At 43.1% G+C, this 72,089-nt stretch overlaps 1 protein-coding gene and 1 long non-coding RNA gene across 4 annotated transcripts; both read right to left on the reverse strand.

The window, feature by feature from the left end:
• Positions 1 to 11,602: 11,602 nt before the first annotated feature.
• LOC128407891 (uncharacterized) lies at positions 11,603 to 12,505 on the reverse strand. The gene is made up of 2 exons (XR_008328929.1): positions 12,181 to 12,505; positions 11,603 to 11,808 (listed from the first exon to the last, which is right to left on the reverse strand). It is a non-coding gene; the product is annotated as an uncharacterized LOC128407891 (long non-coding RNA).
• Positions 12,506 to 12,843: 338 nt separating this feature from the next.
• LOC128407890 (core histone macro-H2A.1) lies at positions 12,844 to 56,624 on the reverse strand. 3 transcript variants are annotated; one of them, XM_053376851.1, is made up of 9 exons: positions 56,363 to 56,624; positions 44,436 to 44,643; positions 29,997 to 30,103; positions 29,553 to 29,750; positions 27,781 to 27,888; positions 21,262 to 21,352; positions 16,930 to 17,019; positions 15,898 to 16,072; positions 12,844 to 13,530 (listed from the first exon to the last, which is right to left on the reverse strand). In XM_053376851.1, exons 2-9 carry the CDS (start codon positions 44,605 to 44,607, stop codon positions 13,365 to 13,367), a joined length of 1,107 nt encoding a protein of 368 aa, XP_053232826.1. In that variant the 5' UTR covers positions 44,608 to 44,643; positions 56,363 to 56,624; the 3' UTR covers positions 12,844 to 13,364. The 3 variants fall into 3 exon arrangements, 2 of the variants coding, with proteins under 2 accessions (XP_053232826.1, XP_053232825.1); XM_053376850.1 differs by lacking the exon at positions 21,262 to 21,352 and adding an exon at positions 23,735 to 23,834 and having other exon boundaries at positions 56,363 to 56,620; XR_008328928.1 differs by lacking the exons at positions 12,844 to 13,530; positions 15,898 to 16,072; positions 21,262 to 21,352 and adding exons at positions 17,455 to 17,557; positions 23,735 to 23,834 and having other exon boundaries at positions 56,363 to 56,622.
• Between the last annotated feature and the right edge of the window lie 15,465 nt (positions 56,625 to 72,089).

Genomic DNA, 72,089 nt, shown 5'->3' on the forward strand with positions numbered 1-72,089 from the left:
GAGTAGGTAGTAAGCACCACAAATAAGCTAAACAGATTGGGATCTGCAGAACCACAAGCACAACTTGGGCGGGATTCACCTCAGGAGTCCTGTCAGTGCAAGCTCTCACTGTGGTGCCCTTGCTGCTTACCAGGATGGTGGGGGGGGTGGGGGGGTAGAGCAAAAATAAGGTTGAGGCTGTGTATGTGCACCAGGAGGAGTGCTGGATTGGCTTTTCCAGTCTAAAGCTCTTTGCAACATTTAGCCCTAGTCCATTTGGCCCATAGCACCTCTGTTTAGATAACACCCTGCCCCTGTACCACCAGCCAGGTAAGTGGAAATGACACCAAGGCTGGTAGACCAGGCCTGCAGTGGTGCCCTTCCCTTCCGCTTGCTTTTGCCCCCTGTGCAATGTCAAAGCCCAATATTCCAGGGTTTAACATCATTTAGGTTTCCTCCGTGAGTGCAGAAGGCTCCTTGCTGCAAAGAGTCAACCTCCAATTTCATACCCGCCAATATTTCTCCGATGAAAGTAGGGATGTCCTCAGGAAAAGCGGGACATTCCGGGATCAAATCAGAAACCAGGACGGCTTATTTAAAGCCGGGACTGTCCCTGGAAAATAGAGACACTTGGAGGGTCTGAAATTTATGGACAGCAAATTGTGTGTATGGCGACAGCACTCTCATCTTAGGTCTCCCTGCTTTGTTTCCAGATTGCCGTAATGGCTGAATAGGGCAAATGTTTGCCCCAGAAATTACAAGAATGTCCATGGCTGATGAGAACAGCAGCCCTTTATGTGTTAAGACAAATTGAGGGAATCAATAGGCTGAAGAAGACCAATTAAGATGTAGCCCTGATGATCCCTGTTTTCATTGCTTGGGCTTTGCTTTGGCACAAGGAAAACATCAAGAATACATTTATGTGAGTGACCAATGCCCCTCTTGGTATATCTCAGCTTGGGAGGGAGACTTCCCAATCAAATGATGTTCAGGCTTGATCTCTGAAACCTTTTGCTATAGAAATTGAATGGTACCTTTTTTGAAACCCCAAACTCTCACATATTACCTACATCACACCCTGGAGCAATGAGTTCTACCATGAGCACTTGTTTTTTTAATCAACAGTTTGTTTTATTTCATGGAAGTTAACCTCAAGCAATGCACTTGACATATGCTGGCATTTTCTAAACAATGAAACACATTAGACAGTATGGTTTTTGCCTCGTTTCCTAAGCGTGGAGAAGAAGGTTTTTATGCCTGCTGAATGCCTCTGGAATGTAACTGAGTAGAAGGCTTGGCATTTCCTTCTCGTGGTGTGGGTGTGCTTGTAGTTAGCGCCTGGTGGAGCTGTCAATGGCTGTTGACAAATATATTACAACAAAGTTAGGTTAAGTGAAAGTTGCTTAACATTAATCCACACCATGCCCAGAATTCTTCTTCTTTTGCATGGGAAGAATGTGCCAGCAGGGATAAGTACAATTTTTGACAACATTCTGAGAACCACCTCAAGGTGGAAATTTGCAAATAGAGCTACTGTAGTAAGTAATGAGAAGCTGCAGGGCTTTCAATTATCCCACCTAGTCTGTCTCTTTGCAACTTGACTGACAGCTAATTATGCTGGTGCCATTTTTTGGCAGTAGAATTTAATCTCCCAGATGGAAAGCAAATCAATCTGCCCATCCACTGCAGCTGAGGCATACTTTGGCTCAACTTTAATTTATTCTCCTAAGCCTAAGAAGCCTAGTTATTTCAAGGTACAGAAATATCAAATTTCCTGCGTTAACCGGGCTGGTGCAAAAAAACCCACATGTGGCAGAGTTGGGATTTCATAGGCTACATTCTGAAATGTTGTCACTATTTGTTTGCTATTAGAAAACAGCAAATATCATCTCCCCTTGATTCCTATTTGTGAGATCCGGCCAGGAGCAAAGGCATTTATGAACTGGTTCCTAGTGATAATGGTTAAACATGAGTTGTGGAGGCATTAAGTTGGATTCTATGGAGGAATGAGCTAAATCTCTGAAGAATGGAACACAGAGAGGAACTGGTGGCAATTTTCAAGTCTTTTAGCCAATGTGCACTAGGCTAGTTCCCTGTGGGTTTCAGACCAGGGATGTAAATGCAATCCTTCTACTTACCTGTATCCTTCAGGCCTATCAATTATGCTGCTGCCTTTGAGTTGCAGTTACAACTTTAGGTATTATGGCCTTCTCTCTGCAAAGGACATGTAGAGCAAAGTATAAGGCTAGTTAGTGGTGATCCTAGGCCTGATTCCTGAATGTTGCTAACAGGGCTACAATCCAAAACAATGATCAGCTTAATATTTCAGAAGTAAAGGGTGCTCTGGAGTTTGGGGGCCTGAAAGGGGGCATACACTGTGCCCTTTAGAGATATGATGGTCTGGGGAAAATTGCATCCTTGCGTTATATGGAGTTTGTTGTATGAGCCATTCCCACTCAAACAACACAAGATATGCCAATTCAGCAGGTAATCAAGATAATGAACTAAGGGTTTATCTTCAGAATGGCCAGATCCCAGAGTTCACCCAACTGGAAAATCTAGCATACTTCCCAGAGCTGGCTGATGTTTATCACCCGCAATGTTTACTTATTTTATGCCTGTTTCCATCTGGCTTTCCCTCCCTAATGGAAACACTCACATTGGCTAACAACAAGGTGCACCAAAAATAAAACTAATATTAATCTCTTCCAATGGAAATTAACAAACAACAGCACATCACCAGATTAAAAGCAACATGAAAAACCCCTCTGAGAATCAGCTGATAATAACTTCAGCGCCTGCAAAACAGAAGTAAAGAAGAAAATAATCTAAACTCTTGGAGCAGGGAGTTTCACAAGCCTTTGGAGCAGGGAGTACAAAAAAGGATGCTTGTGTATCAACGTCAACTATGCCTCCAGCAGCAGGCAGTGCTGTTGGGTGGCTGCGCTTACCTGGCCTCCTGACCATGGGTAGGCAAACTAAGGCCCGGCGGCCGGATCCAGCCCAATCGCCTTCTAAATCCGGTGCGCTCACAGTCCGGGAATCAGCATGTTTTTACATGAGTAGAATGTGTCCTTTTATTTAAAATGCTTCTCTGGGTTATTTGTGGGGCATAGGAATTCATTTATTCCCCCCCTCCAATATAGTCCGCCCCCACAAGGTGTGAGGGACAGTGGACCGGCCCCCTGCTGAAAAAGTTTGCTGACCCCTGCTCCTGACAGTTGCGTCACTGCTGTTATCTGGATGGAAGGGAGAAGGGTTTAGGCAGCAGGTAGGTAGGGGACGCGGGTGGCGCTGTGGGTTAAACCACAGAGCCTAGGACTTGCCGATCAGAAGGTCAGCGGTTCGAATCCCCGCGACGGGGTGAGCTCCCGTTGCTCCTGCCAACCTAGCAGTTTGAAAGCACGCCAAAGTGCAAGTAGATAAATAGGTACTGCTCCAGCGGGAAGGTAAACGGCGTTTCCATGCGCTTCTCTGGTTCGCCAGAAGCGGCTTAGTCATGTTGGCCACATGACCTGGAAGCTGTATGCCAGCTCCCTCACCCAACAAAGCGAGATGAGCGCCTCAACCCCAGAGTCGGCCACAACTGGACCTAATGGCCAGGGGTCCCTTTACCTTTACCTAAGGTAGGTGTAGTTCAAAGAGCCAATCCACTACTCCTGCTAGTATGTTTGCACCACGTGGACCTCCTTGCCACCTTGCTCCTCCCCCTCCTGGTAAGCAGCAGCAATTTAGCTGACAGGAGGTCAGGCAAGTTCTACTGCCCCACCATGCCATTTGCACAAGATCCTTGGAGAAAAGGTGAGATATAAATGTAGCGGCAACAAAACGTCCCCTACAAGTATAAATGGTCCACAAGCTTTTTCCTTAAAGGAAATCGAATAAGATGAAGTATTGTAGTTGGATAGAATCCCATGAGCCATGCAAGGGAGCAACGGGATCACAAAAATGAAAGAGGTGCTCCACCAGATTGCTCCACTGTGTTCAACACGGGGAAGGAGGCCAGTCCACACACCCAACGTTACTTTACGTTGGATAGCTGAATTTACTAGCCATGGCAACCACCCGAATATTTGACAGGAGGAGCTCATGCCTTAAAAAGGAGCAGTTCATATCTCCACAGGTTAGCCGGCCTTACAATGAAAAATATAAAGACAGCTGTTCTTTCTGATAAACCAACCATATTAGATGACAACTCCAAGTGTGTTAGGCCTTTGGAGATAAACCAGATTAAAGGTAAAGCCAAGTAGCAGAGAGGAAGACTTATTATCTGAGCCAAACGCAGGAAGAAATGTTACTAATGAGTTAACTAAAAAGGCATTTTTAAAACATTGTGTTTTCCAAGATTTATTGGTAGGTATCTTAAGTAAGACATTATCCATATCTTATTAATATTGGTAGATATCTTATTTTGCATTTGGAGGCTGCAATTTTCAGTGCCTGGACCTTGTTTTATTATAATATATAAGGCTTGAAGCAGTAAAATAACATGCAAAAGTCTGCCAATATTCCAAAAGCAACATTTAAGATGGCCAGAAAATACACTAGTTACATTTCCCTTCCTTTTTTTATAGGATTGTAGCTTGATACATTGCTATTTATACTCTCTAGTGTGTACCTATACAATAAACCATGGAGTATGCACCATAAATAAGTTAAACCTGCTGATGGAGCCTAACATCTGTGTTCTTTGCTGACAGTGTGTAGAAGATGTCATGAAAATTATCCTCCCACATTTCTCCAGTATGAACTTTAGCTAGCGCAGGAAAACTAAGGCTAGTAGAAAAATGAGTTGAAACTCAACTGTAAATAATTTCCAGTCATTTGATGCTTGTGCCATTGGCCCCATCAGAGGGTCTCCAGTAGCTTCCTTGAGGTGTATATCTAGGATCGCCTTTTAGCAGAGTTGGTTGGTTCACCAGCTATGACAATCTCTACTCACTTTTAGTGGGCTATTGCCAGGGCAATCCTGTGTGTCCATTCAGCAGTAAGCCTCATTGAGTTATTATTAATAAATTCATTTATGAATCACTTCCCATGAAGCATCCCAGTGATTTACAATATCATGAAACAATTACACATACAAAAGCAATTAAAACAATGGAAAAATAAAACAATTATGAAAACAGTTTAAAGCAACAACAGTACATACATAAAGTCAATTCAAACCCAAGACAGATACCAACTGGAATAAAGATTTTGGAAGGTTTGAACAAGGAAGGTATTTAGCAAAAAACACATACACAACAACAACCACAAAAAACAACAGAGAAGGTGCCTGTCTGATAATGCTACTTCTGTGTAGACATGTGTAGGATTGGATTGCAGTGCCTGGCATTACTGTTTTGATGCTGCCTTTCAGTGCTTGTTTTATTGATTATGGTTTAAATTGATTTGTCATATTGCTTTTAATCATATACTGCTTTTAGTGCACCTGTGCACAAAAGTGACCTATAGTTAATGTGATAACAAATAAAAGAAAGGTTAATATTAAGGTGGTTGATATCTGTCAGTAAAACCCAACAATATTAAAATGAGCAAATCTGTTTTCTGTACTTGCATTAGGCAACATTGCTCAGTGCTTGTAAAAAATAATTTGGAATAATAATGATTAGGCAAAACTGATTGGTGCAGGGAAGATTTATTAACCATAGGGATTCCAAATTTCCCAGAGCATTTCATACTTAAGTGATCTTCCTCAGGGGAAATTATTTGACAAATAATAATAAAAAATATTATATTCAGATTGAATTACCTCCCCCAACTTACCCCTCCAGAATCAATAGAGTTATTCAGTAGCTGTAAGAAAAGAAAACATTCCATTCAGGTTTACTGGCCATAGAGAAGTTGCTCTCTCTATATTTGGCTACTACACTGATGTTCGGAACACACAGGAAAATTTGAAAACCAGCTTGCTAATAAATCATTCCTGCACCCACTGGTTTTGCACCATTCAAAACACCCATCTTTCCAATCATATGTGCTGGAAATTAGCTTTGTAAAAAGAAACATGAGATGCTCAGTAGCAAATTCTGTGCTTCAACTATGCTTGTGTGCAATCATGGATTATATAGGTCTGATTTAAATTGTGTCTGTTTTAAGCAGATATACTCTGCTGAAATCTAGAATGTTAACCTCAAAACATCAAATTAAGTTGATGGTTCTTGGTCTATCATAGTCTTCATGGCAACTTTGGTTCAGAAGGTTATCTGTGCTTTGCTTCTAACCCATGGGTAGGATCTGGCCCAGTTGCCTTCTAAATCCGGCCTGCAGACAGTCCGGGAATCAGCATGTTTTTACATGAGTAGAATGTGTCCTTTTCTTTAAAACGATTCTCTGGGTTATTTGTGACGAAGAAGAGTTTGGATTTGATATCCCGCTTTATCACTCCCCTTCAGGAGTCTCAAAGTGGCTAACATTCTCCTTTCCCTTCCTCCTCCACAACAAACACTCTGTGAGGTGAGTGGGGCTGAGAGACTTCAGAGAAGTGTGACTGGCCCAAGGTCACCCAGCAGCTGCATGTGGAGGAGCGGAGACGCGAACCCGGTTCCCCAGATTACGAGTCTACCGCTCTTAACTACTACACCACACTGGCTCTGCGGGGCCTGCCTGGTGTTTTTACATGTGTAGAATGTGTGCTTTTATTTAAAACACATCTCTGGGTTATTTGTGGTGCATAGGAATTCGTTCATTATTTTTTTCAAAATATAGTCCTGCCCCCCCAAGGTCTGAGGGATAGTGGACCAGCCCCTTGCTGAAAAAGTTTGCTGACCCCTGTTGTAACCCATAGTCCCTCCCCACAAGAAGAGTAGCAAAATCTCCACAACTGTATGCCTTTAGTGCTACTCCTCCATCTTTATAAAAGGACAAGGTTTCTGATGTGGTGATGTATCAGACAAGTGAACCCACGGCAACTAGGCACCTATACAGTATTATAAGATACAAGAGGTGCCAACTACCTACACTTTCCAGGAATAATTGGAGAGTTTTCTTTGTTTCAACAAGCTTTCCCCACTAGATGACAAAGTCTCCACCAAAGTGTTTGTTGTGGGCCCAGTCATAGTGGAGTTAGTGGTGGGGTGACAGCACATACAAAAGAGATGGGACAAGCGCTTTGGAATGAAATAAGGCCACAGCTTTCATTGATGACAGATGTCAGATGGATGGGCGTAGGCATTGGGTGTGTCTGTTGGTTGATGGATAAATGGAGTTGACCAAGGTCAGCTCCATCACGAGGAGCTTCAAATGCCCGCAACCACAGCAACTGTGCCATGGCTTAGAAGCATAGAATCTCAGAGTTGGAATGGGACCAATGGTCATCTAGCCCAACCCCCTGCAATGCAGGAATCTCAGCTAAAGCATCCATGACAGATGGCCTTCCAACCTCTGCTTGAAAACCTCCAAATGAGGCTTGAGTGGATGGAACACAGAGGGTACACATAGAAAAAAATGCAACATTAGTACACCTAGAAAAAAATGCAACATTCCCCCAAGTGTGAAAGGTCAGCTGCAATTCTACTTGTGGCTTACAATGAAAAAATTATTAAGTAGTGCTAGACTAGAAGCACCGTTCACCGTAAAAGAGGCACATCTAAGCGCCTTGAATTAAGTTACCTTCAAAGAAAGCAACCTGTAATAGGAGTGTGTAAGTTGTGGGTGTGTGAACTTTGTCAGCTATTTGATCATTGCTCAGACTCATCATCATCATCATCATCATCATCATCATCATCATCATCATCAAATTTTTATACCACCAGCCTTCACCCAAGTATCACAGGGCGGTTCACAACATAAAAATGCATAGTGAAAACACAAAATACATAATAAAACAAAAGCAAAAGCAAAACAAACCAGTATCCCCTATAGACACATTTAAAAGGACATAAAATGTTAATCAGTCACATGCTTGGCTGAAGAGAAACATTTTACATGGTGCTAAAACATACCATACTGGCCTAAATATAAGCCTCACTTTCCCCCCGAATTCTGAGCATGAAAAGTTAAAGTGCGGCTTATATTCTCGACCTTACGGTATGCAGCCAGGAGCATGGAGCAAACAGCACCAACAGCATGGCAAAGTGGCGCCTGCCCCATCTGTAGTCCCCTGTCCTCCCCCCCAAGGCTGGGAAAGCAGAGAGCGAGGAAGGGGAAAGGCCGCTGGCAACAGAGCAAGGCTCCCCCACCCCAAGTATGCAGCCAGGAGCAGCAAGGAATGGAGCAGCTTATATTTGGGTATTTTTCCTCCCCCCCCCCAATTTTAAAGGTGCGGCTTATATTCGGGTACGGCTTATATTCGGGCCAATACGGTATGTAATGAAGATGATAGGTGAGCCTCCTTGGAAGGGAATTCCACAAACAGGGAGCCACCACAGAAAAGGCCTGTTCTTGTATTGCCACACTCTAGACCTCTCATGGAGGGGGCACCCAAAGCGGGGTCTCAGTTGATGATTGCAAGGTCCGGGTCAGTTCATATGGTGAGAAGGGGTCCTTGAGGTATTGCGCTCCTCAGGCGTTTAAGGCTTTATAGATCAAAACCAGCATTTTGAGTTGGGCCTAGAAACTAATCGGCAGCCAAGTGCAGTTGGGCTAGGATCGGTGTAAGCCTGTTTGAAAGTGAGTTTGAGTATTAGATGCAGTCATAATGTACCATTTCAGGAATGTTTGTGAGTCGTCCTAGATATTTTGGCTGCTTTAGTGTCAGTTATTTTGCATCATTTCACAATATATAGTTTTCCTGTTTTACTGGGCACTGCTGTGATTGCCCTATGTAGGAAGAGCAGGATAGAGGTTATTTCATACATACAGAGGAAACAAATTTGCAGATTGTGAGGCTAGCTGCCCTGAAGGTTGTGACTGCAATAGTAGGGTGTAAGTATAAATTCAATAAATAATCTACCTCTGGCTGGGAATGGTGAGAGCAGTACGTGAGCCCCAATTCAAGTAAGTGCCACAGAGCCCACAAGAGGCGCTGGGGCATCTTCTGTACAGGTGGGTGTCATTTGCAGTTCAGGATAGTCTGGCCCGGAAACAGAAGAGGCTGCAAAATCTCTGCTGGCAAAATCTCACTGGTTGACTTGGGTTGGACAGACCTGGCTGTCATTTGCTGCTGAAGACTGGGGCTAAGAAACCCTGGAATCTCAGGCTGTGAATAAGCTCAGAACAAATGTACTACATACCTCTGTGTCTGTGTGTGAGAGAGAGCGAACACATGCATACCTGTGTTTTGGATGGAAATAAGCAGAAACAGTGTCCTAGCATGTGAATACTCTTGACATGATTCCATCAATGGTGTCTCCAAAAAAATTTACACATCATTTGGGAAGAAAGGTGAACTAGTGCCAGTGTACTGGGAGAAGCAAAGATCACCAGTGTCAAAGCAATGATTCTTCAACATCAACTTCGTTGGACTGGTCATGTTCGGATGCCCGATTATCGTCTTCCAAAGCAACTACTCAATTCTGAACTTAAAAATGGAAAGTGTAATGCTGGTGGTCAACAAAAGAGTTTCAAAGACTCTCTCAAGGCAAATCTTTAAAAATGTAGTATAAACATCAACAATTGGGGAACACTTGCCTGCAAGCTCTTCAATTGGAGAACAGCCTTTACCAAAGGTGGCTTTGAAGACACTCGAACTCAGGACGCAAGGGAGAAACGTGCTAAGAGGAAGGCACGCTTGGCAAGCCCTCACCAAGCCCTCAACTCCCGCCTGGAATCCTACGTCCCCCCTGTGAAGGACGTGAGGATCCAGAACTGGCCTCAACAGTCACTTACGGACTCATTGTTAAAATAATAATAATAATAATAATAATAATTTATTATTTGTACCCCGCCCATCTGGCTGGAATTCCCCAGCCACTCTGGGCAGCTTCCAACAAAGATGAAAAATACACTAAAATGTCACATATTAAAAACTTCCCTGAACAGGGCTGCCTTCAGATGTCTTCTGAATGTCAGGTAGATGTTTATCGCTTTGACATCTGATGGGAGGGCGTTCCACAGGGCGGGCGCCACTACCGAAAAGGCCCTCTGCCTGGTTCCCTGTAACTTGGCCTCTCGCAGTGAGGGAACCGCCAGAAGGCCCTCGGAGCTGGACCTCAGTGTCCGGGCAGAACGATGGGGGAGGAGACGCTCCTTCAGATATACTGGACCGAGGCCGTTTAGGGCTTTAAAGGTCAGCACCAACACTTTGAATTGTGCTTGGAAACGTACTGGGAGCCAATGTAGGTCTTTCAAGACCGGTGTTATATGGTCTCGGCGGCTGTGTTTATGGAAGACAATCTTACTCGGCTACGAGTGATCGCCAAAGAAGACTCTTGACATGGTCCACAGGCCAACTTAAAGTGTTTAATGTCTAAAGAACATCCCCAGGTACACCAAATAAGGATAGTAGCTCAGTAGTAGAGCATCTGCTTTGCATGCAAAAGGTCTGAAACCCTGGAGAGCCATTGCCTATCATTGCAGACAACACTTAGCTTCAGGGACAAATGGTCTGACTCAGCTTTCCACATGCCATGTTCCTATCCCACTATAAAAAAATAGAAAGGCATATATTTGTCAATTACCTTTTTCAGCATGAGAGATAATGTAAACTATATGTTCTACCCACTATTTGAATTACACTTGCAGAACACTGTGCTGGATGAGAACATTTGCTTTCCATTTGCCGCCTAAAAATGATGCAAGATGGCATGCAGTCATTTCACAATCCTGACATCCAATATCATGGTGTAGTTTCAAATTCTCACACCCACAGCATTTTCCTTGCAAATAACATAGGGCATCTAATTCTCCATTTGTGTTAGGGAGATCACAGATACCATGGCACTTTGAAAAGTGCTGACAAACTAAACTTGGGTGTTTTACAAGGAAAGTTCCAAAGCAATTCTCCAGGTTCTTGCAATCCCTTTACTGACATCTAGTGGCATTTATACAAAATGCACTTTCAGAAATGTATGCAAGCCTAGAAAAATCCTATTTTTTTTTTGCTTTTTACACTAACTTTCAGCTAATGTTTAATAATGCAAGTATTGATGGAGCAAAGTTAGTTGGAGTTTGGGATCTGTTCCAAGGAAGTATTCATTAATAAAATCTTCAGCCACACCTTTTGTTTTAATGCAATCTTTCTGTTCAGTAATGCTATGACCGAAGCTAAAATCTGTCAAGGAAAAACTTTGCAGGAAGTAATAGGATGAATCTGAGACACTCTTGAAAGAAAATTTGTTTCTCAAGGGTTCTTATGTTACGGTTCATGGGAGATATCCTACTGGTGTGCATCCACTTCTATTCCTCTCTTCCCTGTGTCCCCCTAATCCGCTCTGGAAAATTGGGAGAGCAGATTTGGAGTCTGGGTGGGGACTGGAGGGCGGGCTCCAGAGTAGAATCGGAATAAAAAGAAATGGTCTCACTCCCTCTTCTGCTTCCATCACTGGAGGAACACCAACTAGATAAAACACTGTAAAATGATTTCTACTGCTCTGAGTGAGCTTCCAAACCAGGCAAAAAAATTTTTTAAGCAGCAATTGAGCTGATAATATATTTTCTGGAATTAGAAGCAATATATGTGAGCCTCACAAATAGTTTCCAGTAAGTGTCAGATAACAAGTTAAAAAAACAGAAACCAGGATGCAGCTTCACATCATATTTTTATTCTTTACGACTCTGATTACCAGGTGCCGGGGGTGGGGTGGGACAACAGAGCCTTGCTTGTGCCTTGCTTGAGAGTTTCTGTGATGTAACTGGCTGCTGCTGGAAATGGAGGGTGAATGCTGGACTAGATTAAGGGCATTTGGTTTGATCCTGCAGGTCAGTTATTTCAAGCTTACCTGCTCCCTAAAGGTAAAGGTAAAGGGACCCTTGACCATTAGGTCCAGTCATGACCGACTCTGGGGTTGCGGTGCTCATCTCGCTTTATTGGCTGAGGGAGCCAGCATACAGCTTCTGGGTCATGTGGCCAGCATGACTAAGCCGCTTCTGGCGAACCAGAGAAGTGCACGGAAACGCCATTTACCTTCCCGCCAGAACGGTACCTATTTATCTACTTGCACTTTGACGTGCTTTTGAACTGCTAGGTGGGCAGGGGTAGGGACCGAGGATCGGGAGCTCACTCCGTTGTGGGGATTCGAACCGCCAACCTTCTGATCGGCAAGAGCTAGGCTCTGTGGTTTAACCCACAGCACCACCCGCGTCCCTGTTCCTTACAACCAGTTCAACAGCTCTGTTGTAGGTTTCCTAGTAGCATCTGGCTGGCCACTGACTGGGCAGGATGTTGGGCTAGTCAGGGGTGGGTAACCTGTGGCCCTCCAGATGTTGTGGGACTCCAACTCCCATCAGCACCAGCCAGGGTGTCCAGTGGTCAGGTAGTCCAACAAACTGTGGAGGGTCGCACGTTCTCCATCTCATGATTACACAAACCCCTTTAGGTCCAGCAGGGTTTTTTTTAATGTTCTTAACTCTTAAATTACATTCTATGATTGTTCTTGAATTTTTCCAAAATGCCCAACATTCTAGCACACTTTTTGCTAAATTTTGGGTGGCTCCAGCAAAGCTTTCTGTATGTGTAACTGAGGTCAAGGAGGCAGCAAGGCAAACATGGAAGCCAGACCTGAAATGAAAATGTCTCACAGCCCAAAAGGAAGTGAATCCTTTTGGAACAAGGGCCATAGAATATTGGAAACTAATGCAGAATAACCCTGTGGATGTTTTTGCATATTTACATAATAAGAGCTAAATCAATTAGTACTTGATTAGTAATTATTTATACTGAAAGACAAGTGCATTGTTTGTTCATTCAAGTTGACATCCGACAGCTGTTGGTGCATATTTGTCAGAGGCTTGCAACCCATTAACTCAGAACACACCAACGAGAACATTTTAAACATTTTACTAAATCAATTCACACAAATCCCAAATTGCAATTATAATTAAGGGCAACAGGGTTCTTTTCTCATCAGATCCATCATCGGGACAAGACGTAAACACAAATAAGATGTGTAGCATCTTTTCTTCTTCTTTTAAAAAAACGAGAAAGGAACGCCACTTGATAAAAGCACCACAACACAGTTACAAAATAGGGTCTGCCGGTTTCTTCCACGAATAACAGACTATGTACTGCTAACAACTTCTGCATCAATCTGTACTTCATTAAAATAAAACTATAAAATCTCCTAGATTACACTAAATTCAGACAATGCCTGGAATACAGTGCATCAACAGCAGTAATGCCAACTATCAGTGCCAACATAAAAACATTTTAGAAAGTCAAAAAAGCCCTACCTCTATTCCCCTAGATGAGCAAAGTTAAAAATAAGGGCCGCTCTGTCTCACAATGAGGAATAAAGAATTGGAGGGGGAGGGGCAAGGAGGCAGGGACTCCTTGCTTTCACGACTTAGTTGGCATCTAACTTGGCCATTTCTTGCACATAAATCCCTATACTCTCACTGTCAAAGAGCACAAAATAGACGGTCTTGATTGAAGAGGACATTGTTGACACAAAATAGCTGGAAATGGCTTTCAGGATCAGCTGGGCAGCAGTCTGTTTTGGGAAACCATTCCTATTAGGAGAAAATAGGGAGAAAGAAAAAGATAACGTTGGCTCAATAAGCTTGCCGTTTGCAACACCATACTTTCCAAAGAACACTTATTTGCCATATGTATTACCAAATTGTAACCAGGCTTCTATAGCAGGATGCCTAGGCTGCAAGTTCTAGGGGGAAAGTCTGATGGCTAAAAGACATGGGTCTGATGTCAAGATTCACTGAGTGCCAAACTAGATGAGATGCTATTCATACAATTAGCAAAGACAAAAAATGGGCATTTTGAAGTGCAAGATCCCCCAACAGGGATCAGATCCCTAGTGTGGCAGATTGGTTTGTTTTTTAAATCATTGACATCCCTGGATTCCTCCCCATTGGCATGCTTAATATTTACATTGGTGTATTGATCAGGACCACAGTGGGAGGAGGGAAAGGGTTAAAGCCCACAGTGTGGTGCCAGGGTCCTATCATTTGCTTCTAATAAGCCACTCATGCAATTGCAAACTGCACAAATGGCATTGCATCTAGTGTGCCCCACAGAAACTTGCAGGAGTATATATCGTTTATGCAGATGCGATGTTAATTTTAACTCAAGCTTTGTTAGATTACCTCTGAAACATTTCAACCTGTATTTGTATATTCTAGGAGAAAAATGAATTCTTGGTTGTCCTAATAGGATATCTCAATAAGGCAGGCTCATGTTACAGTTTTACAGAACTGCTTCTCACTCGTACGGAGATGTGTGTATGTGGTTATGGGCGAACAGCCATACCTGTGTCAATGTGTGATTGGGATAGGGTATTGCAGGGTTTTGGGGTGGTGGTTTGGGGGAGATAGACACTAAAATGGAAACCAGATATTATTTAATGCTGAAATTTTGCACTAAAAGAAGGTCTGGTGTTGAAATCTGAACTACCCATAGTAATTATTTTTTAGTTCTGGTATACAGAACTTTACAACTATTTTTTCCAGAGATCTCTTACACATTTGGTCTAGATAAGTTAGCTCTAGTATATTACAGCATCTGGCAGACTAACTGCTATAAATGGTCTAATCCTCCCACTATCCTGTTGAAAAGGGAATATCGATCTATCTCATGCCCATGTAAACCCATTTTTCAGTCATAAACATGAATGGGGCTGTTTATGAAGGTTTAATGAGGAGTGTCTGCTTGACAGATGCCTGTCCCAGAACCCGTGCTGGCTCAGAGAGAAAATGCTAGCTTAGAAACTGTTCCTGTTTTAAAATAGGTTTGTTACTTCCTAAAACTTGTAAACTGAAATAGCAAGATGGGCATGTCATGCTTTGAAGGAACACACTTGTCATTGAAAGTGACCTATGTCATTTAAATATTAAACTTCTCTTCCATCACACACTACTAAACACTGTCTCCTTTTCCTATTGTTTTAAAGTTGAGACCTTCATGCCCCTCCGCATTTGATAGAATTTGGTCAAAACAGCTCTGTGAAGGAGGTAGGGTTTGGCATGTCCTGACTGAAGCCCTAAACAGCTGCATTGCTGAGCTAATGGTCTAATGGTCTGACTCAGTGTAAGACAACATCCTACGCTAAGATGAGCCAACCTTTGAAAAGTAGCCTATTCCCTTGAAAAAATGCTAGTGTTGGCACCACCCAGCAAGCAAACAGTACAACGCCATTTTACTGATTGCAGTACCTCTTCAAATGTGTTTGCCATCTATGCATTCTTTCAATATTGTTATTTTGGCTCCTGCCTAAAGTGAAAAAGCTCTTTCAGCCTGCACTTCCAAGATGGACCAGCCAGTCTTGAAAGTGGGCAGGAACAGAGAGATACAGAGTGTTTGGAAAATGCTTTCACAGTTCTGGAATGGGTGACTGCAAAACTAGCTTTCTTCCACTGCTGCTTACTGGGAGGGAGATGGGGGGAAGGGAAAGAAGCACTCTCCTGAAAAACCAGCTTTCCTCAAGCTAGTTATTTTTGAGTGCCACTTCTACTATCCCCAACCAGCACAGATAGTGGCCAGGGGTGACAAGAGAGGTATACCAAAAGATCCAGAGGTCAGCATGTTGTGGAAAGTTGACATCTATCATTCACACATTACTTTTTAACAAGGAGCATGTAGCAAAACATACCTGCCACCTGCCTTGAACTCTGGAAGAAGTCACCAGTAGCAGAGATGGTCCAACAAGTATTTTCCCTCATGGAATATATCTGGACTCAGGATTCTCAAGCCACACTCCCTCACCAGTCACACCCACATCTCTCACAGTCCCTGCTTTGCAGCCATCTTAAATGTTTTTGCCTGGCTAGATTAAGAGGATGCCAGAACACAAAGGTGCATAAAGCCCAAAGCAAAACAAAACCACCCAAAATCTGATAGGGTTTTGTTTGATAGGCCTGCCTTACCTGCCACTTCCAATAGAAGGAAACGCAATTGACTTCAGCTTCTTCTCATCTGCCAGAGCCAAGCAGTTCTTCACTGTCTTCTCCAATAGCTCCTCGCATTTGTCTGCACCCCAACTGGGGCTATTGCAATGGATCACAAACTTAGCAGGCAATCCATGGCCTGCACTGACGACAGCTGGTTGGAAAAGGAAAGTAAGTATGGCTTACTTCAATCTTCTAAACGTTTTGAAAAATGCAAATGTGACTGAACTAGTGAAGTATGTATATAGTTACTACTTTAATCCTTAAATTCCAGTAGACTGAATGGAACTACATGAATGGCAGTTCTCCATGGTCATCTCCCATCTGAGCCCATTGGTTGTGAAACACATGACCTAATTACCTCCTCCCACTTTAAAATTGGGCACAACACAACATCCTCTGTAGGTTCAATTGCTGATACTCAGCCTCCCTCAATCTGGTGCCCTTCCAAGGTTTTGGCCTACAACTCCCATCAGCCCCATCCAATGTTGGATGGGACCAATGGGAGTTACTGTCTAAAACACCAGGTTGGAAAAAGCTGTTCTAGACAATGTCTAAGTGCCCATGTGTTTCTAATACAGTGGTACCTTGGGTTACATACGCTTCAGGTTACATATGCTTCAGGTTACAGACTCTGCTAACCCAGAAATAGTACCTCAGGTTAAGAACTTTGCTTCAGGATAAGAACAGAAATCGGGCTCCGGCGGCGGCGCAGCAGCAGGAGGCCCCATTAGCTAAAGTGGTGCTTCAGGTTAAGAACAGTTTCAGGTTAAGAACAGACTTCCAGAACGAATTAAGTACTTAACCCGAGGTACCACTGTATCTTTAAACCCTGATTCCCACATGTGAGCATAGAATCCTGAATAAATGCACATACCACGGATAGGTTAAAACTATGTACACAGGTAACTCTTCCATAATGAATTTCTGCAAAGGCCAACTGGGAGTCTATGATACACACATTTCACTCACACTCCCCCCACCCCGATTTCTCAGGGATTTAAACTGCACCTCCAGCTGTGTCCAATGGCCCGTTCTTTTTGCGAAGTTCGACCACGGCCTCCAGGAATTCTTTTCCGCCTTTCTTCTCCAAAGTGCTCCCTGCACAAGGATAGAGTTGTGACTGTTCCGCATCCAAGAGAGAGCATTCATCACTTCAGGCAATTACATGGCATAATTTCTCCGAGCAAAAAGATTTTGGGGACTGCAAAGTAAGATCTAAACCTTTGGGGACGAGTCCAGAATAACTATTCTCTCCCTCTCTTTCTCTCTGTTTTTTTTTTTTTAAGATCACCCTCCCACACATTTTCATTCTGTCTGAAAGTATTTTCTGATGCAATTCTCAATGTCGGCCAGCAGGGCGGTGACATCCCTAGCGCCTTCGTCTGCACCAGGCAACAGACAACGTTCCAGAGAACATGCTCATTCAGTGCCACTCGATTGATGTACCAACTTTTTCCCTTAGAGGGCGAGATCCCCTTTCTGTCACAGATTGCTTTAAAGACAAGTTTGCCATAAGAAGAACTTGAAACTCACCTCATCTTCATCCCTGACCCCAACAGATGGCCCCCGGGAGTGAAACAGTCTTGTGAGTGCAGCGGGCTGCTTTACTTGACAACTGCCCAGCTTGTTGAACCACCTTTAACCAAGAGGAAGAGCCTCAGTAATAAGGAGATTCTCTTGGGAACATATCCCTCTGCTGAATCGCTTAACTGCGGCTAAAGAAGCTTGACAAAAGCTGCTCTTGTGTAGGAAGGGAGCTGCACAATTTCAATTACAGCCTGAGGTTTGCACAAAGGCAGTCCACCACTAAATGGTTTAGATCTTATTTTGCAGCTTTTACTTTAACACAGAAGAAATATAAAGTAGCTCAAAAAAAAAGTTTTTTTCCTAATTATAAGCACCCAAACCACAGTGCATTTTGCTTAAAGGTCGTACAAGTAGCAAGGCAAGGAAACGATGACATTGGGTTCTGGATTGAGAAAGATGCTTGGCAAATTGATTCCTGCAGCCTAATTGTAAACATATTTACTTGGGAAGTAAAATGCTTCTTTCAGTGGAACTTTCAAGTGCTCAGGGTCATAGGCTGTGGTATTAAGGATGCAACCCTACACACACTTACTACTGAACTCTGCAAGGCTTACACCCAAGTAAACATGCATAGGATTGGGCTGTTAGTATTAAAAGCCACAATGCTGCCATACTTTGTGAAATGAATTAACTTTAGTCATACAGACAACGGGACTGCAGTTTCTGATGGAAGTGCACACATTGTATGCTCAGTGAAATACGTTCGGATTTGGGATTGTGCCTCAAAAGAAGAGTTCTGCATACGCTACTGAACATGTGTTATGTTTTGCTTGATGACACAGACTAATCTTATCAGACTTCTAACAAGGTATTAATTCATTTTATTCTACTTCGTAAAGAATATGGAACGAGTTTCAGCTCAGAGGTTTATGGTATTCTCTTAAGAGATAATTAAAGGTAAAGGGGCCCCTGACCATTAGGTCCAGCCATGACTGACTGTGGGGTTGCGGCGCTCATCTCGCTTTACTGGGCGAGGGAGCCGGCGTACAGCTTCCGGGTCATGTGGTCAATATGACTAAGCCGCTTCTGGCAAACCAGAGCAGCGCACGGAAACGCCGTTTACCTTCCCGCTGGAGCAGTACCTATTTATCTACTTGCACTTAGACATGCTTTTGAACTGCTAGGTTGGCAGGAGCAGGGACCGAGCAACGGGAACTCACCCCGTTGCGGGGATTCGAACCGCTGACGTTCTGATCGGCAAGTCCTAGGCTCTATGGTTTAACCCACAGCGCCACCCGCGTCCAGGTTTTGCCTTCTAAGAAGGCTCTAATCTAAGTTTCATTAAATGGTTTTTGTCAAGTTTGGGTTTGATTATTGAATCTTGCATTTATTGAGCTCCATCTATGGATTGTTTAAACACTGATTAATAGCATTCGGGAGAACAGATATTTGTTCTTCCTTTAAATTGCTCATACCTTTGCCTGTGTGCATACGTTTATCAATTATATGTATTAGCATTAGAGATGTAAAAGTCAAATGGCACTGCCACAGTGATTAAAAGCAGTGCTTTTTCAGGGGGTACTCAAGGATACACAGTACTGGAATGTCTTGGGGGGGCTTTAAAAGTTTTTTGGGGGAGCTTAAAACGTTTTTTTTGGGGGGGCTTAAAAAAACTCACTTCAAGGTGAGTATGAGCACCTTTTTTTCTAGGAGGGGGGAAGCACTGGTTGAAAGTATTATAATAAACAATTGGAAATTGGCTGCCTTTTAATGATTTATTCAGATCTGCTAACCCTGATAAACATTTTTGTTTATGGTGTTACTTTAAAATGGAGAAGGAACATTTAAACTGGAAAGGCATGTCCTACCTGTACTGTACCACTGCTGGTTAGTTGCACTTAAGAAATGGGAATAGTGTATTAACTCTTTACACTACATTAGCTTCGCACCTTGCAGCTAAATGGTTCCTTGCTCATCACAGGCATAAATATATGTGTTACTTCCACAGAATAAAGTCATTATTTCATGCTGACAAAGCAGGCATTGGCAAAATGGTGACTACAGGCTATGCAGAAATTCAAGTCTGCAAAATTGTTGCGATATTCCCCCCAAATATAATGTGGTTAGAAGGCCTTTATGGATAAAAGTTAATCATTTGAAGCTAAGCATGTGTGCACTTCTGTTCTTCCTTCCAGCAGTCAAAGGGAATTAGAAGATCATGTGCTAATGAATGAAACAACCCAGGTTCCCCACCCACAACCAGAGACTTGACATGAAGGCATATCTTCATTATAGGTCGTCATATTTCAAAAAGCAAAATTCCTGACACCTGCAAAGTTGAGTTGGTTTTTTTTGTTTTTGTTTTTAGGAAGCCACCAAAAATTGTTGAACTTTTTCTTTTTCTTTTTTTAGAAAGCCACCTAACCCCAAAATAGTGAGTTTCAGTTTTTTGGGCTGCTTCCGCTGCTTTTTCCATCGCGTTGCCATACACCTGGGTTTTCCATTACAAAATTCCCCCAGACACTATTTTTACATGTGAAAACCAGGACACGTCAGGAATTTTCCTGATGTACGGCAAGCCTAGGTTAACACAAACTTGCAGTTCTTAGAAATGAGTGGCTTGGCTAGACCAACTTAGTTATTACTTCATTGGGATCCAAATGAGACTAACTATTCACATTTATTTCAGTGGGAATACGCATTACTAACTTAGCCGAGCTACAACCTATTATTTAGGATGCATTTTTGCCTATGCTGTTCCATGTGCAATTTTGTGTAAGCCACTTAGGACCACATTTCACGCGCTAACGTGGAGCGTGTGGGAAGAGCAATATCAGAAATAGACCCCGGCAGGCTAATGAAAAATTGCAGGGTTTCTAAAGCAGCAACCTTGCCAGTTAAGTGAGGATGGCTTCCTAAAAATATATATATAAGGATGTGCTTTTTGTACCTTCTGAAAAATCAAGCATCTACCTAATGAGACAAGAAACAGAAATCTTTTGAGTATTTTGTGGACCCCCTCTACATACCTCTTTTAAAAATCATGTGGGAAATGTAGTGAGTTAAATGGGCCTTCAAGAGTGCTTTAAATTGACTACACCAGTGGAACTGTACACTCCCCCCCCCCCAATAATTATGGGTAGTTGTGATGAATGTGTCTTAAAGATCTCCAATTCTGTTATTAAAAAGGTAAAGGGACCCCTGACCATTAGGTCCAGTCGTGGCCAACTCTGGGGTTGCGGCACTCATCTCGCTTTATTGGCCAAGGGAGCCGGCGTACAGCTTCCAGGTCATGTGGCCAGCATGACTAAGCCGCTTCTGGCGAACCAGAGCAGTGCACGGAAACGCCGTTTACCTTCCCGCCAGAGCAGTACCTATTTATCTACTTGCACTTTGACGTGCTTTCGAACTGCTAGGTTGGCAGGAGCAGGGACCGAGCAACGGGAGCTCACCCCGTTGCAGGGATTCGAACCGCTGACCTTCTGATCGGCAAGTCCTAGGCTCTGTGGTTTAATCCACAGCACCACCCGCGTCCCTAATTCTGTTATTAGTAAGAGCCTATTTCCTCCCTCTTCCATAATATTAACCTCAATGTGCTTTGCACAGGAAAACAAAGCCAGTGAGGCGAAGTGATGGTCCAGGTCTTGATTGGACAGGAATCTTGCATTTAACCAATTTGGCCCTGACTTTACTCGGTACAGGGCAGGACTGCTGGAAGTGAGAAAAGAATGCTGATCCGCAGGGGCAAGCTTGTTGCTGCTGATTGGTTCATGCATACACATACAAACTCTGCAGCACCGAACTCTCCATTACCTACTTCACCACCGGTGTAGAAGTCAGAGTTTGTCGGGTGAACGACAGCATCACTGTCGATCGTGGCAATGTCAGCCTGAACAACTTGCAACTACAACAGGTAAACAAATGTGCATCAACCATGTTGGTCAAAGACCCAAAACAGGATCTACATTTCCTCGTTATCCTACCTTTGGGCTTCAAAATGTGTGCCATTAACAATAACAACCAAACCCCAAAAATCTTTGTACAGGTGTATGCGAAGAAAAGGGGGGAATGTAAGGAGGAAGCAGAGAAGTATCAAATACATCAACTTTAGCAGCTGACCGACAGGACAAGGACACGGCAAGCGTTTCAGCATGTGTCAACAGCAGCTACAACCTTCTTGACCTTGCCGAAACCTGTGAAACTGGAATCTTACGGAATGTGGTAACAACATCCAATACCTGGATAATCCAGCCCAACAAAACAACTAGCTTCTCCAGTTTGATGATTATTTGCATTTTTCCGTACACAACTCCCTAGACATACTGGGGGTAAGCAATGATCCAGTTGACTTATGCGGGTCTCTTGAAAATGGGACTAAGGCTGCAATCCTATATACACTTACCTGGGCATAAGCCCCACTGAATTCAATGGGAATTACTTCCAAGTAGACATGTATAGGATTGTGATATGAAAGTGCTTAACTTTGGTTGGATGGTGCCTGTCGTAAAACTTGTCTGAAATTAGAACAAGTGTGTGTGTGTTTTAATTTACAGCCTAAGACCACATTATGTGAAGTTATGATTAAGTTTATTCATTAATAGTTTATAAACAGTTAATCACTTTCACTTTGATAGTTTGTTTAAATTTCAAAGATAAGGAAAAAACCCCATAAAATATTTTAGGTGAAGACTGGTCTAAATAAAACTTTCTTGTGCCCTCTGTTTACTGATGAACGTGCTAGCATTGAGAAAAATCATCAGGCTGTCAAAATCAAATTCACCGTTTCATTAAGAAACTATTAAAAACTTGTGGAATCATTAAAAACAGTAATCTCCTCCTCTGCACACAGCAAAATAAGGCAGGTGCCAACTCTGCAGTGTTTCTAGCCCCTCCTGGAGATATATTTATTCACACAGGCCTTTACTGGTCATTGACATCAACTTATTTTTAAATGTAGTCTGTGCTGTATTTATTGGCTTTTAATTTTTTTTAAAAAAAGTATTAGTATTTATGTGTTGTTAACTGTCTGGGTTTCTTTTGAAAAACAACAAAGTGTTGTATACCGTATTTTTCGTACAATAGGACGCTCCGTCCCATAGGACGCACCTAGTTTTTTGGGGGGGAAATAAAGGAAAAAATGTTTTCCTTTATTTCTCCCCCAAAACCAGGTCGGGGAACAGCGGGATGGCGGCGCTGCGCCTCTCCACTGTCCCCCGAGCTTGTGGGGCTGGCCGATGTCTGCCCAGCGCACGGGGCGCTCTGCTTCAGGGCGCCCTGCGCGCCGGGTGGCAGGCTGCTATCCGCAGCGTGGGGAGCCCTGCGGGAATTCCCGCAGGGCTGCCTAGGCTGCGGATGTTTTCCCGAAGCGCCGGGCGCTCTGCTTTCGGGGCGCCTGGCGCTCCGGGAAGCAGGCGACTATCCGCAGCCTAGACAGCCCTGCGGGAACTCCCGCAGGGCTCCCCACGCTGCGGATAGCAGCCTGCCACCCGGCGCGCACCGACCCCTCTCGTTCTCCAAGCTTCAGCGAAAGCCTGCATTCGCCCCATAGGACGCACCCAGATTTCCCCTTCATTTTTGGAGGGGAAAAAGTGCGTCCTATGGGGCGAAAAATACGGTACTTACCTAAAAGCAATTAAGGTAAATATAAGCTATTGCACCCTTCCCCAACGTAGTACCCTGCTGATGTTCTGGATTACATATCTCTGCTTGTTGGGGGTGATGGGACTTGTAGTTTAAAACACCTACACCAGGTTAGGGAAGATTGAGCTACTCCACAAAATCACGTAGATTATTATTATTAAATGTACGTCCTTTGAATGACAAGACAACTTTCTTTTTGAGCAAAGCATTCTTAAAAAAATACAGGTAGTGTCGAAAATGTATGATTAAAATAATCTTTGTTTATAACTGAACAAGAAGCTGATTGAATTAAAAACAGGGAAGGAAGCAGGGGAGCATATTAGGTCATTATCTCTCACTATCAGTTTCTATCCCTACCTACTTCAATGAAAAGAATAATCAGAATGGAGAAACTACTTATTTTGATGACGGATATTTAACCGTTTTAGCTCTCAAAGAATCCATATACGAAACATCCCCAAAAGAACCAACAGTCACATTCGATTATTATGGAACAATAAGTTAATGAGGTAATAGTCACATATAATAATCCACCCTTTTATGTATTTTGAGGCTTTCAAAATCTTGCATTTATTACATGAGAGTAGTGTGAGCATTCCATAATTTCCATGTGACTGTTAGTTATGGCAGCCCATTCCCCATTTACCTAGATCATCTTTAAGGTCAATGTCAGCATTGGTGGGATTGATAATGGCCTCCACTTCGAAGCCGGCTAAATTACTGATTTCACTGTGAATAAGGTTCAGCTGAAAAGAAAAGCATGAGGTGGGAAATAACGACAGGACAGTTGGGAAATCACAGAGAAGCTGTAGAAAAGTAAGACTTGCAACGCAGGTGGGGGTAGCATCACTGCAAACAACGGTGCAGAAATAAATGGCAGGTTAACTGGTAAACAAACAAAATGGAATATGCTTCAAACTCAAGACTAGGACATGATTCTGTACATGGAAAGGAAGCACTTGTGTCAGGTCAGAGCTTTAACTTGCCAAGCTTTAATGCCTGATGGGCACGAGCTGGTAAGAGGCTGGGATTTCTGGTCCCTACCACCTCTGCTGGCTTCCTACCAGGCAGTAGTGGATGTTTGGGCAGTATAGCGCTTGCTCCAACTCTGATTGGTCATGTCACGACTGCCTACCGGGAGTTAGAGGGGTAAAGCAGCAGAGAGGTTGGTGTGGTGCAAACCGGCTGGCAGGACTGCTGGATTCTCTCTGCTGGCGTGTTTTCACCACCCTGGTTTCGCCTCTACCCCTCTACCCCCAAATAAGTAGCTGCAACCAACCTGAGCAGTGGCATCCCACCCCACCACCTGCTACTGCAACTACAGGAAGTGACCAGCAATCATTTTACACGACATGTATCTGATCTGCTTACAATGACGTGCAACCAACGGACATTTTGGTTCACTATTGCATATGGTGGGTAGGGAAGAGAAGGGATGGTTTTGCATGTGTGTGTAATTTTGATAAGGATATACCTTAAGGCTGCAGTGCTCTCTTACCTGGGAATCAAGCCCCAATGAACCCAGTGTGCAATGGGCACGGTAAACTTTCTATAAATGGGTAACCAAAATAAGACAATGTCCCCTTTCTGTTTGGCAGGATGCTGCAGGAAACCAAGTATAAGAGCTTTCACACAAGTCAGTTTGGTAGGGAAGCCCCCACCAAGTAGTGTGAGGTGGGTGGCTGCTAGGGAGAGGGCCTTGTCAGTGGTGGCACCCCCAGTTATGGAATGTCCTCCCTACAAGAGTCTTTCCTGGTGCCTTCTTGATGGTATTTTCAGAATAATCTTTCAGGTGAAGCCTTTTAAAAAAAACCTTCCTGGGATTAAATCTTCAAATGGGAATGTTTATGTGGCATAGGCTCTCAATTTTGTACTTTTAAAAATCCCTACATGATTTGTACCTTACATTCTTTGGAGCAGGGAACTCTTTTGGCTCCATGGGCCAGATCCATATCAGGAACTGCCTTGCGGGCCAAATTTGACCTGAAGCCATTGTGAGTCACATGATTGACAGGTGGGGAGGGCCACCCACCTGCCAAAGTCCCCTCTTGTATTACTACTTATTCCAATTTATTTTTTTGTCAATGCGAAGGGAGAAAAATAAAATAGCCGTTTTTCAAATGCAAACAAAATACAAAGTGCCAAAAAGCATTGACATGCTGTGGGGAGCAGCCCAGCCTTCAAAGTGGAAGTAAGGAGTCAACTGAAATGAAGGGAGCGGTGCAGATGGAGAATCAGAGATGTGTGTGCAAAAATTATTCCTGCAGTTTTCGAATGTAAGATATGTATTTATTCTGAATTGGAATGAATTATGCCGAGGCCTGTTTTTAAACAGAATCTATGGGAATTACTTCATGCACTTATAATAATTTCTATGTTTTCTCATACTCTACTGTTTGAGTCTTGCATTGGCGCAACTGGTGTTGGCAGAGAGAAGGCAAAAATCCCAAGGGACTCAATTTCTTAATATATTCATAAACCAGCCTGTTGTAACCAGAATTAGAACTAAATGCAGTTTTTAATGTGTGGCGGATGAAGCTTGACAAAGTACTAAAATAATATTTTCTTCAGTAGAACAAAAAAACACGCATGTAATAGACATACAAAATATCAACAAATACAAAATGTTAGCATTTCTCAGTGCAAATCCCTAAACCTTCTCCATTTCCAAATGAAAAATATGACTTTGGAGGTTAGATGCACATATAAACATGCCTTCCAAGCTACTTTCTTCATTGGGAAAAGGGACTATTATTCAATATGAAATAATAATTAGCTAGAAGAAAGCGCACCCCTGGTAAGACAGCAAAAGGAACATATCATTTTGTGATTTATGTAACTGAACATGTAACACCCCACTTTAAAGCATTTTCTCACTGTAACACAGACATACAATCAAGTTTCTGAAGGGTGTTTCTGAAACCTTTCCTGAGTGTTTTGGTTCATGCAATAAGAACGGATCTACATGATATTACAAGGCAATTGCAGAGTTTTCCAATTCTGCATTTGCCTCTTAACTTTTAACGCAGGAGGGATAGGCCTTTGTGGAGGAGGCTGGGAAGGGGAGCTGCTTAACCCTTCTCCCACCACTGATTTTTCCTTCCAATCACTATCCAGTCCCCCCCCCTCCTCTGGACGGGCATTTCCAGTATTAGGAGTTAGCTCGAATGTGTGCGAAATACTTTGGAGGATGCTTGCAGGAGACGCAGCAGATGGAAAAAGGGTTAAGCGATCTCACTGCAAATGCCTCCAACCCTGCAAAAATCTCTAAATTATCATTAACTGGCAACAATGCTTGGAAAACACATATTGCATGCCAGCTAAATTGTAAGGCATGTTGGAATGAAAGACCGCAAACGTATTTACTGAATTAATTAGTGCAATGCCACCTGGCATTTTTCTCCAAAATTTAATTTACTGGGGCCGTATCAACAGGGCCTAACAGACAGAGATGACTGTATAGCAAAGCTATTTCATTTTCAGCACAAGTTCACTAAAACAAGTACGCTGTCATGTGCAGATGCTTTTAAAATCACAGAACATGCTGTTGCCTTCAACTAGGAGGCTATGTGTGCTCCTCTGGTGACCACCTGCATCTAGGGATGTCAGCATCAGTCATTATCACAATTAACCTTTTTGGCTAGGCACATAGCTTTGTTTATTTATTCCTCCCTCTCCTTCGCTAGTCAGTCTTTTCACATCTATCCAAAACTCCACCACCAGAATTCTTTAATTTGCTGATTCCATGATGCCCTTTTAAAGCTCTCTATAGCATCTGTCCACAATATATTTCTCCTTTTCTTACCCATTACACCTTTCCCCCCCGCCCCCGTCCTCAGCTCCTTCCCCTCTACTACTACCAACCACTCAGAGGTTTCTTGCTGGGCACCATGGAGGGGATTCAATGTAGTGCTAAGATGAATAGATTTCCATCTTGCCTGATAGCTCTCCCTTCCCTTCCCCTCACACACTCTTCTGGGGGTTTTCCTGATCCTCCAGAGCAGATTTTGGGAAGGAGCAGGGAAGCCTTGTTGCACGAGTGGAAATATTTATGACCACCCATTTCCCCTTCCTGCCTCCCTAGCATGGCTCCCTGAAATTTTATGTGTTGCCACTTCTTCCTCCCCTTTCATATTGCTACTGAAACCCCATATTTTCTGTGAGGCCTTTGGCTTAACCCCTGAATCCCCATTGACACCTATAACTACATTTTTAATTACATGCAGCTGCATTTGCCCATGGTCATCCATTGCTACCTTCATTTCTCCTTCTCCTTCTCCTGTTTGTTTATATTTAGAGAGCAATCTTTTTTGGACTTTCCCCCCCTTTTCTTTCCCTCACCCCCCAACACTTTGTGCTATGTGTACTGAAGAAACAATGAGTGCAATCTTCAAAAATATATATAAAAGATTCCATTGTTTCCAAGAGGATAGTTTGCCAGATGTGTTAATCACGGCAGGTGGGGGAGAATGGGGAACTTGGGTGTGTGCCAAGCCATTGAAGAAGCAAGGAAATTGCGTTGCACCCAACTAACTTCTACACAGAGTAAACCCAATTAAATTGATAAGCCTAAGTGTGCCAGCTTACTAGCTTCCGTGGATCTGCTCTGAGCAGGACAAGCACCGGATGCAATCCTGTATATCTATTTAGCTATGTACTATTAAAAACTGTGAACATATTGCACAAACCTACCTTCTGCCCAAGGAATAGACTTTTTGTGGAAAGGACGGTGAAGCCATCTGTCGGGGTGCCTTCTGTTGTGCTGTCAGCACTTGCTGATTTGCTGACTTCTCCCTGTTTCTTCTCAGTCAAAATCAACCAAGCAATCAGTTAGTAAAATCCACAATTAAACAGACCAACGCAGCACAACTAATCATATGCTCATGAAGTGCATGCATACTACTCTATTGCAGCTACTCCACAGAGGGAACAAGTTTGCAAAGCCCCCACTGCTAGATTAGACACATGCTAGATGTATTCACGAATTTTAGATACAAATAAAACTTCTCACTGTGTTGGTAATCCATACGCTTTACTATACGGAATGTGTCTTACCATCCATCTAGCAGTGTGAGTGGGAATCTGTCTCCGACATATCTCAGCTGAGTGACTCTCGTATAGCTAAAAGAATACTCATGATTGGATTCCTCTAAAGGTGTGATGTCAAAGGCAAATCCATGTTGTGTTTCTTCCCCAAAGGTATAAGCAACAAAAGGTATTTTTATTTGCATAAATTTCCTTTGCATGAAGAAGGTCCCAGTTTCAGGCCCAGGCCAGGCTGGGAAAAGATTCCTATCTGAAACAGTGGTGAGCCATTGCCAGTGAAGCTAGATGGCCCAAGAAGGCAACTTCTTACGTTTCCATGTAAAGCTGTTGAAGAACTCTGCTTTTGTAATCATGGTATAAAGCAGGAGCGGATAACCTTTTGTGCCCATTGGGCCAGATCTTTATATGCTGCTGCCCTGTAGGTCAACTCTGGCAGGCCGGTGGAACTACCCACCTCTCAGTCACCTGATGTCGGCTGACTGGCAAGTGGATTGTCCTGCTCACCAGTCAACATTGGCCGGTAGGGTTGCAGGGGAGGAGGGAGAGAGCAACCAAGCAGGTTGAACTCCCTGTGCATCAGCTGACGTGTGTGAAGATCAATGCTGCTTTCTGCAGGGTTTGGGTGCACCAGCAAGTTCTCTGTGGGAAACTTGCTTGCATACCTGAACCAAGCAAGGCTGACCTCCTCACCCTCAGCTGAGGCGAAGGGAGTTCAAGCCAGACTTCTGCAGCGATTGGCTGCATGAGAAACCAATCCAGCCACATCTCTACCTGCCCTGCTCCTGATATCACATAAGACATCAGGTGTGGGGCAGGTAGGCATGGCTTGGGGGAAACAGCTTGGCGGACCAAATGCAGCCTGCAGCCAGAGGTTCCCCATCCCTGTTAGAAAGGGTACATTAGGAAACTAGATGTTCTAGAATCTATAATGTGCTCACCTCCACCTCCACAGAATGACCAAGCGGTATATGGCCCACTGCTCTCTATAGCATGTCGCCTGTAACATTTATAAGGCGGAAGTGGCTTGCCAGGAGGGGAGATAGCGCTACTCTATCAGGTGGGTTGTGGCTGCTTACCAGGAAAGAGAGAGGGAGAGAAGAGGTGCAGGGGAGGTCAGCATGGGGCAAATAGGTCAGTAGGCACATAGGGTTGGCTCCACCAGCACATTTGCATGATGCCAACCTCTCCACCGCCTCTCCCTCCCACCCAGTAAGCAACAGTAACCCACCTGCCACAGCAACTCCACCTCACCTGGCAGGCTGCTTCTGCAACTAGTTAGGGTCAGATCAAGTGTCATCCAGACAGCTAGAAATAATCCATGTTATACACAAGCACTAACTTTGTCTCATGAAGCACAATGAGGTTTGCTTCCAGGTAAACAAACGTAGAACTGGGCTGTAGAAGAAATGGAAGCATACCTTAGACTTTCTTGCTCCTTTCTTGCCGCCCGTTTTCTTTGTTGTGGTTTTCTTCTGTGATGGAGATTTTGCCTTTTTCGCTGGTGGCGGAGTGATGATCGCTTCCAGTTTTCCTTTCGAACCCCGTTTCTTCGCCAACAATTCTGGGTGAATATTTGGTAATACACCGCCACTGGCTATGGTGACGCCTTTCAACAGCTTAAATGGAAACGGAACAAACAGGCAATGCTGAATGGCTTTGAAACTGGGAGAAACCAGGCGCCTCGCCACCAAAGGCAAGGGAAACGCACAGAGGAAAAACTCAACAGCGGGGAGATTATGTGACAATTTCAACCTGAAGAGTTGCTGATACATTTCCCATTCATGTAAACTACTCCTTATATTCTGAATTACGACTTTGGGTGAAGAAGAGAAAGGAAAGACTCGAAAGGGAAATCTTTTTACCTGATTTAATTCTTCGTCGTTTGCTACAGCCAACAGGATATGTCTAGGTGTGACACGACCCTTCTTGTTGTCCCGTGCGGCATTTCCAGCCAATTCAAGAATTTCCGCTGTAAAGGAAGAGAAGACTTTCTCAATTCAAAACAAAAGAAAAACACCTGGCCTTTGTTTGGTGAATAAGGGGACAAAGTAGCATATAGTTGATTTTCTAGCAGCTGACAAAAGGTATGCAGCCACCTGACTCTCCAAGTACCTCGTGGTCACAAACCACAGTATTATTTGCCCGATAGTAGATTGTAATCATAGATACGCAACCCTGGCTCTGTTATTAATCCTCCAGATTTATAAAAAGACCATAGGAATTTATGTACAAAACTTAACCTGTCTCACAACAGGATCAAGACAGCACTTCTTCTTTGCCTTTGCAAGATTTCAGAGGGTTTTCCTGGGTTTTGTCATCATTTTGGGGTCAAAATTTCATGGCCAGGCATGCATTAGAAATTTCCCAGTAGGAATCAATTAAAATTGTCAACTCATTATGCAAACGCTCACCTAACAAACGATTTCCTGAGAATGCATTGGATGGATGTGGAAAACATGGATGTGGAATCGGCCAGCCTATATGACAGCCTATTTATTCTGATGACAAAACTAAAAGATAACAAACCAATATAAGAGAAATTATTTATTGGGAACTAAGGAAAGACCTAATACATAACTGTATTTGTCTGGTGTGTGTTGTATATTTTTTTAATCTATCTTTTGGTCCAGATCATTTTTGCACAATGTTCCAGATTTTCAAACCAGAAGTACTAATGTTTTTTAACCTAACTGAAATACAGAAACAACTATGGATATTTTCATGTTTTAATACATATTCTGTACATCTTGGGTAGTCCGTTTTGCCTAACTATTAGGAGTCTTCCATGCATTCATACATAAAAAATATCAAGTGGCATGAGTGTTATTTAATCATTTATTCTTTAACAGATAAAAACAGATTACATGTGTAACATGCACCCGCTTTGGGGAATATGTAGGGAAGGCAATAATTTCTAGTGAAAAAAAGAAAACCATTAAACTATAGTTTGCATGATATAAAGGATTAGCTTCAGTACGTATACTAGCTAAGCTGCCCTTTATAATATTCCTGTGATAAGCCTGTTATGACACTTACTGGAAAACCTTTGACTACAGCAACAGATGTATTTTTATCAATGATATTAAGAATTGTTCAGTGTCATATTTCTAAAAGATGTGGTACTGAGAGAGTATTTTGTTTCTCTAGGTTGATGACTTAACATGATTCCACATATGTGTGGCTAAATTTTTTTTATGACAGACCAACTTTTAATTTAAAAACCTGGAAAGTTAATTCAATATTGAATGTCATTTCTGTGAGGCGCTATTAATGCTCACAGCATCCCTGCGCGTTGAATATTCAGGGTCAAGTCACTTGTCATAATTCCAGACAAGGCAGCGAAATTGTTTTGCTATTATCACCTCCTGCCTGGAATTGTAACACATGAATCAGCCCTAAGGCCATGTATTATAGGAGCTAAACACCTGCAGTGGTACAGATGCTGTAATACTCCAAGGAACCCACTTCTGCTCCTTTTCTCACCTGCCTCCAATAGGACTCTGCTACCGTAAGCCAAGTGGTCTCCAAGGTCAAGGAGGAACGAAAATACAATCCTTTATGTTTGATAGCATATTAACAGCAGGGCAGATCTTAGGGCTTGGGAGTACCCTGATAGGTCAGCATGTGCTGAGGAGGTCCTGTGTACTGGTTTGTGAATTGATGCACGCCCATCATTCACTGGCTGTAGCTTCAAGTGACAACTTGCCTATGCAAATGGTGAGCAGCAAATCAATCTTTCAGTTCATTGGCTTGTGCCAACTCAAACATAATATTTTTCAAGTGAGGCAGTTCAAACATTTAACCGTGAGCCATCAAGCACCCTCTTGGGGAGGGAAGGAATAATAATTATTCAGTGTTGCTGTAAGGATTTCAGTGGGGGAAACCTTGGACCAGTCACTGTCTCTCAGCCTAATGTACAGTGGTACCTCAGGTTACATACGCTTCAGGTTACATACGCTTCAGGTTACAGACTCCGCTAACCCATAAATAGTGCTTCAGGTTAAGAACTTTGCTTCAGGATGAGAACAGAAATTTCTGCGGCAGCAGCAGGAGGCCCCATTAGCTAAAGTGGTGCTTCAGGTTAAGAACAGTTTCAGGTTAAGTATGGACCTCCGGAACGAATTAAGTACTTAACCCGAGGTACCACTGTGGCTTACAGCATTGCTGCAAGGAGAAAATGGAGGGAGGATGGACCATGTACACCCCAAGAGCAGGTGCTGAGGGCCTGAGTTTTTAATGGGACAACAGCAAATGGGTGGAGTTTCAATATCTAATACCCCAGTCATGGAGCTGTTAACCCCAGAGGAAAAGCTCTCATGGCGCCAATCGTCTAGCAACATTACAGTACATTTCTTCCTTGGAAGGAGGCTTCTCTCCAAGTTCATCTTGAGCACAGCAAGGTCACTGGAGGGGTAAATACCTTAATCCTGAGCATCCAATCCTATTCCTCTCATATACAGAAAAGATGAAGCTAAACTCAGAAGTTCTAACTCAGGATTCATCATGCCCCCCTCCTCTGGAGGACAGAGCTATAATATAATAAACTATGTGTACAGTTCAGAGATGGAATATCCAGGCATGGAATATTGGTTAATATGGCATCCTTTGCCAGCAAGCCAAATCCACAGTGTGCAGCAAGAAGTACTGATGAGACAGAGTGAGGCCCTGAGGGGACTAAGAGGCTGCAGAAAAGAAATGGAAAAGCAATTCCACCAGCTTTGGGAAGGCAGATTGATCTTATCCTGACAACATACATCTGGGACAGCTAAAACGATGAGGACCTCATCTTCCCTCTGCTTCAAGCAGGCCCCGCAATATATAGAGAGTATATTTTATTATTAGCAATTCCTCTCACAGACTAGACTCATTGAAATCAATGACCCCAAATCAGTCAAGTACAGTTGTTCCTTGGAAGTTGAATGCCTTGCAGGTTGAATGTTTTGGCTCCCAAACGCACACCTGGACATGATTGTTTCTGGTTTGGGAACGTTCTTTGGAACCCAAACGTCTGTCGTGACTTCCGGGGCTTCCATTGACTGCAGGAGCTTCCTGTAGCCAACTGGAAGCTGTGCCTTGGTTTCTGAAACATTTTGGAAGTCAAACGGACTTCTGGAATGGATTCCGTTTGACTTCCAAGGTACGACTGTATGTCAATTTCAGTGGATCTCCTCCAAGTGGGGACAAATACAACCCTCTGTATTTATTATGCACTAGTAACAAATTTGCCTTTTTTACTCTTGACATCTGATACAACTACAGTGGTACCTCGGGTTACATACATTTCAGGTTACAGACTCCGCTAACCCAGAAATAGCACCTCTGGTTAAGAACTTTGCTTCAGGATGAGAACAGAAATCGGGCTCCGGCGGTAGCAGTGGGAGGAGGCTCCATTAGCTAAAGTGGTGCTTCAGGTTAAGAACAGTTTCAGGTTAAGAACGGACCTCCGGAACAAATTAAGTACTTAACCCGAGGTACCACTGTATACAGAGAAGTTATATCGTAACCAGAGAGTCTGTGTTAAGTGTTGCTCTTCAATATCTGAAAGGAACATTTTATTTGTCCTTTATCTGTCTCTTTCAGGGGACACCTGTTTTTGAAAAGCATGAAGTTTTTCTCCATGTGCAGGAAGCAATTTTGAAAGCACTGTTTCCTAATGGCCCTTCAGGGAAGCCTACGCACCCCACTTCCTTTTCAGACTCGGGAAGAAAGTGTGGTTTAAGAGGAAGGGTAGAAGCTTGTGAAGAACAGAAAGAAGTAAAATGAGGAGCACAGAGGGAGAAGCATTATGTTCCGCGCACTCAGGCTGCTGTTCTGCATTTATCTTGGAGCAACACTCATTGAGCTCAATGGGGCTTACGTCTCAGTAGGTGTGCACAGGATTGTGTGGTCACGCACACGCTCCATTTTAAGGGTCCTTGAGTAGCACTTTCACAGCTAGCTTGAGGAGTTCCGCCTGGCGTTCTGATTTTAAAAAGTCTTGCCCAATAAATGCCCTTTTTCTGTAATTAAACAAAAGTTGAACTGCAGCATTCACGGCAGAATTTTTAATGTGCACAAAGGATTTCCAGTGAGATCCCTCATCCACAACAATAAACAAGCAAACAAACAAACCTTTTTTGCGGGGAGGGGGGAAGCAAATAAACACAATGTAGCAGGGCCTCTTTACGGATGCTTTAAAACAGAAGAGCCAATGTAGTTCCCCTCTAGATGCTGTTAGACCTCCCCTGTCTCTATTCACTGGCCATGAAGGCTGAAGCTGCTGAAAATTGGCCTCTCCTGCTTTAAACCATTTTTACCTTGCATAGATATGAACATAACTGATCAGCTTCACAGAAAACACTTAAAACTATTAAGCGTCCAATGTGAAAATTCTTGAGGAACTATTAAAGGTAAAGGGACCCCTGACCATTAGGTCCAGTCATGACCGACTCTGGGGTTGTGGCACTCATCTCACTTTATTGGCCGAGGGAGCTGGCGTTTGTCCGTAGACAGCTTCCGGGTCATGTGGCCAGCAGGACTAGGCCGCTTCTGGCGAACCAGAGCAGCACACGGAAACACTGTTTACCTTCCCACTGGAGCGGTACCTATTTATCTACTTGCACTTTGACGTGCTTTCGAACTGCTAGGTTGGCAGAAGCTAGGACCGAACAACGGGAGCTCACCCCGTCGCGGGGATTCAAACTGCTGACCTTCTGATCGGCAAGTCCTAGGCTCTGGTTTAACCCACAGCGCCACCAGTGACCCTTCAGGAACTATTACGCAGGTTTTAATATCATCAAAACTGATTTGGAGCAAATGTCATATCCCTCTCATGCACACACATAGAAATCATTTCAAGTCCAATCTGTTGTGTGTAAAAAGAAGACGTAAGATTCCAAATTTGCTTGATAGCTTCCCCATGCCCAGCATTTTGGACAAGGGAAAAAGTCCACGTAGTTGTCAGGTGTTCAAGACCTGGATTTTTGCTATGCAAATGTGAATATACCTGACAGCTCTGAACTCTAACTTCGTCCAAATGCTGATTAGCTTAATTTTATTTCCTCTTTTGGGGTAAAGATTTCATGTCTTGAGGAAAACCATTTCTCCTATTTCAAAACCTTTTGCCTTTCTCCACTTCAGTGAAATGAAGTCATAACGCTCAGAATTTAGTTGCTAACAGCTAACAGATGATATGTTGAGCAACAGCCAGCATTTTCAACAACAACAAAAAAACTTTCAACATGAGAAAAGGGGTTTCTGAAAAATGTGTGAAACTGAAACCTTGATCCAAAAGAAATCTGAGAAGCATCTCTGGAAACCAAAGGAGGGACATTGGTATAATCCCATTTAGAAATCCCAGGCAATGCCATTCTGACTCCAGAAGAAGGATTTCATCTATTTTTATTTTGAAAAACAATCACACATTGTTCCATCAATGATTTACTGAATCCAGAACATTCTATTATTCTGAAAAATCTTAACCCAATCAGACTCAATCAACTATAATAGTTAAGACTTCCCTACGTTCATTTTCTTATACATTCCTTACAATCTTCCTTAATATCCTTGAAAGAGGACCACTTAACATTTCTTTTCCCTATGCACACTCCTCATAAAAACAAATAAATACCAGCCTTAGCCTTACAATTACAGATATTTGAAGAAGTTCAGTTCAGTTTCAGGATATTCATATGTTGGTAAACCTGTTTATCCAGTTAACTCCCCAACTACGTCAAATAACTGAAGGTTTTGTATTTATGCAATGTAATTTACATGGAACTATCAAAGCTGTTTAACAACTAGACCTTTTTGGGGTGTGTGTGTCTCAAAGTCAGCACTGTTCTTCCTCATCATTCATACTCAATCTGCAAACCACCCCACTTTTTTTACAGGAATCTCAAGCTGTGCTCCTATCAGATGCTTGGAGCGCCAAGTGAATCACTGCAATGCTATAGCCATGTTTGCTCTGAAGTAAATCATACACTGCATTCAATGGGGCTTTCTCTCTTAATAGGTTAGCTTAGGACCATAGCCCCCATAAGTAATCTAAAGAACACAATCTACAAGAGCTGAGCAGAAACTGAATTCAAATGGAAGTGCAATCTGCTTTTGGTGCCTGCTAACAGGAAGCCCAAGCCATCTTGATATTTTCATACCGAGCACCCTGTGTTCACTTGCTCTCTGCATATGTGTGTGTGTATATAAAATGGTGTTTCCTTTGCCTACCAGTTTACACTTCACTGTTACTCTTAACAGTTTACACATGCTTCTCCCCCTACTTTTAAATGCATTTAAACATGATTAGTCTAAGCACTGCCAGATGTTGCTTGCGCTAATGCAGCGTGTATGGTTTGGCTCGACTGGTTTACAACTCAGGACAAGTCCAGCGCCTTGGATTATGCTCTGATTTTTAGGGACATTTGTTATAAACCTGCATTTACACAAACTGGATGCCCACCATGCCACCCACCCACCTCTTGCATATATGAATACAAAGAGAGACAAACTAAAAGGATAACCTGACATTTAATAATACAATGTTGCAGATGGCTCTCCTTTCTTTGTGCTGGAGCAGCTGAAAAAGTTTGCAGGGAGTGCTGTGTTTGCTTATTAAAATGTACAGTGGTACCTCGGGTTACATACGCTTCAGGTTACATACGCTTCAGGTTACAGACTCCACTTTGCTTCAGGATGAGAACAGAAATCACGCAGCGGCTGCGCGGCAGCAGTGGGAGGCCCCATTAGCTAAAGTGGTACCTCAGGTTAAGAACGGACCTCTGGAACGAATTTAGTACTTAACCCGAGGTACCACTGTATCTTGTGCATATTAACACGTGAAGACAACATTTATGTATGGCACACACCGTCCCCCAACCTAATGCCAACTCCAAGAGACACGTGTTTTAATCTGTGAAGGCCAAATCGGTTCTGATACTGAACAAAAAGTGTCACATCATTTGTTATGAACTCTGAGGGAAGTTAATCTCTATCTCAAACATTTACACCACTGAATCTGTCAACAACGCTACAGGAAGGACTACCAATTCCGAATTTCCAAGTGCTACAACTGATGCAAAAGTCCTAAGTGGTTCTTTGCTGGCATCGTTAACACTAGCCAAGAGCACAGGAAGTGACTTAGGCCATTGGGCCACCTGGCTCAGTACTGTTGCCATTGACTGGTTTCAGGCAAAGGACCTTCCCATGCCTACCTGGAGATGCTGAAGTGTGACCCTTGACCATCCAAGGCTCTTTGATTTCACAGAAGTAGTTGAGAGGCTATCTGCATCCCAACCACAGCTCCCTGATTTATTTCATAAAATTTATATACTGCTTGATTGTAAAAACAAGCAAGCAAGCAAACAAACAAACAAACCCCAACATGGTTAATATGATACATTTCTTATTTACATCAAGAGGGAGGGGGACTTTTGCCCATATTAGGTCCATATTTATGTCACAGTCTTAAAAACCTGTGTTGTTAGCAAAGGAGTAAATTCTGTTTTAAAAGTAGAATAATTTACAGTGCAAATTTATACATGCCGACTCTGAAGTAAGACCTACTGAACTTAATGGGACTTGCTCCCAGGTATTGAGCAGAATTTCAGCCTTAATCACAAGGTCTTTCTCTTTCACTGAATTTCTATTTCCAGGGATAAGGTTAAAGATAAACTACAGTATTGTGCCACTCAGTCTAAATGTATTGATCTCTCTATATATCTTTATTGTTGTTTTTCAGTCTTGCTCAACCTGATTTTTCTATTTAAGGTAGACTACACATACACACAAATCATTGTGTAATGATATGCAGGAAATATGTCAAATGTTCCAAAGAATGCTGTCACTGTAATGGATTCTTCATTGTTTAAGAAACTTTTTGCTTCCTTTCCTTACCATGCAGTCTATAAATAACACTCCGAACTTTGAAATCACATTCTATGAATCAAATTATTTTTATGGCAGATCACTGTAGCTACAGCCGCTGTCCTTTTAAAAAAAGCAGTGTGCACTAAAGTATATATATTTTAAGAAACAAACATGATTGTCGTTTGCCTTTAAATTATTACATTCCTTCTGAAAAGAAAGAAGAGTGGAATGGCACTTCCACATAATGAATTCTGACAGAAAACATGGCAAGCACTTGGGATAACTGGTTAACTGCACTAACTGGATACGTTCTTATTTTTCAGGCACTCAATGGCTTGGGACAGGTTTCCACACAGAAAATGAATCATGATTAAATAGCAAGCAAGTGACTTGCTGGAGTATCTGAAACTCCACTCAGGGAATCTGGTGATGTCATAAAGCACGAGAACAAAGCATAAAAGTCGCCAGAACACCCAAGAGAGAGTTATGGTCTGGAACTCTAAAAAAAAAAATGCATGTTTTAAATTTTACAAAATGAATGGATTGGCAATAAAATACAGTGGTGGAAAAATGTTAATGGAGAAAGCAGACATTTCAAGTTTTCGCCCTACCTGACTTTTTCTAACTGTGGAACAATGTAAATCACAGCACCTTTTTTTAGGAGTGGGGTGTTATTGTATATCACCTGCTGTTTTATAAACTTCACTCTTTCCTAATTTGCTGTGGAATTATTTTTTTATGTAGAGCAGTCTATTGACAGAAATTCCCACAAGCTTCATTTCTGTCTACTATTTAAATTATGCCTGCCCATAAGCTTTCTAGTTCTTTTTCTGCATTAAGATAGATGGATAGACAGAGAGAAAGACAGAAAGACAGATCGATCAATAAATAGATAGATAAACTAGACAGACTGAAAAAAGAAAGAAAACGTAGTGCATTCAGATTAAACAAATCTAATAAAATAGAAAAAGAAGATTCAAAACTGCAGTCAGCATAACCAAATTCAGAACCGCAAGATAATAAAACACTGCAGCGCAGGAAAATAAATGACTAACCTAGCAGGCCAAAAGCCTCTGGAACAGGAAGGTCTTTGCAATTTATTACAAGGCCAATAACAAATGTGCTAAGAATTCCAGAGTCTAAGTGGTGCCACCACTGAGAAGACCCTCACCCATGTTCCCACAGTTGGTGGGGCACTGGGTTTGGACCTTTCCTGCAGGTATTACTTCACGGACAAGTTCAAAAATTCACAAGATTACCACAGAATACCCTACAAGTGTTAAACTATGGTTGACTGTACTTGACTTGATAATCCAGGCCTTGCTTCAGCTGGCTTTAAACAGCACAAGTTGATCCAGCCTCAACCAGTCCCCACATTTGAGTTTGTTAGTGCTAGTTTCAGGGTTATCTTCGATATTATGTCTTGTATCGAAATGCCAGAAAACAATGTTTTTGAAATGTGCTTGGGAAAATGGTGACTTGTTCAGCCTAAAAAGAGCTGACAAGAGACTTGCATTACATGACTGAAAAGTAATAAAAGGATCCTCTCTGGAGATGTCAGATGAAAAGTGAAGATAGGAGAAAACTATTAGATGACACAATGCCTTATTTTTCTATGTCTGTTTTAATACCAAACAACAGGGAAAACTACTCCAGATGTTTAGTACAAAAGATTTGTGGAAGTCCTAAGAGATCCTTTGCAGTCCCTTTGGTTAGGAAGCTATCAAGACAAAAACACTAGGTCTTATTTAGTTCTTATTTAGTACAGCCTCTGGTGTAGCTGCAAGACATGAGACTCTGCTAAGTGTCTGCAGGGTGTTTTCCACCTCTGGTTAGGAAAATGTATTTACTTATTTATTTAAAATAACTTATATCCAACCCTCTCTCCCTAAGGAGATCAGAGCAGCATTTATAAAAAGCAGTTCAACTGTACAAACTTATAAACAAGCAATAGAAAACACTCACATTCACAGTAGGGCTCAAAGCCTGATTAGAAACAGATGTTTTAACTGCCCTCCTAAGTGTAAGCAGTGAAAGAGTGACATGGATCTTCCAGGGGAGGAAGTTTCAGAGGTGAGGAGCCACCACAGAAAAGGCCCTCTCACGTGCTGTCACCTTTTGAACTTCTCAAGGACTAGCAAGAAGGGGAAATTATATTATAATGGCCAGTGATATGGGTTACAGCTAAGAAACCGCACAGCAAAATATGTCTGTGTGAGACACAGATTGAAGTGTGGGCAGGATGAAAGAAGCGTATGCCACAAAGAAGCAATTAAAACTTTTAAGGCACCATGGGAATCTATGCTTCTTTTAAATGAATATATAATAACTCCTCTGAAATTTGGAACTTCTCTTTCAGGTCGAGTATGAAAAACGGGTGATTATGAGCAACGAACAAAGTAGGCTAGCAATCTCAGAGCCTTGAATAAAAATGTAAATGTGAATATCCTGAGTGGAATTCAATGGAGTAATCGCACATGGAACAAGGTGAGCTTGTGCAGGAAGAGTCCCCCCCCCCAAAAAAAACAGATTTAGCATACATGCAGGACACACACGGAAAGGAAAGTGGGGGTGGGGGTGGGGGAGAGTCCCACTGCACTAGCGAACCTTGTTCTGCACATGCTACAACTTAGTTGAATGTCACCCTTTGCCTTCTTATATTGTATTTTCCTTGAATCTGGCAGTGATCTTATTGCCATTTCACCTTCCACTACAGATCACTCTGCTGTCTCTACCTGTTCTCTCAACTCTGCCAATCTCACCAACGATGACAAAGGAAGCTTCTGAGAGCACCGTTGGAGACAAAGGTGGCGTTGCTTCTTTTTTTATGTTCTGTAGCTGCTCCCTATCAGGCAAAAAGCGAGGGTCAGTTCAGAAAAGTCCCATGGGATACTGTGTGACCTTCAGCGATGCCAACAATCCCTTACTTTTTCAGCAGTCAGCACAACTCACAACATACAATAGAAATCTAGGCTCAGACCACACAAAATGAAGAAAAGGGAAAGGCCATGAAGTCAAAACCATACATGGTGCGTGATGAAAGTGGGAGCTGTAAGACAGAAAATTGGAGGATTGCAGACAATAACCTTTATTATAAGGTTGTGAGCAATAACTTTGGCAGCCTAATCCTCACAGTCACTTTAATGGAGCTTGGATTGGCATCGTCTTTTAAATAAAGGAGAGATGGGCAAAATATCTTATTCTGGTTTGGAATAAACATATTAACTTTTTATCACGATGCATTTTAAATGAATGCAGCCACCAGGGGAAACAGACAAATGCAAATGTCCTTTTCTGAGTTTTGCTTTTTAGGGGGGGAAAGTGTTAGACAGAAAACATAAATAGTAAAAAAAATAAATCATTTTTAAAACCCACAATAATCTCAGTTCCTTGGAATGGAAGTAATTAAAGGCAGAGAATCATTTTCTTTTCAGCTTTCTTTATAATATCTTCCTTGGGGATAATCTAGCTGGGATTGTAAGCCATGTTTACAAATTCCCAGGGTTCCCACCCTCCACAAAAAAAGTCTTCATGCTCTATTGTATTCTTCCCTCGCTCAAGGTTCTTCAGCTCACAGAAATGTGCAAATCTCTCTCTCTCTCTAAAATTGGTACCATGTCCTGCTCATTAACATAACTTGTAATACATCTCAGTTGCTAGTTTAGCTTGGGGTTTTTTATATATTAAAAAACACTCAGTGCAGGCTATTTTATAAAAGGCATGAAGTTTAGAATCTAAATATATATGTATATCATCTGAGTTACATAGTGATTACAATAACAGAAGAGTAGATGATACTGAGCTAAATGGACAAATACAGGTCAATACAGACAAGCTTAGCAACCTGTTTAAACTATACTGTCATTGTTCAAGAAATCCATTACTCCTCTCACAAGTAACTTCCTTAAAGTAGTGAATCGCCTAAGTACTGGGAGGGGGGGCTACACAGGTGGATTTCTAAAGTTTATAAACGACTTTGACGGATGAATTGAGGGAACGCTCATCAAATTTGCAGACAGCATCAAAGTGGGAGGGCTGATTGGAGAACTGGGCCCAAACTAACAAAATGAATTCAATTGGGACAAATGTAATAGGGACAAATCTATGATTCTAAGACTGTGCATGTAAAGTCAGCCAGCTTGCTTAGCCCTTAGTTCACTCTAGAACACTATTTTTTATAGTTTAGGGCATTTTTATTATATCCGCAAACTTACTTAAATTGCTCAAATAAGCCACAAAGATCAAGGACCATCAACTCTAATCTCTTACCGAATCCCTCCCCACCCTGAGAACTTAGGTCTAACGTTTCATTTCTGGATACTTAATCTTGCTGAAATCACTGCCATCTCTTTAGCCTGTTCTCTACCATCCTCTTTTTACAACGGTGCCACTGCTTGTACATAACACCAAGTCCTTAAAGCTATAGCATCCCCCCTCTAGTAATACTACACCTGAGGGCTAATTGTAATTCTTAAAGATCCTCGGTTCTGCATGGAAGCACTTCACAGAGTGGGTCTAACATCTGAAAACTGCTTGTCAATTATTGGTGCGCCTCCACTGGGTGCGCTCTTGCCAGCACCAAAGAAGTGTTCCTTAGCAGTCTTCACATGGTGGCTCTAACGTTCAGACAGACTCTTAGACCTCCCTTTGTTCAATAAGAGCATGCCATGTATAGCAGCCCCGGCAAAAGGAGGCCCTGCTGTAGTATATGGAGAGTGAAAGCATTATGTTCTAATTGCATTATTGGCCCCATTTCAAAAAAGCTGCTCCTGCAGCTGTTTTGACCGACGGCTCAGCAGCAAACCAACCCATTGCCCAATTATTTATTTGCTTATTTACAAAATTTCTAGACTGCCCTTCCTTGCACATATCAAGACCTCAGGGCGGTTTCCAATATAAAACAATAAAATAAAATATTTAAACCAATCATTAATAAAATGCAGCAGCACACGAAACACCCCCCAAAAAAACACACACAACCCCACCCCCCCTTAGAAAGCATTAACTAATTTCCTCCAAAGGCACAGGAGGAGAGAGATGTTTTCGCTTGGTGGCAGATGCCCAACAGGCTGGTCGCTATCCAGCGGGAGGGAATTCTACAGTGGGGGTGCCACAACAGAGATGTACAGGGATGAGGAACCTCAGGCCTGGGAGCCAAACCCTGCCCTCCATGTCCCTCTTTCTGGCCCCCGAGACTCACCTCAGATACATCCCCTCTCCCCTTATCATCCCTTCTGCATATCCTACTTGAGTGGTTTTGCCTGGCTGAAATACGTCCTTGAATTCTGGTAACACTTCCTGCTTGCCTGGGCAGAGGACAGAGAGGGCTGTGCACAGACACTAGCCTACCGCACAAAAGGGGAAATCACATTCATTGCTTTGTTCACTTTTTGCCTCTGGTCCCAGCCACCACTGGCATGCGGTACCTTATTGTTGTGGTTGTAGGTTGTTTTACACCATTATTAATAAAGGGAATGTGGTCCTTTGGCTGAAGGTTCCCTAGCTCTGCTCTAGTGAATGGCTTCAAGCTAATGAAACTTGCTAGTGGCAAAGCACATTCTTTTTATTATTATTATTAATTTTTATTGGAAATTTTATTTACAACATAACATAACCCCCCATACAGAAATCCACCCTCAATAAATATGAACATAACATACAATGAGCATAACATACAACAATTCAAACAACCAAATAAAAGACTTCCTTTATCCTGTATCTGGCCTCCTTATTTACTCTTATAAACTGTTTCCTTTATGAATAATTATGAAGATTTTTCTAATTATAACTTAAATATCCACAAAGTCTCTGGCAGACATTAATCGAAACAAGTCCAGGTATGTATTTTAGGGCACTGTGAAGTATTATCTACATTTTCCCCATGCTTTTTGAAACTCTTGTCTAGTGTGCATTATTTTGTGCATTTTACAGAACAGTTAAAAATGGGGGGGTTTATACCAGGTTCATACGGTTGCTGTTTTTAAAAAGTTCCCCTCTTGTCGATTACAATGCAAGTGAAATACCCATGTCAGCTCCAGGGCTGTTTTCGCTTGTACCCCATGCCAGAGGAACAAGGGGACTTTGGAGCCTGCAGGCCTTTCGCCTCTTCTGACATGACGCCAACATGCCTTCCAAATGGCTACCATTTGCCCTCCCTACTATCTGCATCCAATTTAGCATCATGGAAGGCTCAAACAAAAGTCAACTAATCTTACCAGGAACCCGTGATAAATGCAACATAGGGTTTACAGCTGCGAAAGGTATAGTGCAATGTTTCCAAGACACAGAAATCTGAACTGAGATGCAAGATCGGTAGTTTGGATTTACATTCATTACGAGGTTAATGTTGCTGCAGATGCAACGTGCCTCAACCCACTGCTTTTACATTCCGCAAATGCTCTCTCACGTTTGCAACTGATTCCACTGAACTGCCTTGGCTCTTGTCGAGGCAAACTTACCAGTCAGGTATTCAAGTACAGCTGCCATATACACTGGAGCACCGACCCCAATCCTGTACTTCGGATGACCTTTCTTAATATAACGGAGCATTCGTCCGACGGGGAATATGACCCCGGCTTTTGCCGAGCGAGAGGTCTTCGTCGACTTTTTCTTCCCACCCCTGCTGGACATTTTCTTTTACGTGGGTCTGGGTCAACAATCTAGAAACTAGAAACAAAAGGGGGAAAGGGTAAGGTTACAAATCAAGCCTAAGACAGTTGCTTTCAAATGGCGAACGATACCTCAGCAGTCTCTTAAAATCGGGCCCACAGGCTTTCAACTGCACTGAGTTGCAACGCTGCCATACATCACATGGAAAGCTGCAGTGCTACGTTGAGAGGAAGGGCTTTTAGTGCCTTATCTGTGCCTCTAACACATAAAATTCAAAGAGATTTCTGTGGGCAAGGCTGATCAGACTGTGTGTCAGAGGACTCTGGCACTGGGTGCAAAATCCAGCATTCATTCTTTATGGTTGTATCCAATGGGGTCCCTCTACAGACAGAAAGCTCATCGATCCAGCAGGGGTAGAACAATTTATTTGTTTGTTTGTTAGAAAACAATATAAACACAGGCTTTTTTTAAAAAAACCCACACACAAAACATTTCTGTTTACAATTAACAGTTATATACTAACGAGGTTAATAAATCAGAAATGGAAGTTGAGGGAAGTCCAAAAGGGGGGAGGGAGATATGTTATGTAAGTTGTATGTTATAAGTATATTTGTAATGAGAGAAAAGAAAAATAATATATATTTTTTTTAAAAAAAACAGTTATGAAGGTTGGGGGAGGAGTGAATATGGATGCTTGCTGATTGAATGGAAGGTAATTTTTAGTATTTCATCTCTCCATTACACCTGACAAAACAAATTTCATTTTTGTAAAAAATAAATAAAAATTAATGCCCTGAACAGATGACTTTATATTGATCAAGATGTTAAACTTTCTACTCTTTTTTTTTAAGCAAATGGTAATTTTACAGTACTAGATACAGTAGCAAATACAGTTTTTACATTGTAAAAACACCAATGACCATACAAAAATAAACTCCAATAATATTTATAAAACATGCCTGACACTATGCCAGCGCTATTCCCAGTCATCACCCAGGTTAGGAGAACTGCTTGGACAATAATGTTATTTTTTAACACACTGATGATGCAAACAGAATTGTTCCCAGATTTTGTCTTTCTGGTAATGAGTGGATTATCTTGCCTGCTGTACTCACAAGTATGTCCAAACTGAATATTCTGAGAAAAGTAACCATCCTGCAAATATTGTATCGTCTGCTGTAGCAACTAGTCCCAGATGTGCTGGACTAGCGGTTGTGACAGAAAGACACTTTGCACACGCTCAAAGGAACTCTCGTCCTTATTATCATTTCATGTTCTTGAAAGAAGACTGGCAAACTACCCCCAGCATATAACACCTTGCTTGTGGGATTTGGCCTGGCTGCCAGTTTGCTACTGGGCGTTGGTGCTGGTAGGAAACCTTGAGACCAGGTTACTTCAGAGACCACATTATCCCTTATATAGTCAGTAGATTGCTGCAGTCTTTGGGACAGTTTCTCCTGCACGTTCCAAACATCTCAGAAGCCTGCTTTGCAGTAACTCAAAGCAGGGCTTTCAATGTGATGGCCCCTGTTCTGTGGAACAGCATCCCTCTTGAGATACGACAGGCACCCGCTGTCTGCATTTTCTGGAAGCAACTGAAGACATTTTGGTTCTGACAAGCTTTCCCTGGATGAATTGGGTCTTTACCGTGAGTGCCCACTTGTTAGGGGTTTAATCTTGCTTTAAGTGCATTTGTGTTTTTTTTATGTTTTCAACTGATTTTAGTTATTTTATGTGTAAATAGCCTTGAAGTGGTGGTTTAGAAGGTGATGATGATGATGATAAAAATAAAAATAAAATGCCATGTAAGGCTTAAGGTCTCAAGGTGGAGTCAAGAATGCTTGCATACAAAAGTACTGTTTTGTTTGTTTCTCTCTTTGGAAAAGGGAAAGGATTGCAATTAACTGCCTGGGATTTGAAATTGTGGAATTTATCCGCCTACAAATCACAGTCGTTTTCATTCCATTCCCCTGCAGGAGTTTCACAAACTCCAATCTGACAACTTCCTTCCACCAGCATAATTGGACTTGACACCGGGGAATGATGGCCAGCAATCGCATGCTAATTTACTACCATCCACAAACATGTTGCTGATCGTTCTGCCGAGTGTCTGTCATTCTCAAGTTGTGTTTTTGCAAGGGTATGTAGGCATTAAATTAAAATGTTAAAAAGCTCCGCAGAGAGGGGCAGTTTACAAGCTCAGAAACCGTTGCTCTTCTGGGAGCTGGTGGTTTAGAAAGCTAGTCCAAATTCCTAAACCTTTGATTTCCTGTAAGAGAAGCCTGTAGTGGCTTTTTCCTTCACCCCTATGGAGATAGACAGTTTTATAAACAATGTTTTATAAGCCAAAGGAAACCCCAACGGTGTGTATTAGCCATAGGAAAACCTCCTCGTGACCCAAAGCTGGCTTGGCACAAAGGGGTGCTTTTTCACAGTATCACCCCCCCCTTTCTCAAACCAATTCCCCCTTCACCTCCTTGCGATTATTAAATCATCATGTCTAGGTTCTGAATTCTTTCTGCTTGTTCGCTCCATTAGCTATTTGTCCCCACCTTGCTCCATTGCGTTCTCCCTCTCCCTCCCTACTTCCCCCTGCAACACAAACCTATCAATATATGCGCCAGGCACCTCCGATGGACTGACTTCCAAATGAAGTGAAGCAAGCCTTACTTTTGACATTTTGCAACTTTTGCTACTATGCAATTTCTGACCTGTGCTAACGTGTCATGCAGGCTTTTAAATACACTTTCAGCTATTACATAAAACCTGTCTAAATTTCAGACCAGGAGTCTTTTGTCGACTAAGAATATAAATTCCAGCGTCTATTGATTCCATCCTCCCACACTCTTGTTAACCTCGATTCCTAGACTTCCCAAACAAGGAGATGAAACAAAGAGAAACGTGTATCTTGTAAAAGGCAGCCCATAAGGAAGTCTACCATTTGACACATCACGTCGGCCCAAGGCAACTGATAGGATGGTGGCTAAACACAGGTTTGCCTCTGTTCAAACTCCCATACCCGCAGTTTTTAGGGTTACTAATCATACACCACAGTCCTAGGCATATCTTCTTAAAAGCATGCCGCAGAGTTCAACATGGCTTACTTGCAGGTGTGTCTAGGAATGCAACCATAGCTTATTACCACATGTGTTCAAGGTACTTTTAAGGAAAACGTTGTGAAGAAAAATGAAGTAAAGATATAGAAAGCTTTCCCCACTTTCCACTTTTCCATTCCTTAACTTGGAAAAACAACCCAGGAAAACACACTTTCCCTCCATATGGATCTTCGTAGGCCTATAACTAGCAAGTCTCTATTAACCATCTGGCTAATTATGGCTTCTAAGATGGCCCTTAAAAATATGTATAAACCACAAAAACCCTGGAGAGCAGAGCATTCTCAGACACTTCATGTCCAGTTAATGGAACACAAATGGCCAATTAGCTAATAATATTTTACCCTGGAATTTCAATCTGGAGTTTTCAATGCGATTAAAAAAGAAAAAGGTCCTTTATAAATGAAAAATTAAAAAAGATCAAACATTTGCCAGTCACTGGAATAAGCCACATTGTTACAAACAGTTACAAACAGAGATGTCACAAAGTGTTATCTTTTTATTACTAATATTATTGTTATAATGTTATTTGTTATTCACTCCATGATTCAAAGCATTTAAAGCATTTTACCCGGGTCTTCAGTTAAAAAGGCTACCACAGTGGCTTACGTACGATCAATTAAAAATTAATTATTATAATACAGTCCCTGTCCATAGGTGTACAGTCAAAAAGTCACAACACAAATGGAAAAAGAAGTGGGGAGGGAAGATGATGACTGGCAAACTCAGACACCCATGCTCAAAGTTACATAGTAGATGCTTATAATGAACAGATGAAACAGATCCTGCATTGTTCTTACGAAACCACAGTTTAAACAAACCACAGTTCCCTGAGCTTGAATGTGACATTTATAATAGAAAGGGTGCTTTTGATCTCTGCAAGATCACAGAAGAGGAGGAGGGGAGAGAGAAAGAGACTGTTTGAGCCCAAAGTTTGTGCACACTTGGTTCAGGTAATGGAAAGCCATTGTTTCCAGTTACATCTGAACAGGACTTAGTGATTTATGTGGCATGGGTTATGTATTCCAGTTGGCCCTTCTGGTAGATGTAGTCACATGTATTTTTTAAGCTGCAGGGACCTTCCTCTCACAAATAGCAGTCCTCCTCTGCTAATTTAATGAGCCAGGAAGGACGGGGTCAAAGGAGCATGTGGTCGGACATATTGCCGCCAACACCTTGTCCACATCAGTGGATTGCACGGGATGAAACTGATTCCATAGCACACCCTCAATAGTGGCACTGGGTACTTCAACCAGAGCTGCAACAAGTGCAAAACCAAGAGAGGATGCTTGGGAGCGACTTTTTTCATCTCACTTTTCCATAGCCCAAGACCTGTCTTCATACCACTAAACAATGGATTAGCATTTCATCTGAAAAATGCCTATGCAACCAAGGTTCAAACCATCTAAAGCCCTTCTAGAATCTGCCAGAACTGATCATATTTCTTCCAAACAAAAAGAGGGAGGGCAGTTAGACAATTTTCTCGAGCTTTTCTACCCTTCCCAGTTTTCCACTTCTTGAAAAGCTAGCACGGTTCTTTGTCAGAGAAGCTACTGGCAGGAGCAAGGGAGAGTGAACATACCTTCTCGTTTTTCAGAGAGATGAAATAGAAATGGCACACACCCAGAGAGCCTATAACTTCCATCAACAGAGTAATCCCTGATGAGAGAGCTCCTCTAACAAGGAGAGGATGCTATGGAATTCAAAGCAACCCGGGGGAATTCCTTTTTGTGATGATAACTATCAAGGGACAATCTGACAAAACTGATGGCATTAACAGCCTGTATCATGAACCTGAAACACACTGAGTTTTCTTGTCTCTCAAATCTCTTAAGAGCACAGAAACCTGCTTCAGACCAGATCAGATCATCTGTCCATCTAGCCCTGTTGTCACTGGCAGGCAGCAGCTCTGCAGGGTCTCAGGCCAAGGTCTCACCCTTCAGCTGCTACCTGATCCCTTTGGCTACATCCTTCAAGGATTGCATATGGAATCTTCTACATGCCATGCATGTGCTCTACTACCTAGCTAGGGCCCCTTTTTTTACTGGGACCATAAGGTGTGGAGGAGGTTTACTGGAGCTTTCACTATTAACCTTTGGATCTCATTTGAAACAACAGAATGGATGGAAACACAAATTTCAACATCGGAGAGTGACATCAAGTTGGTCCTTAGCATACAACTAATCACAATAAATCTTCTACGCAGCGCGTATGGCTGCATTTCCCAATTGCTTCGCCTACTCTTCATTTAATTGTGCATGACTTCCTCTTGAAGAAACAATACTGCGTGTGAGATACAGCTTCCGTGCAGCTTAACAGATCTTCTGCAAATTGGAAGGGTTTCCTCCCCCCCCATCCCCACCCCACAGAGCTACAAATAGCTCCAATTAGTGTTAAACAATAACTAGGCACCTCCGGTAAGAAAATGAACATGCTTTATGTATGGAGTAAGGTATACAGGCAATTTTCATAAGCAGATTAATCAGCAATCACAGAATTACTGCCTATTGGAGGGATTTGAATGCATCTCTGTATTTTTATTTCTCCTTCCTTTCTTTTTAAATCTGGATGAACAGCCCAGCTCTATACACAGGCAAGAGCGTTCGGCACAGAGGGAGCCCCAGGACCAGCACAAAGCAATTCTTGACCTGCTCAGCCTTTTCTGCCGGCTCAGCAGCAGCCACTGGTGTAGGTATTCTGGTGCCTGCAATTTGGCAAAGATGGAGTGCAGAGAAGGGGGCTTCCAGTGGGCCTTAGCAAAGCAAACCATGAGAGCAGCCATAGGAATGGAAGGTGGTGGAAGCTGAAAGGTCGTAAGCACCGAAGCAGAGCAGCCCTGGTTTTCATTGCTTCATTTAGGATTCTGCTACAGATGTTGAAGTCACAGTCTTAACAGAGTATCAGACTGCTATGTAGTTAAAAGGAACAGAAGCAGCAGCAATCAGACTATTGGTCCATCTAGCTCAGCCCCATCCACACTGACGGGCATCTCCAGGGGGTTCAGACAAGGGTCTCTCACAGCCCCACCTGGAGATGCCAAGGACTGAAGCTGGTACCATAACACAGGCAAAGCAGATGCTCTAACCGCTCAGCTACGTCCCTTCCTCTAAAAATTCCTGTAGCATGCTCAGGCTTGTTGTCACTTTCTGGATTGATTGGGGAGGAACACACTCTTACTCATCCGATCTCTGGCCACCAAACCTCACTGCTTACGGAAGGCTGCTGTGGCTGCATGTACTTCTGGGCCACTCATTTCACACCGGCTAGGCTAGCATCTGACTAACACTTGGCAAGAGGGTCAAGCAAATGCCGATCTGTAAGAGGGTCAAGGTAATGGCTGGCTATTAATAGGCAATCAGATGCCAAGTTGATTTCAGCGGAGCAATTAACATTCATCCTAATAGGTTTGAGGCAGAGGCTTGCCTGGTCCAAGGTAAGCATGCATATGGACAGTAATTGCCTTCATACACAGATGACAGATTTCGCTAGATATGTATAATGGCATCAATGGGGCATTCACACTAGATAATGATCTCCTGGGACTGGATAAATGCCAAGGTGAACTAGAGAGGCATTTGGTGTGTTTCCTTTTCCATCACCTTCTCTTCACTGCCAGCAGACAATGTTTTGTTTGCAACCATCAAATACTATTATTTCAGCCTCACACATTAAAGCTGATTTGCCCCACTCTTTCTTCAAGCAGCCCATGGCAGGAGATATGAGATTATCCCATTTTATCTTCACAAACATGATAAGGGCAATAGCGACTGGTGTATGAGGGCAGAGCTAGGAAGCCATCCTCTCGACACCGAGGTCGCTGCAGCTTACCTGGACAGCAGTGGGGTGGGGAAGTGGCAGAAGTCAAGGCTGTGCAGACGCATCAGTGGAAGTGCTGCCAGTGCATCTATGCAGCCCTGACCTCACCACCTGTACCAACTCAGCAACAACTAGGTAAGCTGCAGCAACACTGGATTTTGGCGGGGTGGGGGGCAGCTCTGCCTCACCACACCGGCCACTACTACAAGGCCAGGTTCAAGGTTCTTGTCTTAATGCAAGGCCCTTGCAACTTGGGTCCAGGATACCTTGAGGACTGCCTGGGGGTGGGGGGGTCGCTGTTAGTTTCCCCTCATGGCTGAGAGACATGGCTCGTGTCCACTAGGAGCTGTGTGTTCAGTAACGTGGGCCCAATTTTGTAGAACTCCATTGCAGCTGAGGTCCAGCACGATCCCTTCCTTTAGAACTTCTGACACCAACTGAAGACATCATCATTCCAGAAAGCATTTTAACTTATTTTTATCTTTGTTGTATTGCTGAGTTACTTGTATACCACTTAGAAACAGTTGTAATTAAGTGCTATATAGAGCGCCGCAACCCCAGAGTCGGTCACGACTGGACCTAATGGTCAGGGGTCCATTTACCTTTACTTTAGCTTGTCGAAATAAATATAAACAATAAAAATTGCCTCTCTCATACTGTGTTTCATAGCCCCCATTGCTCCTCTTGGCACTTACCCACCTCTCCATTCCCTGAACTTCCCGAAGGCAGGGACAGAACAGGGATAGCAACACTGGCACTGCACTATAGTCAAATACAGCTTCGAAAAGGGCAGCCCTGGCTAACCAGGACTGCATTAGACAAACTTTGGATACTGCTCTTTTTCTCCTTCTGCCAGTTTTGGCTTACACCACAGTGCTATTTTATGGAGACTGCACATGAAGGATATGGGATAGTTAAGGGAACAAACCCTGGACATTCTATCTATTAAAATCAAGAAGACTTCTCCCAAGTTGGCATGGAAAATTCAACATAGAACATCATCAGTACAAAATGGCTGAGATGCAGTAGATGACCATTCGCTCCCTCAATAGGCGAATTTCTCCTGTTTGTGGCTACTATTTTAGCCCAAAGGGGCTGTTCAAAGGAAAAGCTCCCACATGTTCAGCAAACGTTTGAAGTGCAAGAGGGACTGCCTCACTAGCCTGACTCACAACACACCCACTGGCGGCCTCACATACAGCATCTGTCCAAGTGCAAAGGACCCCTTTCGGGTGTATGCTGCACATGCAGGTGCCAAAGGGGCCTGGGCCACTGGGTGTATCAGCATCAGGGGCAGGACTAAAAGAGGCTGCCTTTCTTCCTCTTCCTGCATTTACTTAATACTGGAGAGGTTTTCTTGTGAGCAGTCCTACAGCTGACCTTGAATCTGCCATTTTTTGAATCTGTACTGTCAGGGCTTTGCAACAGCTCCTCATTTATTACAGAGCCAGATAAAAGTTCATTTTGGTTCAAAGTTAATATTTGCTTGCTTATACACTGTGCGAAGAAGCACAATATACAACGAGGGTGTACGTTAATTTCCTGCTTCCATGGCATGTAAATTACAGCAGGAACCTTGACTTAAAATTTCTGTGCTTTTTGGTTCAGGAGCAAAATGGCAAGTACCTTAACTCTTCTATTTGACCAAGGAGTGGAGAACCTGATCTGTATCGACCTTCTTCATATGGGAAGGCTATTCCACCTGAACATGCATAGTGTAGCTGCTCCCTCCTATCCTACCCCACTGCGCCAAGTCTCTGTGCTTCCTCTGTTTGCTGTCCCCATCTGCAGGGATATGATATTGCCATTATAACTCTACTTTGGCTGCAAATAGCCTGAGGAAGGTAGCCTTGTGCTACACAGATCTGTATTCTAGAACCAAAGCATGTTCAGTTAAAGTCAGGCTGGGCAACCTCTGGCCTGCATGCCAAATTTGCCTCAACCAGGGCCCCAATTTGTCCCATGGTGCCATTTCCATGAAACCACACCTACTAGCATCACACCTGACATGACTAAGTTCCCTGTGGGGAACTGAGGGGAATTCAACTGCACAACCCATCCCTGCAGAAAGCAAGCATGAAGTCACTGCCTATCAGCTGATAGGCAGTGGCTTCAAGCCTGCTGATGAATGGCACTTCAAAACACCACACTGGGCTCATTGCTAATGTCACTGTGACATCATGTAATTGACAGGTGGGCATCCTGCTCAGCTATCAGATTTGGCCCCCTGAGAGGCCAGGTTCTCCACCCCTCAGTTAAAGAAAAGAGTTAGGGTACCTGGACTTTCCCATTTGCTCATGGACCAAATGATGGGAGTTGTAGTCCAACAATATCTGGAGGACACCCACACCTGCCCAAGTTTCTCCCCCCCAAAAAAGAAATTGTAATCAGAAGGAATTATGCAACTTGAAAAAAATTCCCATAATGTTGTTATTAAGCTTAGAAGCACTCATTTTTTTTATAGTTCCGCAGAAGTCTACATCCTCTTTACTTACTATAATGGAGTGCTCCTTTTATTTCCAAGAACTCTCTTTTGTGCAACAGAATTTATTTTATGACATTGGGAGAGTTCCCAAAGTGCACACTATATTCCTATGACTCCATAAATGTTTGATATATTTTCTAATCAATAGTGCATGCATCATTTTGTGCTCAAGTTACGAACCCCTGAGCTACATTTTTCAGTGTTTAATGTCACTGGTTCAAATTATGTTCTCAGTAACACTGGTGTAAATCTGGAGTAGAATTAGCCCACATGTGTATTAAGCCAAACACAGAGTGGCATATTCAATCTTTACAGATAATATAGAAACTGAGAGCATTGCTATGTTTCCCTTTACTTCCCCTATCCAGCTAAGTTCAGAACAAGAAAACAAACTGAAATCTTAGCAAAATATGTCAAAAGCAATGCAAAAAGCAAATATGTCACATGTAAATTACACTGAATCCTTGAGTTGAATTAATTCATGTATTGCTTTACTTCAATGATGACTAGCCCCATAAACAATATATGGATACAAGACACCTGCAGTTGAATATAGTATTTGCTTAAATATATCTCCTCCTATACACTCAGGTGTTCTTTCTCTAATTACAGATTTGCCTTTTGGTTTATTTATTTTTTCAGTCCCAGAGAAACAAGAGGGGGAAAGCACATGAACTGGAGCAATCCCTACACACCTGTTGCTAAGTGACAATTGCATAATCCAAGCATGAACACTTGGGTCAGATGAGGAAAATGTGAAATCACGACAGACAACACAATTTGAATATGCTCTGAAACTCAAAGCTCTATAGACAAGGGGATAGTCAGAGTCATTTCTGATATAAGCCAAGGTCATAATTTGGCCCCCACATCCACAAGCGTCAAATGACAGTGTATGCCACCCAGCTAGTAAAGTTTAAATATTTATTTGCATTACAGGGAAACACGGTGAGATCCACAAATTAAAAGCTAGCACACAAGAAAAGTGATGCAGCCTGCAAACCTGCATCGTCATACATTTACTCAAAAGCAGTCCTCCAATAAGGGAGTATGCAACAAGGGCCTTGCAACAGAATGAAGTCCACAGGATCAGGTCAGTTTAAGCAGTTTGTATCTCAAAGTGCATTGGGTTTGTTCTCTTTTTGTGTGTCATGTATTCTGCTCTTTAAAATACCTATGGGAGGGGGCTGTAGTTCATTGGTAGAGCACCTGCTTGGCCGGCAAATGTTCCAGGGTTCAATCCCCAGCATCTCTAGGGAGATTGTGAAAAGCCTTGTGCATGGAACCCTGGATAGCTGCTGCCAGTCAGTGTAGGCAACACTGAACTGGGTGGATTGATCACCCATGTTCCTGGCAGCCCTCTGCTGCAGGGAGCAACCACTCCCATCCCACACTTCCAGGACCAGGTCACATTGCAGCAGGCACAACAATCACAGGCTCTGGATAAAATACCTTGCACAGTGCCCCTTCCACTATTTTCTCCCACTTTGTTCTAAGCAGCCTTTCTCTTTTTGGGTGTGTGTGCGTCTTTGGGTTAGCCCTTCCCCATTTGCAAACAAGCAACTTTGGGACATGTCATGTGAAAGTGAAACGTACCAAATATGTCCTCTGCAGCTTCCTAGTTATTCAGCTTGCAGTCTCTGTGCATTATCTTCCCGTGCTCAATGACCCGAGGAGGAGGAGGAAGGAGAAAAATTGAGGGGAAAGAAAAGGAGGTGGGTGGGTGGCTGGGGCAGGAGTCCAGCCTCGCATGATCTAACACCCTTGTGCAAACGATCGCGTATTCTTGGAATCCGAGGGCCACAATCGACTCCCGAAATCCGGATTCCCTAGCCCAGAATGAAATCGGAGCAAGAAAGCCCCCACGACACCGCGCAGAGGAGAGTTTTATTTCCTGGTTTCCTTAAGGGCGCAGGGAAGTCTCTCCGCTCTCCTTTAACCCCCTCGGTTCCGCTCCGGATTCGGATCGGAGGAAATCCCTTTTCGCCTACGTCCCTCCAGATTGCAAAGAATCATGGAATCACAGGAGCCTCGGTTAATAACAATACCAGTAACAACAATAACACCACCAGCAGTAACGCCCTCCTGGAACCTGTCGGGGGCTTCTCTGGATTGCAAGATACGCCCGCACCCAAGGCAGGTGTCTGCCCCAAAGGACCACCTCCAGCTGCTGCAAGTGTTGCAATACGACACAGAGAGAAAGGGAGACAGGGGGACGATCCGCTCGATCCCAGCCCCACCTCCCCAAAGCGAACAGGGCAAGCGGCTGGCAGGGAAATCGCATTGTGCTCAAACAACGAGCGCAGGTTTCGCGCAGGACAGGGTCCCTGGCAAAGGAAGGGGGCGTCAGTCAATCACTTACAGCGCAGCTCCCAGCAATAGCAGCGGCGGCGGCAGCAGCAGCAGCAATATGTCTCCCTGCGCCTCTCCCTCCCCACTTCGCTCAGCCGCCGTGTAAACTGGAACAAGCCGACTGTAATGTGCATGAAGTCCCACAATGCACAGCGCAGCGCTCGTCACATCCCCTCCTTTAAATCGGCGCCCAGGCCTGCCGCTTGCCACGCCGAGGGGCGCGCGGCGTGAGGGAAGGAGCGCGGCAGGAGAGCCGTCGGCGCCGCCTCCTCCTCCTCCTGCGGTGCCGCCGCCGCCGCCGCCGGCTGAGGAGGACACAGGCGGGGCCTTGCTCCGCAGTCGCGCCCCTGAGACCCCCGCCCCATCCTCGCAGGGAGAAGCCAATGGCGTGGAGTTGGGAGGGACACAGCGAATCCGGTCGTTGTCTTCCTCCACCGCTTCGACTCCCCGCGGTGGGCGCCCTCGGCTGCGGCGCCTCGGGAGAGCCCCAAGGCGGTCGCTGAAAAGCAGCGGATCAGGGCCGGTGTCTAGACCCGGCTTAGTCCTCCCCCTTCGGATAACGGCGTGCACGCAGCCCTCCCCTCTGTGCAGGAATAGCACCTGCGCCTCGCTCCCCGTCTGGCCGGAGAGAGGCAGCGGGGTCGCCACTCGCTGGTCCATCAAAGTGCGCAAGAAACATCACTTGCTATAGTTTTCCCTGCTGGGACCCACTTGCTGGGTTAGGCCCAAGGCCCATCTAGTGCAACACCCTGTTCTCATAGTGGCTATAGAAAGCCTGCAAGCAGGATATGGGCGTAATAAGCACTTCTGACGCAAAGTACATAGCCATCGTGGCTAGCCAGCCTCTGAATTTGTCTAATCTTCTCAAGCTATCCATGTTGGTGGCCACTGCTATGTCCTGTGGTAGCAAATTTCATGTTTGTGAGAAGTTCTTTTGTCCACCCTGGATCCTCCAACATTCAGATGACATCCCACATTCAAGTATCATGCGCATGAGAGAAAAACTTCTAATTTTATACACCTAAAATGCCCTGCTTACCTTTTTTTCTAAACATAAAAGCCCCAAACCTTTGCTCACAAGAGAGTTGCTCCAGCGCCTTGGTCGTTTTGGTTGCTCTTTTCTGGACCTTTCCCAGCTCTACAATATCCTTTCTGAGATGAGGCAACCAAAACTACACAGTACTCCAAGTGTGATCACACTATAGATTTGTGTAACAGCATTATTCACATTTTTTTTTCAATCCCTGTCCTAATAATCCCTAACATGGAATCCAGTTTTTTCACAGCCGTCAGACACCAAGTCAAGACCTTTATCACTAGAACTACAAGGCTTTCTTTTCCTGGTCAGTTCCAATCCCATTAGCCAATGTGCATCACTTTGCACTTAAATAATATTTTGCCCTTTACATGCCAGTTCCCTCACTTTGCAGCGATCCTGTTGGAACTCACAGCCACCAACAATCCTGGACACCCCTAACTTCAGTTTATGGCAAAGAATAGCCGCTTCTGCTTGCTCACCTGCCATCTCCCACTGGGCGTTGGTGAGAGTAGGACCCAGCTAATCCTTGGCACTGTTCATGCTTGCTTACCAGGAAGTGAGAAAACAACTGATTATGGCAAGGAACAGCCACGGCCTGCCCTCTCCCTCTATGCTGTACTGGAAAGTACCACCCCAGGCCTAATTCCAGGTAAAAAAACCCCACCATCCTTCCCAGAGAGAGTGCAAAAGCTGCCACAGCTTTCCCCCTCAATTGCTCATCACCTGCGGTCTCCCAGTAGGGTAGGTAAGGGAATGGGGCATACTGCTCACTTGCCTGCAATCTCTGGCCAGCTCAGCAATTGAAAACACTGTCAGTGGATAGCAGGGCAGCTTCTTTCTGCACTATCAGAGCAGGAATAAGGACCTCCAAATGTTGGACTCATCCAAGAGCCGGTGTGGTGTAGTGGTTAGAGTGTTGGACTAGGACCAGGGAGAGCAGAGTTCAAATTCTCAGTCAGCCATGAAGCTCACAGGGTTACCTTGGGCCTGTCACCCAGTCTCAGACTAACCTACTTCACAGGGTTGTTGTGAGGACCAAATGAGAGGGATAATTGTGTCTCTTCACCCAGAGCTCCTTGGAAGAAAGGTGGGATAAAAATGTAATAAAAGCGAATAGCAGTTGTTATATACTGAAGTTCTCACCCTGGACCAGCAGGGGGATACTGTAGATAGTTTTCACTCTGGTCCACATATGAAAATAAGGGATTGAAAGTGACGTTCAGTGATTGGATAGTTACAGAAAATGGTTACTATTGCGTTCTAGTGGAGCTCTATATAAGCAGGCTGGCTGAACCCTTCAGTTCTGTTCTGTTCTGGCCTGTGAAAAAACAAGAGCTGTTTGAAGAATCACTGTGTCATCTGATATGTTCACCCACAACTTAACAGTAATATTTTAAGAAAGAAAACAAGCACATTCAGTACATACATTTTTAAAAAAATTAAAGGACAATTCTTTTTAAAAAAAACTAGATTAAAATAAGACACCCACACAAAAAATACACATAATTAAAAGCCAAAGGTCTGATGAAAAGGAATGCTTTTGCCTGACACCTAAAGCTATGCAACAATGGCACTGGGGAGCCTCCCTGGGAAGAATGTTTCAGAAGCAGGAAGCCACCACTGAAAAGGCCCAGCTTTGTGTTGCCACCCTCCAGACCTTGCATGGAGGGAGCACATGAAGATGGGTCTCAGATGATGACTGCAGAGTCCTGGTCAGTTTATAAGGGGATAGGCAGTCCTTGGGGTATTGGGGTCCTGAGCCACATGGACTTTATAGGTCAAAATTAGCACTTTGAATTTGGGCTATAGTCTGCCCCTAGTAAGGACAAACTGATTGAATCTCCAGATTAACACAGGAAGCACCTGGTGTAGAAGCGCCTATAGAAATTCTCCTTTTCAGCCAATCGTATATGAAACCATCAGCAGCTGCATCCCGCCCCCCCCCATAATACAGAAACTCAGTCCCTTTGCCGCTGATCATCCCACAATAGCTTCCTGTTGTTTTGCTGTGAGTACATTATTCGATACATCCTACAATTCAAATTAAATCCCGCAGTATTCAGTTCGGACCAGAGGTAGCTTCCAGTGCTTCTGCAAAGTGGACTTTGTAGGTTAGTGAGGTGAGGTTGGGCTGTTAAAGATCAGTGATTTATTAAAACTGACTGACCTTACTGTAAGCAGCCCAGAACTCCTTAAAGCTGGCACAACATACCATAATTGCTTGTTCTACCAGCTCTGCTTGATTTTGCATCCTGCACCCAGTTCTTTGCAATACCCCACTCATTCTGCTGCATTCCCCTGCACCACATTGCAGGCCTTTCCTGAAGTTCTCCTCCTCTTCAGGGGGGCTCTTTCAGAAGTGCAGGGTTGGTGGGTGAAGGCAGAAGAAGAAGGTGGGAAAGCTCTATTGTGTAAGCAGCCTACTGTTCATGTGACATTAGACAGAACAACCTGATAGTAATTTTTTTGTATTCATGAGAATTTTGTTGTGATTCATTTGAGGGAGAGAAAGCGTATTGCTGTAAACCTTTGTATTTGTACAGGGATGTGCAATTAAAAACAGGAGAGAAGCCTAAGGTCACAACTTTGCAATCATTTTGTTATAGAGAATTAAAGCAATAGCAGTTCTACAAAGTGGATGGCAATATAATTCTTCAGGAAACTGAAATGATCACAGTGGATGGTACCATTGAAAACAGAAGGGGATCGTGTTCAACTTAGTAATTAACCCATCATCCTGCAGGCACAAATGCTACTAATCAAAAATAGAACACCAGAAATGCAAGCTGTTACTGAAACATAATGGATTGACTCAGAGCTTTTTTAGAGAAATATTCTGGGGTAGGTGTGGATGGAGATGAACTCGAGGACACTTGAAAATCACGCAAAATGGCTTCTTTAATGTTCATGGTGAATAATTAAACACACATTTAACTAAGTAAATAAATCAATAAATGCAACAAATATGTATTTTCATAGTAAATTATTGTAATTTAAAGAAACTTGGCATTTAAAATTTAACTAAAAATGTCCAGAACTACATTTTTTTAAAACAACAACAACAAACTATTGTTCCACATAAATCTCTGGAACAGACTGCCATTGCCTCATGTCTCTGTTTGAAAGAAAGTAAGCAACAGCAGGCAGGGATCTTCATAGGCTGCGCCAATCCCATTCAGATCTATGTTTAGGCATGCATTAACTGTCTGTAGTGTCTTATTGTTGCAAGCCACCCCAGTCTCTGAACAGTGCAAGATTCCAGGGGTTCCAGATGCTTACCCGGGGTTTGTATTTCCTTTTGGAAATGAGACACAGCAGAGACTGTGATGGCTTATTTATATATACAGTGGTACCTTGGTTGTTGAACTCAATCCATTCGAAAACCATTCGAAAACCAATGCACAGCTTCTGATTGGCTGCAGGAGCTTCTTGCACTCAATTGGAAGCCGTGTTGGACGTTCAGCTTCCAAAAAACATTTGCAAACCAGCACACTCACTTCCGGGTTTGCGGCGTTTGGGAGCTGATTTGTTCAGGAGCCAAGCTGTTCGAGAACCAAGGTACCACTGTATTTAACCCTTTGCCTATGTTGGAGGGGTTTGCAGTATCAACACCCCAAAAGGGTCTTATTTCGCTCATAGCCACAGCCTTGGATTCAAGTAGAAATCGAACATCTCTTGGTCTCTCTTTGGCTTCCCAGTCTGCATTTTTGCATTCCATTCTACATCACTGTTGCAGCACTCTCCCCGCTCAGCCCCCAGTGTGGGCAAACCAGTTGCGCTCCCCTAAATCTACCTCTGCTGATTGCCTTGCTAGTTCTTGATTTTAATTTAGTGTCAGATTTCTCTTTGGAAAGAGAAAGAAGTATGGAATTAATATAGTACAGAGCTGTGATCTTGTTTGTTACAGTGATTGCTCTCCAAATTGCATTTATTAGACACAGATTCACACTGAATGTAGTAAGAGGTTTGCTGACCCAGTGGGCATTTGAGAAGACCCTGTGCCTTAGGAACACATCTGGACTCCATCTGCTGCTCCTATACTTACCAATATATATAAAAAACATGCAGGCATACCAGCATTTCCCCATTGTAAGATTATTCTGTTGCTAAAGTTGAATCCTTGCAGTATTTTTTCCAGGCACAAATATAGTCAGTCAATGTCTGTATTGTGGTTTCCTCCCCTAGACCACTAGGCTACTATTGTTTCAATGACCTAGTGATCTTGGATTTTTTCAGCCATATATTAGACTATTGTTGACTTCCTCAGTTTGGGGGTAATGTTCCCAGTGATTTCTGAATGTCCTGGTGATGTGTATTTAGTCTGTGATCAAGTGAATCACAAACTTCAATGTAGCCGAGTTCCTTAATTGGAAAGTTTCCTTACAAAGAATGGAAAAACTGATTCTAATCAAAATACTTGATAATAAAGTTTGAGTATGTTTCTAGGATCTTTACTCTATGTCACTGGAACCTTGTAGGGATAACAAAATCCTTTATCCAAACCATCTGGCTACCCACACCTTTGGGATGGGGCCCACACTATTGCAATGTGTGAAATTATGTATATTTAATTGGGGGGAATCGCAAAACAAAACTGGAGGTTAGTGTTCTAATGCAAGTGAAGCCATATAAATGTAACCTCTTAAAGCCTATTTCACAGAACTAATTCTTTCACAGGAACTGTGTCACTGTGGCAGTTTTCAAGAGGCAAAACCTGTCAAGAGGTTCCGCTTCCCTGCTCAAAAATAGAATTCTGCTGTAGTGTTGCACCCTAATCCATCAGAGATGATCCATGCGTGAAAACCAGTTTCTATACATGCATCACTGTGTGAATTGTAATCCTGTGTACAAAGGTGCTTCCCTGGAGGGGGAAATGTAGCATGATTCCTGCCACCAAGTAGCATTGCTAAACTATGGCTTAACTATTTTAGTGGGTGATTTTTAGGAGAGAGGTATCAATTTTTTTGAAAGTAACCAATTTTCAAATGGTACAGTTATTTTCTGTCCATCATGCCTTCCAGGAAAAATAATGGAGAAAGTACTGCAATCAGATTCTACAATGGTTTTTTTAATTGTTAAAATCATGTTGGCTTGTAGTACCAGCTTTGGTCCTTTATACTCAGCTATTGACCGTGTTGAGTGGAACTTCCTTCCTTCTTCATTTGCATCAAAATCAGAGTTCTCACTGACTCGATGAACCTGTGTTTGGATGGTACCACTTCACATTGCATGGTTACTCCTCCATATAGAAAAAAAACCACCTTACAAAAAGAAAAGTGGATGTCAGGGAGAAAGGTTTTTAGCCTGACCCTTTCCTTAACATGCAGAATTTCTATGTGCAGGGAGTCTTCCATCAAGTTCTAGTTTGAGGTGGTACAAGTCACAGACTTTCTATCTTGTCATGGCAGAGGCAAGAGCCAGGAAATCAGATCTGAGGGTCTATGCTGGGCCTGAGAGTAAGAACCAAGGAATGTGCAAGAAGGAATCAGGAAGACCTTGTTCCTTAGGAGAGATCCCACCCCAGACAGGAATTTCTTATAGTGCAAGAAGGCCACTGGCAGTATATAACAAAAAAAGCGGGTTAAGATCTTGGAGAGCTTTAAAGGTAAGGACAAGGAGCTTGTATTAGACTGGGTTCACCAACAGGTGGGAACAGGGGGTGCCTTCAGCTACCAAGGGCACCAGACTCTGAGCTTTTTCTTTTTTTAAAGCAAGTTTCTAGCCCTCCTAGAAAGTTGTGAAGCAAAACTTGCAAGTACCTTTCTTCGCAATTTCTCTGAGATGAGCCAGCCAGGCTTTTCCTACCTTTTAGCCTATGGAGTCAGAGCTTTGATTGATGTAGGAGATGGCTGAAAAACAGGGACAGGGCTGTTAGCCCTGCCCACAACATCGCATGACTCCAGCACCCACCTCCAACATCTGTGCATTGAGCTTCGCTATCTGCAGCGAGGAACAGAGGAACATCAAAAACTGTCTTATACTGAGTCAGACCACTGGTCCATCAAGCTCAGTATTGTCTACACTGTCTTATCACTTTTCAGACTACTGACATTCCCAACCCTACATTAAGATGCTGGGGACCTTCTGCTCTAACACTGAGCAATAGCCCATCTCCAAAGCACCTCCATATGCATAGCCTTCCATGAGAGCTGGCACCTCAATCATGTATGGTTCCAGTTCCCATAAAGGACTACACATGCAGACTACCAAGCTACAGATGCTCAACCTATGAATGTCATAATAGATGTGGGATGGAAGAGAGACAAGCTGTGACCCAGAACTGGTTGTCCTCACAGTTAAGTGGAAGGGCATCATATACATTTTCAAAATAAATCAAAATCTCTAAATCCTTTGACACACAAGGGAGCCTGCATTTCTTTGAGAATGAGACTTTATTGGGGGGGAAATTGTGCAGTTAAATGTTTCCACCAGGAGATGGCACTTGTGGAGACTTAAACATACAGTACATTCATCAGATAATTTTATTTTTGTCAAGCTCCCCTTATTCCAAGTCGTTTACAGTGTAATCCTCTACATGTTTAACTCAGAAGTAAACCCCACTGACTTCAATAGGACATGCTCCCAGGTAAGATAGTATAGGATTCCTGGTATGTTTCTAAAATGTGAATTAAAAATATGATGTTGCCTAGTGGAAAAGAAACAGTAACATGCCAAACCAGATCATTTTTTGCCTTGAAATTGTGGCATCGCTTGTTATTACCCAGGGTTGCCATATCACTCAAAAAGCTTTGTAATGAGCACACGTGCAACTTCGTTACACAAGTGACATGCTTTTAACATCAGTGTAAAAATTGCAGCTTACATTCTGTGTGTGTGAACTTCAGAATTGTTTTTCCAAAACCACCATGAACTGCAGTGATGTGGACACTGTGGTGTATCAGGTTGCAAAAAGATGTTGTTTTTTTTGTCACCTGTAGTTCATTTGCTTGCAGCTTCCATGAAAATACATAATTCTACCATATTGCGTTTAAATAAATCATTCCTTCATAAATGGTGTATCATCTAATCATGCTGTTGAAACAAAATCTGCAAATGGCAGTGTGGAGACGCTACCAAACTGGTATTACTGCCCCCCTACACCCCAAGGATCATCACTAAAACAATACAGCATTTAGTATGCTTTCCTTATCTAAAGAAAATACTTTTCTCTTACATGTCATAGGTCATTTCTGATTATCTTGAGTAGAATTTATTTTTAACATAATGCATTGGTAGTGGTAATTGGTTAGAGCGTGGTACTGACGATACCAAGGTGGCAGGTTCGATCCCCTTATGGGACAGCTGCATATTCCTGCATTTCAGGGGGTTGGATGATGATCCTCAGGGTCATCTTCTATGATTCTACAATCCTAAGGAAAAGCAGGGCTTTCTACATATAGCTGTGCTTTGGAAGTTGCTAAATTCAATGTCTTGATTTCCTGCACCACCTAGTGGATGTTAGAATGACCTGATACTTAATCAAGTCATTTCAGCAACTTGAACAGTCCTAAATGAGCCAGTATGATAATAAACAGCGGATAATAAAACATTCTACCAGTGATGCAGGCATTCCTTGGAAGAGTAATCAGGCAAAGGAAAGGAGGCCATCAATAATATACATTGGTAACAGTCAATATTGCACCAAGTACATTTTGAAGAGTCAAGACAGGTGGCTTCACAATAGGGTGGCCTGGCACAAAAGAGGACAAGGTTCTTGCACCTTTAATTATTCTGGAAGAGGGGATTTCAGTAGGTGCATCCTATAATGTCATTGTTTGGTGCAGGATGCTGCTAAATTGAAGGCAAACCTGTGGCATCTTGGACTGTGTACAAGGGAGAGAAAGCCAGGAAAAGGAAAACAATCTAGGAAAGACATGATGGGGGGAACATGATGGGGGTACCTTTAGTTCTTGTAGACTCATTAACTGAGGATGAGTATAATGAGATTTGACAAAGGGACACTTTGCACTTATCAGGTGTCCAGAAAGGCATTGCTTGTGAAAATTCTAGTTCGCTTATGTTTGTACAGAATAATGTGGTGGATTGGAACCTACGCCTTCCATATTATTTCAGTCTGCAATCTTATACAGCAGGGGTGAGAAACCAATCTTCTGTCCATGGCCATATTCCTTCCAGAGAGGAAGGGGAAGTCAGTGGTGGGCAGAGTTGTTCCTCTCCCCGAAAAGGTCTACAGCCAGCAGGCAGTGCTTTAAAAAAGAAAAAAGAGGTACCGGTACTTACCACAAACTTGTTAAAGTAAGTGCCACACTTTTAATATTTGGGGGGTGCTGGTACTGCTTACCCTTGAGTATCCCCAGAAAAAACACTACCAGCAGGAATGCCAGACTCTGATGATTAATTTTTTTTAAGTAAGCCTATATCTCTCCTTGGAAGACGGGTATGAAGCAAAATATGCAGATGTAATTTCTGCAAGATGAGCCAGTCTGGCTGCTTCCCACTTCTAGCACTTTTAGACAGTGAATGAAGTCAGAGCCGTCAATCATGAATGAGTTGTTTGGATACAAGACAGTAGGAATTTCTGGGGTCCTAAGGAGTTATACTGGGCCCAGAAAATCCTGTTGCTCTTCCCTACACCACCCCAACTTTGTGGGCTGCCTGCAGAGGCACATATTGGTCTTCCCCCATGTCTGAACTGATTGTTTGCAAAAATATACCCTGCCCCGCCCCCCGCCCCCGATTCCTCCATTTCCATGGTTTCCCCCTCCTCCTCTCCCTCTGGGCTCTCCTACCTCCACTATACCTGAGGGTAGCATCCACAGGACTCAATGGGACTCAATGGGACTTATGTCTATAGCCATGAATAGGATTGCACTGGCAGTTTATCTGCCTATTCATAATTTTTGCTAGCACCCCACAGAGTTTCTTCAGAATTCATTCAAGGCTCGAAGAAGCATTGCACAATGACTCGCCTAGCGTACTGATCTGTGCATGAATGAAGAGCCTAAAATATTTCTGCTTTCATGACCAGACAATGCCGAGTGTGAAATATGGGCTGATTTATTCATCACCTTTTCAAAAGGAGGCTGCGACATAAACCTGCAGGTGGAAGTTAAAGCAATTACAGTAGTTTTCGGGTTAGGAATTTCCTTGGAGATAATTAACCAAATTATTAGTGAAGAGAGTGACACTGAGCGATTACAACCCTTTGTTTCTCTGCTAATGCTAAGGAAGAACCAGCAGCAAGTATTCTTTTGTTGCTTGGCAACTCAGGAAGGCTTTGACATTTGTTTAGATGAATGAGAGAGAAATATTTCTCACCAAGTACCAATTTAGAAGTCAAGTTAATGTACTCCAAATGGACAGTTGATAAAACTCCACCTGGAGAATTCCTTTTCTCTCTCGCAAAACTCTCTCCATCCTAATTAGAGTAAATAGGCGTAAAGGAAAGTTTGAATAAAGAAAACAAGGTCTCTTGACCTTTAAAACGGCACTAATTATTTCCAGCCCATTTTACTTGACCTTCCAACCAGATATTCTTTGAGTTCAGAGTCTTTCTTAAAGCATACAGTATTCATTAAGATTCTCTCCGTTGAAGATACCTACGTGTTTCCTTAGTTGGGAACACAGTAATTAGGGGGAAAGGCCCTATTATGTAGATTTCCAAATTGTATGTAATAAATATGAGAACCTGTGTGGTGTAAAAATAACTACGAGTGGGGAGACCGAGGTACAAATCCCAACTAAGCCCTGATATTCACAAAGTCAGCCACCTTCTCTAAGCCTAAGCTACCTCACACATTGGTTGGGAGGATAAAACAAGGTCTAGTAAATAAATGTGATAACGAGGCTTTCAAGTTATACTATTTTATGTGACAGATAAGCATGGACAAAGTCTCAGATTCTGCTTGTGGGATTCCTATGGGCATCTGGTTGGCCTCTATGAGAACAGAATGCTAGAATAGATGGCCCTGAAGGCTCTTCTTATGCCCTTATGTCAGAAACTGTCAGCTGATCCTAATTGTTGTTGTTTAGTCATTTAGTCGTGTCCGACTCTTCGTGACCCCATGGGCCAGAGCATGTCAGGCACTCCTGTCTTCCACTGCCTCCCGCAGTTTGGTCAAACTCATGCTGGTAGGTTCGAGAACACTATCCAACCATCTTGTCCCCTGTTGTCCCCTTCTCCTTGTGCCCTCCATCTTTCCCAACATCAGGGTCTTTTCCAGGGAGTCTTCTCTTCTCATGAGGTGGCCAAAGTATTGGAGCCTCAGCTTCAGGATCTGTCCTTCCAGTGAGCACTCAGGACTGATTTGAACTGATAGGTTTGATCTTCTTGCAGTCCATGGGACTCTCAAGAGTCTCCTCCAGCACCATAACTTAAAAGCATCAATTCTTTGGCGATCAGCCTTCTTTATGGTCCATCTCTCACTTCCATACATCACTACTGGGAAAACCATAGCTTTAACTATACGGACCTTTGTTGGCAAGATGATGTCTCTGCTTTTTAAGATCTGGGCAAATTTCTATGCACTGCTGCTAGTTGGTGTGTTTGTGTGTACAGTGGTACCTCTGGATGCGAACGGAATCCGTTCCGGAGCCCTATTTGCATCCAGAAGTGAATGCAACCTGCGTCTCCGTGGGTCGCGATTTGCCGCTTCCACGCATGCGCGTGATGTCATTTTGAGCGTCTGTGCATGTGCGAACAGCGAAACCCAGAAGTAACACGTTCCATTACTTCCGGGTCGCCGTGGAGCGTAACCTGAAAACGTTCAACCTGAAGCATATTCAACCTGAGGTATTACTGTATATAAGAGATCCCCACAGATGTCTGCATTTTTGAGGTCATAGCTATGGGGAGTCCCATGAGGCGCTCCTGAGCATCAGCATTTAGCACTGGACCAATGAATGTGACCCCCATCTTTCCCAGTCTGCATGTGTACTGGAATCGCTTCAGTTTTTTTATTGCTTTATCACATTGTTTGCCGCCCTGGGCTCCTTTGGAAGGAAGGGCTGTCTGTACTAATACTACTCATCCTTATCATCTAAACATCATTCATCCAGGTGGTTGAGCCATTGGCCTCCTTCTTGTCTTGGCTGAGATTCAGTTTGCTCACCCACATCCAGTCCATAAGCACACATAAACACTGGTTGCAGGGGAGCCACCACCTCGCCTGCATCTGATGATCAAGAGACATAAGACTGGGCATCATCTGCGTCCTGCTGATTACATGATTTGGTTTAGCATTATGGGTGGACTGGACATTAGTTGGCCTTTGGTGTCCCCACCAAACTGTGATCAGTTCTGTTCTTTATCTAGCAGTCAGCCTGGTGTAGAGAATTTGGAATTAGTGCCTGATCTTTTGTTGTGACCTGGGTCTATATCTGCCCTGGTGCTAGGGATGACAAAGGTGGGAGCAATCGTCTTAATTAAAAAACCCCAGATTAGAGCAGTTCAAAACAGAACCAGCTGGCCCTGGGCTTTTAGTGAATCCTGCACCACATTCTCAAGTGCAATAGAGACCTCTTTCTTGTATCCCATTGTTTCCGTTAATGCCGATGATGAGAACATTATGGCTGGCAGCCTTGATGCCAAATCAACCCAGAGAGCCTCTTGGTAGCCCTACAGCCAGCTGAAATATAGGGAGCCTTTGGTTCTCATTTCATTTTTGATCACAAGTACAGAAATGGTGGCCTGGGAACCTGGGAATGGTGTTAATAATTATGGGACTCCAACAAATTGTCTGAAACACAAAGGTGGGTCAGATGAATGGTTTGAATAAAAGTAACTTATAGTGAGCCATCAGGTGGGAATTAAAATTTAATTTAGAAGGTACTATCACTGCCGTGGTGCAGTGGCGATTTATTTGATTGATTGCTGCTTTCTTTCACCTTTGTGAGCCTTTGGTTTTTACTATCTGAGGAAATTAAGGCTGAATTGCAGCAGGAAATTCCTTGTACCCAGGTGTTTCTGGTTATCCAAGAAATAATTCCTCTAGAGAGGGGACACAAGGTTTCTTTTTTTTCCTTGGGGGTGGGAATCTAAATGATTGCTTGTTGCTTAGTATCACAAACTGCCATTCTGGCAGCTATTTGAGTTGTTTCTAAGCAGGGATGAGAAAAGTTCTGCAGGGCTGAGCAGGGAGTAGAGGAAATGGATCATTTCATTGTTCTGTGGCAAAAGTCCCAAGGAAAAGGTGAAAAGCTCATTTTATTGCATTGTCTCACTCATTGAACCCAGTCAACAAGTGATGGATTGGATTCTCTTGGGGTTGAGGGTTTCTCTGCTAAAGTCTGATGCTTCTGTGCTTTGACTCAATATTTGCTCATTTCAATCCACAGCACATTGCTGTACAATTAAATCCTCACTCAGAGATCCTAAAGAAACAAGCCAAGAGAATGGCAACATACTCAACATCTTCACCTTTTTAAGGTGCTCAAATCAGTGTCAATTCAATGGCAAGAAGGAAGAAAACAGAACAAATCATACCTGGCAGATGTTGCCAAACCCATCACTACCTTCAGCCCTGACCGTTGAGCTCGGCTAGCTGGAGCTGATGGGAGTTGGAGTGCAACAACATCTGGAGGGCCCAAGATTGAGGAAAACTGTGCATCAAACAAGGGATCATGACAGCCGTGAGCCATATACGAAATGCAAATACTACAAAATACTATGGTCATGATAAAATGGGATAAATTGCTGTTGTTTCAAGACATTACAAGGAAGAAGTTAGACACATTGTCCTCTTCGACATATTTTAACACATACACAAATATAGTGGAAAACTGGTGCATGTTGATTGGAGGACTGGAAGAGAGGCTTTGCTGCCCCAGAACCTCCTGCATCAATAGTGGTGTGTGGGTGGAAATCATGGTGTCCTAACACGGGCCTCACTACTTCTTACTTGGACAGGGCAGCGGTGAATTCGGGGCCACATGGATGCTCTGTTGGGAGAACGATCGTCAGTCCAGCACTCCTGTCTTCTGGATATTGCTGGACTGCAATGTCCATCATACCTTTCGATTATTTGCACTAGCTAAGTCTGGTGACAACTGGAGTCCTACAACATTTTTGGGTGCCATGTTCCCCATTCCTTGTATAAATATTCCCAATGAAATAATCACGGAATTCTTAAGGTTTTAGGAGGGAAGTGGGCAAAGAAACTTGCTGTGTCTTCCAAAATAGACCCTTTCTCAGCTTCCCTGCTGTTATATTTTACTAGGATGTAATCTTCCTGTATTACACCTTATGGTTAATGGGCAACCCAGTGTAGCTGTCTCAAAATGTTCACACATGCAACACCCACAACTGCAAACTGAAGTGATACATAGCCCAGGAAAGGTTCTAGTGCAAGGTTGACTAGCCTGTGCCGCTCTAGTTGTTGCTGGACCATAACTCTCACCATCCCTGGGCTATGCTGGCTGGGGCTGATGGGAGTTGAAGTTTAACAACTTCTGAGCCACAGGTTAGCCACTCCTGCTCCAGAGGTTGGTTGAGTGACTCAATGAAAAAAAACGACTCTAGGCATTCTGACATAGAACAGGTTCTTTCAAAAGAAAAATGTTCACCTATACATTATATTCTTCTGAAGGCTATACTTTGAATTCCTTTTCAGGAATCATCAAAAGAAGTAAAACTGTTTTAAGGCAACCATTTTGTTGGAGGTCTTCAGAAGACTGTTTCAGGCTTCAAGTACTGCTTGGATTCCAGCTGAGTGGAAGATCTGAATTTCCATGGGCCTCAAATAACCACAGATCTAGTGTTGCAAAACACAAAAGGAGTTATTTTTGTCCTGAAAGATTGGGTAGAAATTATTGTGAAAATAAAAGTAAAAACAGCAAAAGGCGCCATCGTTTTCAACGAGGGCTGCAGTTGTGATATGAAAATGCAACTGCCTGCAAAACCAATGAATAGAGGAGGATAACTTAACATCGGTGCCATGTGGGAATGTATAGACAAGGCACTTGAGCGCATATAAGCAGATTCTGCCAGCCATGTGGAAATACTTTCATCATTAACCAACAAAGGTGATGGCTGTCATACATTATGGGGGGCACCTAATTTAGTCTTTAAAATACCTGCCATGGTAAGAAATATTAGGGGATTTTGGAATACTTACTGCGGGACTACAGTGCAGCAATTTCCATGCATAGTTAAAGAAGATGGGGCAGGTTAAATGGGTGCTGGAATGGAGAGATATTAGTAAATGGATTGATCCTTTACTGTTACCCACAAAAAGAGCCCGTCTGTACTTCACAGTGTCTGCCTGTAAGAAATCAAGTTCCATGTGCTACAAATTGCCATTAAGATGAATGGTGGAGCCTGTAAGTTGGCCCTCTAACCATGATGATATATGAGCAGCCAATTTGTCTCTTCAGAAAAAGAGAGAGAGAACACCTGTATTGTTGTTTGTTCCTGCTGAATTCAGCAAAGATTTTGTTAGATCAAACTCTGGACTTGCAAGTTGGAGCAACTACAAAATCATTCACAGGTGGGACTAGTCTCCTCCCGGCTCTGTTATATAGCAGCCACCTAGCTCTCTTTTTCACCTCCTTGGTTGCTTTATGACTTGCTAGATCTACTCCCTTTAATGTTCGAACATGTATACAGGTAAAGCTGCTTTAAAATATACTAGTTTGCCTATTTATCCATAACAGCAATTGCCACAAAAGTCTTCCCTCATCTAAAATGAGGGCATTTTTTTTTAAGAGCACACCTTTAAAAATGTTATATATATTGGTT

Source organism: Podarcis raffonei, chromosome 2, assembly GCF_027172205.1.
Source record: "Podarcis raffonei isolate rPodRaf1 chromosome 2, rPodRaf1.pri, whole genome shotgun sequence".
NCBI lineage: Eukaryota > Metazoa > Chordata > Lepidosauria > Squamata > Lacertidae > Podarcis > Podarcis raffonei.

What these genes read in the sequence shown, in the direction of transcription:
- LOC128407890 (XM_053376850.1), bottom strand. Translation starts at nt 44,607, where the DNA reads ATGTCCAGCAGGGGTGGGAAGAAAAAGTCGACGAAGACCTCTCGCTCG. An exon ending in GTCTATTCCTTGGGCAGAAG is followed by an intron (nt 23,835 to 27,780) that starts GTAGGTTTGTGC and finishes TTTTCTTTTCAG; the next exon opens with CTGAACCTTATTCACAGTGA. An exon ending in CCTTCTATTGGAAGTGGCAG is followed by an intron (nt 13,531 to 15,897) that starts GTAAGGCAGGCC and finishes TTCTCCTAATAG; the next exon opens with GAATGGTTTCCCAAAACAGA.